The sequence below is a fragment of the Carcharodon carcharias genome, chromosome 9 (assembly GCF_017639515.1).
Source record: "Carcharodon carcharias isolate sCarCar2 chromosome 9, sCarCar2.pri, whole genome shotgun sequence".
NCBI classification, from domain to species: Eukaryota; Metazoa; Chordata; class Chondrichthyes; order Lamniformes; family Lamnidae; genus Carcharodon; species Carcharodon carcharias.
The window spans coordinates 170750670-170821800 of NC_054475.1; the positions used below are offsets into that span (position 1 = coordinate 170750670).

At 45.2% G+C, this 71131-nt stretch overlaps 1 protein-coding gene and 2 non-coding genes across 7 annotated transcripts; all 3 read left to right on the forward strand.

The window, feature by feature from the left end:
• Positions 1-17438: 17438 nt before the first annotated feature.
• On the forward strand, positions 17439-44427 carry rbmx (RNA binding motif protein X-linked). 5 transcript variants are annotated; one of them, XR_005943928.1, is made up of 12 exons: positions 17475-17517; positions 19221-19266; positions 21761-21881; positions 22258-22364; positions 23648-23810; positions 24529-24633; positions 25503-25631; positions 25720-25834; positions 27167-27292; positions 27386-27477; positions 29941-30042; positions 40270-44427. XR_005943928.1 is itself a non-coding variant. In XM_041194738.1 (11 exons), the coding sequence occupies exons 3-11, from the start codon at positions 21773-21775 to the stop codon at positions 28413-28415; spliced, it is 1251 nt and encodes a 416-aa protein (XP_041050672.1). In that variant the 5' UTR covers positions 17475-17517; positions 19221-19266; positions 21761-21772; the 3' UTR covers positions 28416-28775. The 5 variants fall into 5 exon arrangements, 4 of the variants coding, with proteins under 4 accessions (XP_041050673.1, XP_041050674.1, XP_041050672.1 ...); XM_041194738.1 differs by lacking the exons at positions 29941-30042; positions 40270-44427 and adding an exon at positions 28111-28775; XM_041194739.1 differs by lacking the exons at positions 19221-19266; positions 29941-30042; positions 40270-44427 and adding an exon at positions 28111-28775 and having other exon boundaries at positions 17439-17517.
• LOC121282660 lies at positions 23010-23078 on the forward strand. Its single transcript, XR_005944099.1, has one exon. It is a non-coding gene; the product is annotated as a small nucleolar RNA SNORD61 (small nucleolar RNA).
• Positions 26244-26315, forward strand: LOC121282659. The gene has a single exon (XR_005944098.1). It is a non-coding gene; the product is annotated as a small nucleolar RNA SNORD61 (small nucleolar RNA).
• Positions 44428-71131: the final 26704 nt, after the last annotated feature.

Below are 71131 nucleotides of genomic sequence, written 5' to 3' on the forward strand. Positions count from 1 at the left end.
GGAGGCGAGGGCATCGCAAGTGAATATCTAAATACTTCTTAACTGTTACGAGAGTTTCTGACTCTCAGTGTGCCAGGTTTCCTTATGTATATCTGAAACTGCTGGAATGGAAATGTGGAACCCACAAATGGGTTCAGAGGGAAACTCTGCAACACCTGATGTGTGCTCTTTACTATCAGCGAAGTTAATAAGTAATGCCTAACTGCAGCGTCGACATTTCCTGGGCCACAAATGCCAAGAGACAATGCTGGATGGGAACTTGGGAAGTTCCATACAAAGGCCGGGTCCTGAGTGCTTGTTGATGATCAGACAATGAATCTGCTGAAGCTCCATCTGTGCACACAAAGGTGATCTGACACGCAGGCACACATCCATGACTGGGAGTGACAGATCATTGTGTCCTAAAGAAAGATCTCATGCTAGGGACTCAGTTGAGGATGAGGCCAGAACATTATTCTTGCATGAGGTTTGGCCTTTGGAGAGATGCCACAATCCAGGTTCAGATCAGTCCTCAGACATTCAGGCGAGAACCAGTGACTGATGATTGTCCTTCCTGCAGCATCTTGCAACACTCCAGGCATAGTGCCATCAGTGCACTGAGGTTTGCAGTGCTGCTCCTGACTCTTGAAGGCTGCCATAGGCAGTGAAACATTGGTGCGATGCTTGAAAAGACTGCACTATGTCTAATTGCTTCACAGTGCATGTTGGTGGAGATCTTGCCCCATAACATAATGGTCACATGCTCCAGAAGCTACCTAGCATTCCAAGGATGAGGCCATTGTCCCACAAGGTTGTGACTACTTATATCAACATTGATGTCCTTCATTGAGACGCTGATGATAGCAAAGATGGTTAATGTCGAGCCTGCATGGAGGGCACAGATGAAAGAGGTTCATATGAGCTAGTCGTCATCATTGTCCTGGAACTTTGTGGATATAAGGATCTCATGGGTACTTCTGCTGCGTCTGGCCTATGCTATGGCCTCTTCCTTGAGGACTTCAACTGCCTCAACTTCATCGAGCTCATCCATCTTGATGTCCTCCTCATTGGAGGAGACATGCAGCTGCTCCATCTGACAACTTATGTACCCCTTTGGATAGCCAGGTTGTGTTGAATGCAGCAAACCACAATGATGCGAGTCAGCCTCTGGGCAGAGTACTGGAGACCACCAGCTGTTCCAGACATCTGAAATGCTGCTTCAGCATGCCAATGGTCTGCTCAATCAAGGAGAATGTTGCAGAATGGGCTGCGTTGTACCTCTGCCCTGAAGCACTTTGCGGCCACCGAATGGGTGTCATTATCCACATCTTTTTGGAGATAGCCTTTGTCATCGATGAGCCAAACCAGGGGGCATTGAGGACCCTCAAAGATCTGTGGCACCAGCAATTCACTCAAGATGCATGAGTCATGCAAACTCCCAGGGTATCTCGCACAGACCTGCATAATCTTTTTTTTAATTCATTCACGGGATGTGGGTTTCACTGGCTGGACCAGCATTTATTGCCCATCCCTAGTTGCCCTTGAGAAGGTGGTGGTGAGCTGCCTTCTTGAACCGCTGCAGTCCATGTGGTGTAGGTACACCCACAGTGCTGTTAGGGAGGGAGTTCCAGGATTTTGACCCAGCGACAGTGAAGGAATGGCGATATATTTCCAAGTCAGGATGGTGAGTGACTTGGAGGGGAACCTCCAGGTGGTGGTGTTCCCATCTATCTGCTGCCCTTGTCCTTCTAGATAGTAGTGATTGTGGGTTTTGAAGGTGCTGTTGAAGGAGCTTTGGTGAGTTCCTGCAGTGCATCTTGTAGATGGTACACACTGCTGCTACTGTGCATCGGTGGTGGAGGGAGTGAATGTTTGTGGCTACTTTGTCCTGGATGGTGTCAATGTTCCTGAGTGTTGTTGGAGCTGCACTCATCCAGACAAGTGGGGAGTATTCCACCACACTCCTGACTTGTGCCTGCTTTTGATGGTTACACACCAGCTATACATTAAGATATTGGAAGTCTTTTCTATTGATGAATTGGAGTAGCTGCTGTCAGGGTGCACTGAAAGCCACATGTGCAGCCGATGGCACCCTGCATCTGTGGGAAGCCAGAGATCACTGTAAATCCCACTGCTTTGACAGCCTGGCTGACTTCATCTAGGGAGAACAGCATGTAATTGTGTGCCTCACTGAATAGGGCATTGGTAACCTCTTGGATGCATTTATGAGCAGATGCTTGGGATATTCCGCAGAGGTCCCCGGAGGAGTCCTGGAACGAAGCACTCACAAAAATGTTGAGTGTGGCGGTCACCTTTGGAGCCTGGGAAAAGTGTCCTGCAGTCAGCATCATGGTGAAGCAGCCTGGGAAGGGTGTCCTACAGTCAGCATTGCGGTGAAGCAGTCTGGGAAGAGTGTCCTGCAGTCAGAATCACGGTGAAGCAGTCTGGGAAGAGTGTCCTGCAGTCAGCATCATGGTGAAGCAGTCTGGGAAGAGTGTCCTGCAGTCAGCATCATGGTGAAGCAGTCTGGGAAGAGTGTCCTGCAGTCAGCATCACGGTGAAGCAGTCTGGGAAGAGTGTCCTGCAGTCAGCATTGTGTTGAAGCAGTCTGAGAAGAGTGTCCTGCTGTCAGCATCGTGGTGAAGCAGTCTGGGAAGAGTGTCCTGAAGTCAGCATTGTGTTGAAGCAGTCTGGAAAGAGTGTCCTGCAGTCAGCATCATGGTGAAGCAGTCTGGGAAGAGTGTCCTGCAGTCAGCATCATGGTGAAGCAGTCTGGGAAGAGTGTCCTGCAGTCAGCATTGTGGTGAAGCAGTCTGGGAAGAGTGTCCTGCAGTCAGCATCATGGTGAAGCAGTCTGGGAAGAGTGTCCTGCAATCAGCATCGAGTGAAGCAGTCTGGGAAAAGTGTCCTGCTGTCAGCATCGTGGTGAAGCAGTCTGGGAAGAGTGTCCTGCCATCAGCATTGTGGTGAAACAGTCTGGGAAGAGTGTCCTGCAGTCAGCATCACGGTGAAGCCGTCTGGGAAGAGTGTCCTGCAGTCAGCATCATGTGAAGCAGTCTGGGAAGAGTGTCCTGCAGTCAGCATCATGGTGAAGCAGTCTGGGAAGAGTGTCCTGCAGTCAGCATCGAGTGAAGCAATCCAGGAGGAAAAAGAGGGGAAGAGCAATAGTGGTAGGAGACTTAATAGTAAGGGGAACAGACTGGCATTTCTGTGGCCGTAGATGTGACTCCAGGATGGTATGTTGCCTCCCTGGTGCCAGGATCAAGGATGTCACTGAATGGCTGCAGGGCATTCTAAAGGGGGAGGGCAAACAGACAGATTGTGATACATATTGGTACCAATGACATAGGTAGAAAGAGGGATGAGGTCCTGCAAGAAGAATTTAGGGAGCTAGGAAGCAGATTAAAAAACAGGGCCACAAAGGTAGTAATCACTGGATTACTTCAGGTGCCACGCATAGTATAGAAGGTTACTCCAGATGAATATGTGGCTGGTGAGATGGTGCAGGAGGGAGGGCTTTAGATTTCTGCGACATTGGGACCATTTCTGGGGGCGGTGGGACCTGTACAAGGTGGACGGGTTGCACCTGAACCAGAATGGGACCAACATCCTTGCGGGGAGGTTTGCTAATGCTGTTGGGGAGGGTTTAAACTAACTTGGCAGGGGGATGGGATCCTGAGAGGAGGTTCAGCAGGGGGAGATGCATAGCCAAAATTAGAAGAGAGAACAAGTGAGTCTGGAAGGCATAGAAATTGATTTTAATGCAAGGAGTCTGACGAACAAGGCAGATGAGTTGAAGGCACAAATTAACACATGGAAGTATGATGTCATTGCTGTCACAGAGACATGGTTGAAAGAATGGCAGGATTGGCAGCTCAATATTCCAGGATATAGGGTCTTCAGGCGAGACAGGGAAGGAGGTAAAAGATGAAGGGGTATCGTAATATTGATCAAGGAATCAATTACAGCAGTAAGGAGGGATGACAGTTTAGAGGGCTCCTCAAATGAAGCCATATAGGTAGAACTGAAAAACAAAAAAGGGGCAATCACATTACTGGGAGTGTACTATAGGCCCCCAAACAGTCAGAGAGAAATAGAAGAGCAGATATGTAGGCAAATTTCAGAGAGTGTAAAAATAATAGGGTAGTAATAGTGGGGGATTTCAAATTCCCCAACATTAACTGGGTTAGTCATCGTGTGATAGGTTTAGAGGGAGCGGAATTCTTAAAATGCATCCAGGGCAGCTTTTTAAGCCAGTACATAGAAGGCCCTACAAGAGAGGAGGCGGTCCTGGACTTAATTTTAGGGAATGAAGCCGGGCAAGTGGTAGAGGTGTCAATGGGGGAACATTTTGCATATAGTGATTATAACCCCATTAGATTCAAGGTTGTTATGTAAAAGGACAAGGATGGGCTAGAAATCAGAGTTCTAAGTTGGGGGAAGGCCGATTTTAATAAGATCAGATATGATTTGGCCAGAATGGACTGGGAGCAGCTACTTTGAGGTAAATCTGTGTCAGAGCAGTGGGACTCATTCAAGAAGGAAATAGGGAGATTACAGGGCCAACATATTCCAGTAAAGACAAAGGGTGGGACCAACAAATCCAGGGAACCCTGGACGTTGAGGGATATACAGGATTGAATAAAGAGAAAAAGGGAGTCTTATGGCAGATACCGAGGGCTCAAAACAGCGGGAGCCCTAGAGGAGTATAGAATGTGTAGGGGGGAACTTAAAAAGGAAATTAAGAGAGCAAAAAGGGGGCATGAAGAAACATTGGCAGGTAAAATAAAGGAAAATCCAAAGTTATTTTACAAGTACATTAAGAGTAAGAGGATAACTAGGGAAAGAGTAGGGCCCATTAAGGACCATAGTGGTAATTTGTGTGTGGAGCTGGAAGATGTAGGTAGGGTTCTAAATGAATACTTTGTGTTGGTGTTCACAAGTGAGATGGACAATGTGGGTATGGAAATCAGGCAGAAGGACTATGATATAATTAAAGAAATTAGCATAGAAAGGAAGGAGGTTCTAAGTGGTCTGGCAAGCTTAAAAGTAGATAAATCTCCAGGCCCGGATGAAATGTATCCCAGGCTGTTGAGTGAAGCAAGGGAGGAGATAGCAGGGGTACTGGCAATCATTTTCAATACCTCTCTGGCCACAAGAGAGGTGCCAAAGGACTGGAGGACAGCCAATGTGGTAGTGTTATTCAAGAAGGGAGGAAGGGATAAACCAGGGAACTACAGGCCTGGCAGCATCGGCGGAGAAGAAAAGAGTTGACATTTCGAGTCCTCATGACCCTTCGACAGAACTTGAGTCACTCAAGTTCTGTCGAAGGGTCATGAGGACTCGAAACGTCAACTCTTTTCTTCTCCGCCGATGCTGCCAGACCTGCTGAGTTTTTCCAGGTAATTCTGTTTTTGCTTTGGATTTCCAGCATCCGCAGTTTTTTTGTTTTTATATTTTTGTTTTTATTTTTATTTTTTGTTTTTATGAACTACAGGCCTGTCAGTCTAACTTCAGTGGTGGGGAAACTGTTGGAAGCAATTCTGAGGGACAGAATTAATCTACACTTGGAGAGGCAGGGATTAATCAAGGACAATCAGCATGGTTTTTTAAGGGGAGGTCATGTATGACCAATTTGATTGAATTTTTCAAAGAGGTGACCAGGTGTTTAGATGAGAGCAATGCATTCGATGTACTCTACTTGGACTTCAGCAAGGCTTTTGATAAGGTCCCACATGGGAGACTGATAACGAAGGTATGAGCCCATGGGATCCAAGACAATTTGGCAAATTGGATCCAGAATTGGCTGGGTGGCAGGAAGCAGAGGGTGATGGTCGAGGGGTGTTTTTGTGACTGGATGCCTGTGTCCAGTGGGGTTCCACAGGGATTGGTGTTGAGTCCCTTGCTGTTTGTGGTGTATATAAACGATTTAGAATTGAATGTAGGAGGGTTGATCAGTAAGTTCACAGATTACAAGAAGTTCAAGAAAATTGGTGGGATGGTAAATAGTGAGGAGGATAGCCTTAGATTACAGGAGGATATAGGCGGGCTGGTCAGATGGGCTGATCAGTGGCAAATGGAATTTAATCTGCATAAGTGTGAGGTGATGCATTTGGGCAGGACAAACAAGGCACGGGAATACACGATGAATGGTAGCACTCTAGGAAGTATGGAGGGACCTTGGTGTGAATGTCCACCGGTCCCTTAAGGTAGCGGGACAGGTAGATAAGGTGGTTAAGAAGGCATATGGGATACTTGCCTTTTTTGGCCAAGGCATAGAATATAAGAGCAGGGAGGTTATCCTGGAACTGTATAAAACGCTGTTTAGGCCACAGCTAGAGTATTGTGTGCAGTTCTGGAATCCGCATAATAGGAAGGATGTGATTGTACAAGAGAGAGTGCAGAGGAGATTTACCAGGATGTTGCCTGGGCTGGAGAGTTTTAGTTATGGGGAGAGATTGAATAGACTGGGGTTATTTTCCCTGGAGCAGTGGAGATTGAGGGGGTACATGATTGGGGTGTATGAAATTATGAAGGGCATAGATAGGGTAGACAGGAAGGAGCTTTTCCCTTTGGTGGAGGGATCAATAACCAGGGGGCATAAATTTAAGGTAAGGGGCAGGAGATTTAGAGGGGGCAGGAGGAATAATTTTTTCACCCAGAAGGTGGTGGGAATCTTGAACTCACTGCCTGAAAGGGCATACAAGGCTGTGGGCTTAGTGTTGGAAAATGAGATTAGAATAGTTAGGTACTTGTTTGACTGGCGCAGACTTGATGGGCCGAAGGGCCTTTTTCTGTGCTGTGGATCTATGACTCTCTGAGAGGCACTAGCAATGGATAGCCTCCCACGCCACGTGATGTCTTGGCCTCCCGAACAATGTGGCAGATGTGAGCCACTTTGACAAACCGAAGCATCTGTGACACTGTCTCTCGCCCATTTATCAGTATGAGATGTATCTTCGGTACACACTGGGTGACGCCAAATGCCTCCGTTGAACTGGTCTTTACTCGTCAACTTCCGGGTCTTCATGTGGCCCTGTTGGCCCATGTTCCTCAAGGCCAGGCTCTTCACTTTGCCCCGCCTGACAGCCATGAGCCCCATAGACGTCTGCAGTACAAAAGGAGCCCATTTGTCCCATTGTGTCTGCGCCAATCAGCAAAGATCTGAGTACACTAATCCCATTTTCCAGCACTTGGCCCATAGCCCTGGAGGCTATGGCAATGCAAGTGAATATCTAAATAGTTATTAAATGTTACGACAGTTTCTGACTCAACCACGCTTTAGGGAGTGAGTTCCAGACTCCCACCACCCTCTGGGTGAAAATATTTCTCCTCAACTCCCCTCTTAGCCTTCTACCTCTTACCTTAAATCCATTCCCCCTGGTTATTGACCCCTCTACTAATGGTAAAAGTGTCTTCCTATCCACCCTATCTATGCTCATAATGTTAAACTCCTCTATCAGGTCCCCTCTCAGCCTTCGCTGCTCCAAGGAAAACAACCCCAGCCTATCCAATCTTTCCTCATAGCTCAGACCCTCCAGCCCAGGCAGCATCCTGGTAAATCTCCTCTGCACCCTCTCCAGTGTAATCACATCCTTCCTATAATGTGGTGACCAGAACTGCATGCAGTACTCCAGCTGTGGCCTAACCAGCGTTTTATACCGTTCCAGCATAACCTTCCTGCTCTTCTTCTCCTCAGTTGCATGAGTGCCATGAAAAAGGCAGCATTGCCTGCTGTCTCCATTGTGCACTCCTCCTTGTCTCTTTGGGAAAACTGAACAGAGACATGATTGAACATAACCCTGCAATAATCACCTTCCATTGCTTGGTTAAGGAGTCATTGTGCTGCTCTCATTCCAGGCATTTCACCCCCAGGTCCTCCCTTGCAGCTGTTGCACAGCCTTAATGATGACTGGAAGTTGAACCCACCCATTCCACTTCCCCCCACCCCCCTCCTCTTCCACGTTCATCCCCATCAAATGCCTCAGTTATGACAGTGTTTTCACAAAACAGGTTGGATCTGGATGAGTACAGTCAGGTACTATCAGCCTCAGTCAGCCCACTGTCAGGCTGCCTCCTTTGGAGTACGCTGGAACCCAGCCTTGCACTACTGTGATAACTGTAATCGTTTAGGCATGTAAAGTCTGAACCACTCAGCTGCGATTTGTAGATGTCTTTGGAGCATTTTGCATAAGTGCTTTAGCTCTTGCTCCTTTATAGTTGGATCCTTGTGACCTTTGCGCATTCCTAGGAGAGGGACAAATGGTCATACAAACCCGATCAATATTTGGCCCCAAGCTGCTAGGGATGCTCACAAGAATGCACCCCAAGAGTTAAGGTGCCCAAATCCTTCAATTGGCATTTGAGTCTTCCCAACATGTCTCAGCTGATCCTTGCTCTCCATGCCCTGAATTGGAAAGTATTAGAATGCCCCTTTAATTGGCCCATAAGTGCAATAGCCTTTTCCTCCCACAAACCCTCCCCTGCTGATCTTTTCCTAGGTTATTTTTCACTGTGTCATTCCATTGGCTGGCGAAATGGTGCTGCTCCAGTTCCACAATGAGGCCAGCTTCCAACCCTACACCCTGTGACCATCCAGGTCCCCCTTATTGTCCAGGGACAGCATCATTTGCAAGTTTCCCTTCCTCTGAACAGTCCCCTGCCTCCCCATCTAATCCTGGAGCCCATTGTAATTCTGGTAGATATCCCTGTCCTTGCCCGAACCATTTTTTTGTTGATGTCTCGATGTCCCATGTCAACCTGACTCCTTCCCATCTTGAGGCCTTATGCATGGTGAACTATGAAGACCACCCCCCAAGAGACCATCAAGTTCACTCCTCTTAGTTACCAGTTTCCAATTTACAGGGTGCAGGTGCCTCCTCTGACTGTGCCATCAGCAGCCCAGTACCAAGCCACCAACCTCCAGAGACTGAAATGTGTATGGGACTGACCATGCCCTGCACACAATGCTGTGCACGCCTGACACAGGACGGACAGGCCCTCCGTCTCCCTGGACTGGGACCAGGACATGTGTGCCAGACACAACCTTGTAGCTTGGTGCACACAGCCCCAGGACTGTCCCTGCCTTCTAGCTCTGACTATATGATGCGTTCTGCCCCAAGACTGTCTCTGCCTTATGCCCCCTCTTCCTTTCCCCCACCCTCCCTAGTCATTTGTCTCTGTCCCTCTGTCCAGCCCTCCCCCCACCACCTGGGGATGGAGAGGGGTGGATGGCAGGGGTCGTGTGATCAACTTCTGCTCCTATTTCTTATGTTCTTGTAACTCTTTATCTGCTCTTGACAACTTACTTTCCTACCTATCTTGCTCTGGTAGACAAATTTAGCTGCTGTACATTCAGTCTGTTAATCTTAATCACTGATATAGATCGTAAATAATTGAGGCCCTAGCACTGATCCCTGTGGCACTTCACTAGTTACAGCTTGCCAACCTGAGAAAGACTCATTTATCTGCTTCCTTTTAGCTAACCAATCCTTTACCCATGCTAATATATTACACCCTACACATTCTCTCATCTTGTGTAGTAAGCTTTGAAGTGGTACTGTCATGAAGAGATATTAATGTCTATAATGTTACTGTAAATTATTTTAAAAATAGAATTGTAGTGGGGTCTGTGTCTATGTGTTTGACTGTGTGTGGCTTAATTGGATTAAAGCCAGCTCGGCTGGGCGCTTTGATATATGGTAGCTTGAGATGTTAATTGGGTAAACAGTAAGGAGGTAGAAGGTAAGGTGTAAATTTGCATTTTTGAATAAAGCATTCAAGAGTGGGGTAAAATCTTGTACCTAGCTGGGAGACGCCAAGCAATGCATTTATATTACTAATAAAATTAGTGGGATGAAAATGTTATTGTTAGAAGATATGGAGAAAAGCCTCGTGATACCATGGAAAATTTATTTTCAAAGGGGAAGCTAGGTATAAAAAGGGAAAGGAGATTGTGTGTAAGGCAGAGGCATTTAAGATCTAACCAGCCTGCAAGCCAACAACTGTGTCTGCAAAGGAACCAAATTGCAAGGCACCTCATTTTGGATTTGTAAGGTCAAATGTGCTTTGCCTGGTATCTGGGTTATTGTTGCTTTGGTGGAGTTTTAGCTGAGAGTGATTAATTTGGGGAGTTGTTTATAAGTTATTATTGTAGTAATTTGTAGACATTGTATATGTTGAATTTGTTGCTAAATTAATAAATGTTTATTTAGTTTTATATATAAAACTTCTTGAGGCTCGGTGGTCTTATTCCTGAATTCAGAGCTGCATCTCAAACATACCAATTGAAAATATAGGTTATAACAGTTGTCCAAGTTTCCCTCTGGGATTTAAACATCTCAGCCTTTACCAACTGCTGTGTCATAACAGTACTTTATCAAAAGCCTTTTGGAAATCCAAGTACACCTTGCTTGTTACTTTCTCAAATAACTCTAATAAATTAGTTAAACACGATTTCCTCTTCACAAAACCGGGTTAACCCTGTTGATCACATTCTGATTATGTAAGTATTCTGCTTTAACCTCCTTAATAATGGATTCTAGCAATTCCGCTTTGACAGATGTTAGGCTTACTGATCAATAGTTTCCTGCTTTCCATCACCTCCTTTCTTGAATAAATGTATAAGTTTGATATTTTTTAATCTGACAACTTTGCAAAATCTAAGGAATTTTGGAAGATTATAACAGTGCCTCTACTCTCTCGGCAGGAGTTTAGAAAAATGAGGGGTGAGCTGATTGAAGATCCCAAGGGGACACGATAGGGTACCTGGAGAATATCTCCCCTTGTGTGGGAGACCAGAGCTAGGGGACTCAGCTCAAGAATATGACGTCTCCCTTCTAAGATGGAAATGAGGAGAACATTTTTCTCTCGGAGAGTCGTTAGTCTTCCCCAGAAAGTAGTGGAAGCTGGGTCATTGAATTTATTCAAGGCTGAGTTAGATAGATTGTTGATAGACAAGGGAGTCAGGGGTTATGGGTGCGCAAACAGGAAAGTTGATTTGAGACCACAACCAGATCAGCCATGATCCTATCCACAGACAGAGCAAGCTTGAAGGGCTGAATAGCCTACTCCTGCTCCTATGTTAGTCATACTACTCCATAGTTTATCCTATGTTCCAAACACTAAGAGGGTAATGGAAAGCAATGAGGGAGAACAAAGCAGAAGAGACAATGGAAATCCTCTCGGAGAGAAGAGAACTTCTTCAAAGAGGGCTATGCTAGAAGAGAAATGACGGGGAATAAAACACTAAAAAAAAAGCAAGAATACTGCAGTTGCTGGAAATCTAAAATAAAAACAGCAAGTGCCAGAAAAACTCAGCAAGCCTGGCAGCATCAGTGGAAAGAGAAGCAGAGTTAACATTTCGATAACGTGCCAATATGACTCTTCCTCAGAACTGCATGTGCCATGGATTGTCCCAGTGCCAGTTTGCGTTTTCCCAGTGTCAGTCTGGGTTAGTTCAACTCAGTCTAGGTGGTGCCAGTGCCAGTCTGCCTGGTCCCAGAGTCAGCCTGGGTGGTCCCTGTGTCAGGCTGCATGGTCCCAGTATCATAAAAACAAAAATGCTGGAAAAACATGTATGGCTGTGAGGAAGAGTCATATGAATTTGAATCTCCCCACAGAGGCTCCCAGACCTGCTGAGTTTTTCCAGTATTTTTGTTTTTATTTTAGATTTCCAACATCTGCAGTACTTTGCTTTCAGCTTTGGTCCCAGTGTCAGTCTGGCTCAATCTCGGTGGTCCCAGTGTCAGTCTGATTCATTCTGGGTGATTCCAGTGCCAGCCTGGCTCAGTTCAGCTCAGTCTGGGTGATCTCAGTGTCAGACTGGCTCAATCTCAGTGATCCAAGTGTCAGTCTGGTTCAATCTTGTCGGTCCCAGTGCTAGTCTGGCTCAGTTTGGGTTGTCCCTGTGCTAGTTTAAGTCAGTCTGGGTGGTTCCACTCCTGGTTTGGGTTGACCCAGTAGCAGTCTTGGTCAGTCAGGGCTTTCCCAGTGCAAATCTGAGTTTTCCCAGTCCCATTCTGCATCAGCTCTGCCCTGAAGAAGGGTCATATGGACTCGAAACATTAACTCTGTTTCTCTCTCCAGAGATGCTGCTAGACCAGCATTCTCAGTTTTTGTTTCAGTCTGCATCAGTCTGGGTTCTCCCAATGTCAGTCCGGTTCAGTCTCGGTTTTCCCAGTGCCAGTCTGGGTTGTTCCAGTGCCAGTCTGGTTTGGTTTGGGTAGTCCAAGTGCTGGTCTGCATTGTGCCAGTGTCAGTCTAGCTCAGTCTGGGTGGTCCCAATGTCGGTCTGAGTCAGTCTGGGTGGGCCCAGTACCAGTCTAGTTCAGTCTGGTTGTTTCCAGTACTAGTCTACATGATCCCAGCGCCAGTATGACTCAGTCTGTCTCTGTCTTGGTGGTGCCAGTGGCTGTCTGGATCAGCCTACTTGCTCCCACTGTCAGTCTGGCTGAGTCTGGGTATCCCATATTGGCATGGATAGAAGATTGGCTAGCTAACAGGAAGGCATAAATGAGTCATTTTCTGATTGGTAAGATGTGAGGAGTGGTGTGCCACAGGGATCGGTGCTGGGGCCTCAGCTTTTTACAATTTATATAAATGACTCGGACGAAGGGACCTAAGATATGGTTGCTAAATTTGCTGATGACACAAAGATAGGTATGAAAGTAAGCTGTGAAGAGGACATAAGGAGGTTATTTAGATAGGTTGAGTGAGGGGGCATAGATCTGGCAAATGGAGTATAATGTGGGAAAATGTGAAATTGTCCATTTTGGCAGGAAGAATAAAAAATAATTATCTAAATAGTGAGAAATTGCAGAGCTCTGAGCTGCAGAGGGATCTGGGTGTCCTAGTGCATGAATCACAAAAGGTTAGTATGCAGGTAATTAGGAAAGCTAATAGAATGTTATCATTTATTGCGAGGGGAATTGAATACAAAAGTAGGGAGGTTATGTTTCAGGTGATTTGGTGAGACCACATCTGGAGCACTACGTACAGCATTGGTCTCCTTATTTAAGGAAGGATGTAAATGCATTGGAAGCAGTTCAGAGAAGGTTTACCAGGCTAATACCAGGAATGAGTGGGTTGCCTTATGAGGAAAGATTGGACAGACTAGGCTTGTATCCACTGGAGTTTAGAAGAGTGAGAGGCAACTTGATTGAAACCTTTAAGATCCTGAGGGGTATTGACAGGGTAGATGTTGAAAGGATGTCTCCTCTTGTGGGAGAATCTAGAACTAAAGGTCATGGTTTAAAAATAAGGAGCCGCCCATTTAAGACAGAGATGAGATTGTTTTCTCTCAGTGGCCATGAGTCTCTGGAACTCTCTTCCTCAAAAGTGGTAGAAGTAGAGTCTTTGAATATTTTTAAGGCAGAGTTAGATAGATTCCTAATATGCAAGGAAGTGAAAGGTTAATGGGAGTAGGTGAGAATGTGAGGTAGATGTTACAATCAGATCAGTCATGATCTTATTGAATGGCGGAGCAGGCTCAAAGGGCCGAATTTGTATGTTCATTTGACCCAGTGCCAGTCTGGCTCAATCTGGGTGGTACCCATTGGGTGTTCCTAGCGCCAGTCTGGGTAGTCTCAGTGCCAGTCTGGGTGGTCCCAGTGTCAGTCTGGGTTGCCCCAGAGCCTGTCTATGTGGATCCAGTGTCAGTTAGGCTCACTCTGGGTGGCCCGTGTGCCAGTTTTCATGGTTCCAGTGCCAGTCTACATGCTGCCAATGCCAATCTGGATGGTACCAGTCTGGATGTTCTCAGTGCCAGTCTGGGTGGTCAGTGCCAGTCTGCCACAGCCTGGGTTATCCCAGTGTCACTTTGCTTGATCCAGTGGCAGACGCATGGTCCCAGTGTTGACCTATGTTATTCCAGAATTGGTCTTGGTTGTCCCAGTACCTATCTGGCTCAGGCTCGGTGGTCCTAGTGCCAGTCTGGGTGTTCCCAGCCTCGGTCCCGGTAGTCCCAGTGTTTGTCTGTCAGTGTGGCTCAGTCTGGTTGGTTCCAATATCAGTCTGGTTGGTCCCGGTGTCAGTCAGGCTTGTCCCAGTGTCAGTCTGGCAGGTCCTGGTGTCAGTCTCGATCAGTCTGGTTGATCCCGGTGTCAGTCTGGTTGGTCCCGGTGTCAGTCTGGCTTGTCCCAGTGTCAGTCTGGCTGGTGCCGTTGTCAGTCTGGTTGGTCCTGGTGTCAGTCTCGATCAGTCTGGTTGGTCCCGGTGTCAGTCTTGATCAGTCTGGCTGGTGCCATTGTCAGTCTGGTTGGTCCTGGTGTCAGTCTCGATCAGTCTGGTTGGCCCCGGTGTCAGTCTGATTGGTCCCGGTGTCAGTCTCGATCAGTCTGGTTGGTCCTGGTGTCAGTCTCGATCAGTCTGGCTGGTGCCGTTGTCAGTCTGGTTGGTCCTGGTGTCAGTCTCGATCAGTCTGGTTGGTCCCGGTGTCAGTCTGGTTGGTCCCGGTGTCAGTCTCGATCAGTCTGGTTGGTCCCGGTGTCAGTCTGGCTTGTCCCAGTGTCAGTCTGGCTGGTGCCATTGTCAGTCTGGTTGATCCTGGTGTCAGTCTGGCTGGTGCCATTGTCAGTCTGGTTAGTCCCAGTGTCAGTCTCAATCAGTTAGGTTGGTCCCGGTGTCAGTCTGGATCTGTCTGGTTGTTCCTGGTGTCAATCTGGACGTGTCTAATTGTTCCTGGTGTCAGTCTGGGTGTTTCTGGTATCAGTCTGGATGGTCCTGGTGTCAGTCTGGATATGTCTGGTTGGCCCTGGTGTCAGTCTGTATCTGTCTTGTTGCTGCTGATGTCAGTCTGGATCTGTCTGGTTGTTCCTGGTGTCATTCTGGATCTGTCTGGTTGTTCATGGTGTCTATCTGGATCTGTCTGGTCAGTCCTGGTGTCAGTCTGGATCTGTCTGATCGGTCCTGGTGTCAGTCTGGTTGGTCCTGGTGTCAGTCTGGATCAGTCTGGTTGGTCCTGCAGTCAGTCTGGATCTGTTTGGTTGGTCCTGGTTTCAGTCTGGTTGGTCCTGGTGTCAGACTGGATCTGTCTGATCGGTCCTGGTGTCAGTCTGGTTGGTCCTGGTATCAGTCTGGGTGGTCCTGGTGTCAGTCTGGATCTGTTTGGTAGGTCCTGGTTTCAGTCTGGTTGGTTCTGGTGTCAGCCTGGATCTGTCTGGTTGGTCCTGCTGTCAGTCTGAATCCGTCTGGTTGATCCTGGTGTCATTCTGGATCTGTCTGCGTGGTCCTGGTGTCAGTGTGGATCAGTCTGGGTGGTCCTGGTGTCAGTTGGGATCTGTTTGGTTGATCCTGGTGTCAGTCTGGTTGGTCCTGGTGTCAGTCTGAATCAGTCTGGTTGTTCCTGGCATCTGTCTGGAACTGTCTGGTCATTCCTGGTGTCAGTCTGGATCTGTCTGCTCGGTCCTGGTATCAGTCTGTTCAGTCCTGGTGTCAGTCTGGATGGTCCTGGTGGCAGTTGGGATCTGTTTGGTTGATCCTGGTGTCAGTCTGTTTGGTCCTGGTGTCAGTCTGAATCAGTCTGGTTGTTCCTGGTGTCTGTCTGGATCTGTCTGGTTGGTCCTGGTGTCAGTCTGGATCTGTCTGGTTGGTCCTGGTGTCAGTCTGGATCTGTCTGCTTGTTCCCGGTGTCAGTCTGGATCTGTCTGGTTGTTCCTGGTGTCAATCTGGACGTATCTAATTGTTCCTGGTGTCAGTCTGGTTGTTTCTGGTATCAGTCTGGATGGTTCTGGTGTCAGTCTGGATCTGTCTGGTTGGTCCTGGTGTCAGTCTGGATCTGTCTGGTTGGTCCTGGTGTCAGTCTGGATCTGTCTGGTTGGTCCTGGTGTCAGTCTGGTGGGTCCTGGTGTCAGTCTGGATCTGTCTGGTTGGTCCTGGTGTCAGTCTGGATCTGTTTGGTTGGTCCTGGTTGCAGTCTGGATCTGCCTTGTTGTTGTTGATGTCAGTCTGGATCAGTCTGGGTGGTCCTGGTGTCAGTCGGGATCTGTTTGGTTGATCCTGGTGTCAGTCTGTTTGGTCCTGGTATCAGTCTGAATCAGTCTGGTTGTTCCTGGTGTCAGTCTGGATCTGTCTGGTTGTTCCTGGCGTCAGTCTGGATCTGTCTGCTTGTTCCTGGTGTCTGTCTGGAACTGTCTGGTCATTCCTGGCGTCTGTCTGGATCAGTCTGGCTGTTCCTGGCGTTTGTCTGGATCTGTCTGGCTGTTCCTGGTGTTTGTCTGGCTGTTCCTGGCGTCTGTCTGGATCTGTCTGGCTGTTCCTGGCATCAGCCTGGCTGTTCCTGGCGTCTATCTGGATCTGTCTGTCTGGTCCTGGCATCTCTCTGGACCTGTCTGGCTGGTCCTGGCATCTGTCTGGACCTGTCTGGCTGTTCCTGGCATCAGTCTGGATCTGTCTGGCTGTTCCTGGTGTCTGTCTGGTCCTGGCATCTGTCTGGATCAGTCTGGCTGTTCCTGGCGTCAGTATGTATCAGTCTGGCTGGCCCTGGCGTCAGTCTAGATCTGTCTGGTTGTTCCTGGCGTCTGTCTGGATCTGTCTGGCATGTCCCAGCTGCTGATGACCCTGACATCTGGGCCCTGCAGCCTCGCTCTGGCCGGTGGGCGGCTCTATAAAAGGCGTTCCTGGCGTCAGTCTGTATCTGTCTGCTTGTTCCTGGCGTCTGTCTGGAACTGTCTGGTTGTTCCTGGCGTCTGTCTGGATCCGTCTGGCTGTTCCTGCCGTCTGTCTGGACCTGTCTGCCTGGCCCTGGAGTCAGTCTGGATCTGCCTGGCTGTTCCTGGCATCAGTCTGGCTGTTCCTGGCGTCAATCTGGATCTGTCTGGCTGTATCTGGCGTCTGTCTGGATCTGTCTGGTTGTTCCTGGCGTCAGTCTGGATCTGCCTGGCTGTTCCTGGCGTCAGTCTGGCTGTTCCTGGCGTCAGTCTGGATCTGCCTGGCTGTATCTGGCGTCTGTCTGGATCTGTCTGGCTGTTCCTGGCGTCAGTCTGGATCTGTCTGGCTGTTCCTGGCGTCTGTCTGGATCTGCCTGGCTGTTCCTGGCGTCAGTCTGGATCTGCCTGGCTGTTCCTGGCGTCAGTCTGGATCTGCCTGGCTGTTCCTGGCGTCAGTCTGGATCTGCCTGGCTGTTCCTGGCGTCAGTCTGGATCTGCCTGGCTGTTCCTGGCGTCTGTCTGGATCTGCCTGGCTGTTCCTGGCGTCTGTCTGGCTGTTCCTGGCGTCAGTCTGGATCTGCCTGGCTGTTCCTGGCGTCTGTCTGGCTGTTCCTGGCGTCAGTCTGGATCTGCCTGGCTGTTCCTGGCGTCTGTCTGGCTGTTCCTGGCGTCTGTCTGGCTGTTCCTGGCGTCTGTCTGGCTGTTCCTGGCGTCAGTCTGGATCTGCCTGGCTGTTCCTGGCGTCTGTCTGGATCTGCCTGGCATGTCCCAGCTGCTGATACCCTGACATCCGGGCCCTGCAGCCTCGCTCTGGCCGGTGGGCGGCTCTATAAAAGGCGCGCTGGCAGCCGGCGCCCATTTGCTTTTGTGGCGCAGACGGAGGCAGCGGTCGGTGGGTAACTGTCTCTGAGCCCGGGGTTCGGCTTTGTCTTTGTGCGGGCGGCTGCTTTCAGTAGACCGGCGGGCTGGCGGGCGGGCGAAAGGGGGAGTGAAGCTGGAGGGCGCGGGGTTTTTGTTGGGCCGGTTGGCGGGTTTTCATGGGGCGGGTATAAAGGGGAATGGCGGGCTGGGGAGGGGGGGGGGGTGTGAGGAAGGGAGAGCGGGCGCCATGTTGTGAGGGGGTTGAGGTGGGGGCGGTGGGGAAAGGCCTGCGCTGTGAGGGGAATCCGCCGCCGGGTGTGAATTTACGGGGAACTCGGCCTCTTCTGCTGGGCGGGAGCGAGAGGAAAGGCGATGGGGGTGGGGGGGGGGGGGGGATGGTTTGTACCGTCGGTTCCCGGCCGTTGGTAACGAGGCGGCAGCGCCGCCGCCTGGCTCCGGGCCGCCATTTTGTGCTGGTAGATAAGAGGTGGGGGAGGGGGCGGTGGCAGGTGGTGGCGCGTGTTCGTTCAATTAACGGCCGCCCCGCGCACTCCCGCCCGCAGCGGGGCCGCGCACCGTGCGTTGGTGGTGCGCGTTCTCATCAAGTAAGCGGGGCCGACTGTGGGGCCCCTTTGGGATGATGGGGGGGTTTGGGGGGGGGAGGGGTTGGTGTTCATTCTCTTCTCCATTATCCTGCAAACCAATAGGGCGAAGGACATGAGGCAGCTTAGCCTCTGCCTCACCCGCTGACCAGCTCCCCCTCACTGTCCTCATCCATGTTCTTTGTCTTTTATTCTCTCACGGTGGGTGGGTGGGGGGGGGTTTCACTGCCAAGGTTGGCATGTGTTGCCCATCCCTAATTGCCCTTGATCTGAGTGGCTTGTGGGGCCATTTTCAGAGGATTTCCCATAGGTTACCCCAATAACCTGATCAACCCTCTCCCCTCCCCCTCTTCCCCCCCCCACCGTCTCATTCAGTAATTGAGCTTCTGAATTCCTGGAGTAGCGAATTCCAAAGATTTACAGCCCTTTCCCGTGTTAAAGGGCCTCAAATGGTGTGTGTGGTGTCCAGTGCCGGGGCTCCGCATTAGGGAGAATGAAGGTATTGCTGGGAGTGCAGGAAAGGTTCACAAGGATGGTTCTAGGGAGCAGGCCCTTATGTCGATAGATTGAATGCTGTTGGAGAGGGGAAGGCTGAGAGAAGATTTGACAAAGGGGTATTCAAAATCTTGAGTGGTGTGGACAGAGTAGATAGAGGAAAGCTTCAAGGTAATTGGCAAAAGAAGCAAGGGTAACATGAGAGCAAGCCTTTTATGTAGTGAGTGCTTAGAATCTGGAATGCAGTGCCTGAGTGAAGGCAGATTCAGTTGCAGGATTAGAAGAGAATTAAATTAGATCCATATCTGAAAGAGAAAGAAAATGTGGGGCTCGGGGGAAAAGGTGTGAGAGTGGCACTGGGTGAATTATTGGAGAGGGTCAGGGCAGAAGCAATGGGCCTGGTGGCGCCTCTCTGCTGTAGCCATTCTGATTCTGTGAAGGAATTTTTCCTCATCCCTGGCCTCAATGATTCCCCCCCCTGTCCTTAAACTGACTTCTACATCCTTGATCCCTCACAAAAGGTGAGGCAGGGGGAAGAACATTTTCTCAGCATCTGCCCATAAGAATTTTGTTTCCATCAGATCAACCATTCCCTCAACCCAGAAATTTATCCAGTGCGTTTTGCATTTCCTCCTAGGCTGGTATATTCTCTGCTTAAGAAGGTCAGAATTGCAACACTCCAGGTATGGTGTTACCTCGGTCCTAGACCATTGCAATAAGCTCTATGGGAGGGTAGAGAATAGGGAATTCAAGAGAAACCTCTTTACTCAAGTGGTGAGAATGTAGAATTTGCAACCACTGTGTTTGAGCCAAAAGCATATTTGGTCTCCTTTATTTAAAGAAAGATGTAAATGCGTTAGAAACAGTTCAGAGAAGGTTTAATAGGCTAATGCCAGGAGTGGGTGGTTGTCTTATGAGGAAAGGCTGGACAGGTTAGGCTTGTACCCACTGGAATTTAGAGTAAGATGACCTAAACATACAAGATCATGACGGTTCTTGATGGGGGGATGTGGAGAGAATGTTTCTGGAAGAATCTAGAATCAGGGGCCACTTTTAAAAATAAGGGGTTGCTCATTTAAGAAGTGAGAAATTTTTGAGGGTTGAGGTTTTGGAACTCTTCTTCAAAAGGTGGTGGAAGCAGAGTTTTTGAATAGTTTTCTATAAGAGCTAGATAGATTCTTGATGAGCAAGGGGTGTGGAAGGTTATTGGTGGTAGGCAGGAATGTGGGGTTGAGGTTACATTCAGATTAGCCATATCTTATTGAATGGTGGAGCAGGCTCAAGGGGCTGAGTGACCTACTCCTGGCTTCCTACTCCTAATTCATATCTTCATATGCATTCAAGATGAAAATGGATAAGCACATGAGGGAGAAAGGAATGTAAGGATATGTTGATACTGGTGGGCAGAGGCATGTGTGACACATGACAGCTTTGGTTTGGTGAGCAGTTGTGATTGGTGAAATCCAGTGAGAGTCTGGTCTGCACTGGAATGTAAGGTACTGATAGTGCCAGAGAGCTAGGCTTTGACCTCCTCTCTCATCCTTGCACACCTGTCTTATTCCTTGTGCATATTGCATCAGTCTGTGTACAATCGACATGAACCTGGCAGCATTTGCATTGCTGGAGACAGTAAGGAGAGAGGATGCTGATATCCACTTGGTTTTAATTTTAAGATGTATGTACTTCGTGGTGAACAGTTTGCACCTCAGTCATGTTCATGACCACACAACATCTCAAATCACTTAACATCACATCTAAATTTGAAGTGTGCTCACCCTTGTAACAGGGTAGTTGATTTTGCTTTCTGATCCTTGCCATGGAACGAAGCTACTGGGGGAGCTGAGAATTCTCTTTAAGGAATGAATGCACTGCCTGAAAAGTTGGTTATGAACTCATTCAACCATTCCTTTCAGAAAGAAATTTGAAAAGGGAAAGCTTTGTAAGACTGCAGTGAAAGAGCAGAGGGGTCGGACTAATTGGATAGCCCTTTCAGCAAATAGGGCTGAATGGCTATCCCTATGTTGTGAGAATCTGAAGTTGCTTTGGTTAGTGAAAGTGACCACAGATTTAATTTGTATTCTATGCCCCTGGGGAGTTCTGAAGTGCGAATATCAGCAAAGGTGTATTTGAGATTCTGCAAATGGCTAGTGATGAGCTCATCTGCTTGTATTATTGATGAGATGTTTAAATATTGGGAAGAAGTGGTTGGGTCTAGGGGTGTTAGCCTTCTGAGAGTACAGGGTGTAGCATCAAAGTTATCAAAGAATAATCAAATCTATCAAAGTTAACCCATGGTTCAAATGTTTCTCAGAAAAATGAGTAACAAGGGGAGAAAATAGCAAAACCTATTTGGAGAGTCTTTGAAGATCCATCAGGATAAATGGAGGAACTGGCCATTACTGGGCCTCTAGGAAATTAATGGATAAGATTTGGTGCAAATTAGAGCAATATGCGTTAAAAATGATCACTCCTTTTTGACTATATTTGTAATTAATGTAAGCCACTACAAATCATAGTTCCTGAGTGCCAGTATCATTTTTAAATGATGAAAGTTTGCTGAAATACATTTTGCATTTAAAATCAGAACTTTTGCTCCTCTGGTAGTCAGGAAGTTTCCATCTTGCTTTCTATAAATTGTACATAAGCCTGTATTAATATAGCAACTTGTACAGTGCATTTAACATAGTAAAACATCCCAAGGTGCTTTGCAGAGCATTAAAAAAACAAAAATTTAACACTAAACTGCATAAGTTGATAAGATGGGAGGTTTTATAACTGTTCACTTGTTTATTTGTGATTTTAAAAACATCTGAAGGAAAGAAACATAGTGGCAAGCCAAGGACTTTTCAATGTGGTATGTGCAATTTGCTCCACCCAATTCCTAGACTACTCAGCGTACCAAGGATAAGTGATTGTTCTGTAATGTACTGGTTTATCCCCTTTAATGTCAAAGTTTATTCTGTAACAGAAACATGCATTTTGCCACTCCTCACAATATCACTGGGGGTACATTAAAAATTTCAAATACAATGAACACTTACTAATGGGACTTCAAAAGATGACCATGCAGTTTTCCCAGTTTGGTTATTAGCTGCATTAACTGATGAATTAGTGCAGAAAATTGCTGTAAAACGTATTATTGCAGTATATAGTTTGATGCGTTTTTCACTTCTGTAGGTGATTGTCAAAATGGTGGAAGCAGATCGTCCTGGAAAGCTCTTCATTGGTGGTCTGAATACTGAAACAAATGAAAAGGCACTTGAAGCAGTGTTTGGCAAATATGGAAGAATAGTAGAAGGTATGTGGCAGAAGGCCTGGGCTGGCATTCCCTCTTGGCATTTAGCCAAGATGGCAAGAGAATGGTGAGGAAACTAAATGCTATATTAGAAATAGCCAAGTTTTAAAGTTAGATGGCAGAATTTATGGCCACTATGCATAGAGGGAATATTGCAAAAGCAAATAGTAATTTAACAATAACAAAAATACCTGGGAAAACTCAGCAGTTCTGACAGCATCTGCAGAGAGGGATACAGTTGATGTTTCGAGTAATTTAACAATGATGACGAGTGACTTGTTTGTGAGCTCTTTTATCTTAAGAATTTGAGCTTTCTTTATACTGAAAATGCAATTATTAGTGGAATACTCGGTAACTTTTTAAAATTTCATTTTGTTAGTTCTGCTGATGAAAGATCGTGAAACAAATAAGTCGAGGGGTTTTGCTTTTGTTACTTTTGAAAGTCCAGGAGATGCAAGGGATGCAGCCAGGGATATGAATGGAAAGGTGAGATGTTAAAAATGTGTATTTCAAATTTGTGTGACGGAAGTAGTTGCAATGTGATGAGAAATAATACTTGGCAGTTAAATGGAAGTTGTTCTCTGCCAAAATTGTTGACAAGACATTAGTAACAGTGAAACCTTGAAGGAATGATAGGTATGCAAAAATAAATTACCTGGTGGTATATATGATTTGTTGTATGTTACTTGAGCTTTATTTCCACCCCATTGCTTTTAACCAACAAATGGACATGGTTTCTTTCATGCACTTTATCAAGTTTTGATTTTTTTTCTTCCCTGCGCAAACTCTTAATAGCTGAGAGGGAAGGTAGATAATACACTCAAGCCTGTGTTGCTGAATTGGCTGCCCTGTTCAGTATGTCTGCAATGTTTGGCTGAGATTTGGCAGTGTAGTCATGAAGCTGTCAGTTGCTGCTAATGCAGTATATCACTAATGTTTTTGTGCAATCTTCAAATTGTTGTGGACTTTAAATAGTTTTGTCTTAATAAGGCAAATCATTGTTTTATTTGGAATGCTGTTAACCAGCTCAGTTATACTGGTGGGCTAGAATACTTGCAATTTAAAAATGTTGGGGTGCTGAAGTAAGTATACATATCTATACTTTTACAGCATCCATTGTGTAATGTTTAAGCAATGATGACTTCTCTGGCACTGATCATCAGAGCTGATATTGCCTTTCCTCTAAGAAGTTCTGAGCTTTATTACACAGCTGGAGCTATTTTCATGAGTTGTATCCAGTAAGGGTTTTTCTCAAGTTTTGAATGCTGTATGCAACTTGTAGGACCACAGTCATTTAAATCCCGTAAACTAAAATGTATCGTGCAGTAGCAGAAATCCATGCGTTGCATTTATTTATTGTAGGTACAGCTCTTAATAAAATCACTCCTGTCTCTTGGACAGGTCTGAAGAGGACAGAGGGTCAGGTTTGCAATATCTTGGTTAAGAGTTTGCAGTGAGGACCACTGAATTTAGTCTGCCTCATCGTCCTCCATACAGTTGTGATGACCATTGGTGTTTTATAACACTTGTGGTTCCATAAAGCAAATCACAATCGCCTGGCACATGAAGTCGAACAGGCATGTTTGATTCCGTTGAAACCTTTATGGCTTCAAAGCAAAAGGCAGGGCTCTACTTGGGGCACTGGTATAATTTGTGGTTTGTGCCTTCAATCACAACTGACCATATACCCTTGAAGAATCCTCTTAAGTTGAACCCACTCCTGAGTGCACGACAAACATTTTTATTACTCCCTCTCAATTTTTTTAAAGTCTTTGGATGGAAAACCCATTAAAGTAGAGCAAGCTACTAAACCAGCATTTGAAAATAGTGGACGACGTGGACCACCCCCACCCCCAAGAAGCCGTGGTCCTCCTAGGGGGATTCGAGGTGGAAGAGGAGGTAGTGGAGGAATGAGAGGTCCACCTCAAAAAGGTAAATGCCTGAAACAACAATCTGTCAAACTATAATTTTAAGAGGAAAGTAGCAAATCTATTGCTCTCCCGTCTGGGCAGTCACAATAACTAAATTTAAGGGTGAATCTGTCTGAAATTGCATTGAAGGAGAGAAATATAAATCGTAACCTAAATTTTTGATCCGTGAAAAATTTGAGCTAAGCGTGGGGAAGTGGAGAATAGAACAAGTAACATTGTTGTCCTCGTTCAGTCCCATATGCTTGGAGGACTTGGATACAAGATATTTGAGGACAGCCGTCTTAAGTTAATTTTTAGCTTAAACATAGTGATACTAAGTTCAAGTAATTTTTTTCAATGCTTTCAATATTATTGCACATTAGCTTCTTAAAACAAGTGTTTGGGAGCCAAATTAAATGTAGGTTTGAAGCCATATGTGTAACTGATGCAGTGTGTATCAGTATAAAAATGAAATTAGTGTGTATCGTGCATTTTAAAATGATTTCATCTAGAACTTTCTAGAGTTCTAGAAGAAATGAAACATCCTAAAATACAGGTTACTGATATCTCCATGATCCTTGCCGACGCAATTCAAATAACTCACATTGGAGAGTCTGTATCTTACCTGTTCGGTCATGTTCCATTGTAATGTCTAAGCATCTGCTGTTTCAGTATATGCTATGTTTACAAAAATTGCAATAATTGCATTGTTGATGGCACAAGTAGATTTTGCCACGCAGGTGAGCACGGTGAATGGATTCAGGAGATAGAACAGTGCTACCTTAAGAGGAATGTACATTTCTTTAGGAGTCCTGACCCGCAGGATGATATGGGAGCATACACTGGTAAGTTTGATAACATAGCTTTAGCACAGTGTTGTCCAATATGTTAGCCACGTGGAGAATTGAGAATCGTTGTGGTAAATTAAAATAATGATAGAGTAATACAGTCATTGGGCATGTGTACTTAACCATTTTTTGTACATTTGGTAAAATTGGAAGATGAAAACCAGAGGATATGTTGAGTGCTTTGGCTTTTGTTACTAAGTTCTAGGAGATGCATGAGTGCATTTACCTGTAATACGTGTAAGGAATTTTTTACTAAAATTAGCGCATGTGGCCAGAATGACGTGTGGCTAGTCAGTGATTTTCTTTCTCTATTGGACAACACTGCATTAGTACCAACTGGAAATATACCTGTAAAGCAATGGAAACAAATTTATTTTTTGGATCAAATAGTTGACAAGATATGGCCATGGTCCTGTTTGTATTTTGATTATATTACTTTTTACAATTGAAATAAATCTGAAGCAGCTCCTAACAGAATTTAGCTGAAAATGAAGTTACTTAACTACAAACACATCATAGCAATGCATTTTATTTAAAGGATGTATCCAATGTGGAAAATATGTGCTATTTTGTGTTTGTCTTTAAAGCATGATTTTTAAAATCTATCTTTATAATATATCAATATTTTCTGTATTAGGAGTTTTGAATTTAATGTCCTTTCCTGAGTAAGTTACAATTGGGTGTGTTCCCAAAAGCAGCAAATGTAAAGTATCAACTGACTTAACTGCATGGATTTAACAATATTTTCAAGACTCCTTTTTTTTTAAAAAAAAACACCTATTCTGTGTATGTGAAAGTATGTGTTCAAAATGCAAAACAAAATAATATTTATGAACAAATGGCTATAAGTATTTTTTCATTAAAAGTCTCCTCCAGAGGGCCACCAATGAAAAGGGGTCCCCCAGGACGTGCAAATGGACCACCACCTAAAAGGCCCCTTCCTTCAGGGCCAATGCGAAGTGGAGGAATGGGTGGAAGAGGAAGTGGTTCAAGAGGTAAGAGTTATTCCACTAGGTTACATATTTGAACTTTTCCAATATCGCCAGTGTAGGAATTTAAATGACCTGACATTTTTCTCCCTAGGACCTCCCTCACGTGAAAGGGATAGTTATGGTTCGCCTCCATCTCGCAGAGAGATGATGCCATCAAGAAGAGATGATTATATGCCAAGAGAGGATTACTACAACAGCAGAGACAGGTAAAGCCTTTCCTCTCACTCTGGGGAAGCAGGTAGTTTGAAAGAGGAGGCATGGGTTTGTATTAGTGCAAGTACCACATTTTGCCACCATGCAAACACCCATTCCTGAACTGTTGTTCTTGCACAGACAAATCACTTGAATTTGCAACCATCTGAACTGACATGGTGGCATAAATTGTAAGAGTTGTCCTGTGCCACCTGCAACAGCTTGATTTTTTTTTTCAATAAGAGCTTACAAGTGCATGGCCTGAAAGCAGCTGACTGCATGATGAACTAAATGCATGTAAACAGCTTGCTTATTACAGCAGTGCTGTTAATTATTAGTTCCATGTTCTATGTATTAGAATGTTGGGTGCTGAAGTGAATAGATAAAACTACTCTTGCAGCTTCTGATTTGTGTAAATTTTAAGCAGTGATGACTTCACTGGCAATGATTATCAAAACTGATATAGCCACATTTCCTCTAAGAAGTTCTGAGCTTTGATTTGCATCCAACAAGGGCTGTTGTCCCAAACAGATTTTGAATGCTGTGAAGTAATGGTTAATTGTAACGTTTAGTTGTTCAAGTTTAATAACTCAAATATTTCTTCCATTTGCCCAAATCTGTGGTGCCAGACAAATAACAATCAATCCAGGTGCACTTTCGTCAGGCTGGTTATCTTTTGAGAATGAGAATGGGGGGGGGGGGGGGGGCAGCGCAGTGGAGAGGAAAGAAAGTTTGTAATGACTGAATTGCATCAAAGCAAGCTTTGTTAGAAATTGTCCACTGACCTTTTCTACTTGGAGTTCATCTCTGTTCTGATATTTGAGATTTGGGTTTGAACTTTCAATTTATGAAACCAGTTGATTGCATTGAAATCTTGATTATTATATCAAAGGGTGATTTCTATTTTAGTGATGGAGATGGATATGGTGGACCTGAGCCACATGACTATTACAAACCCTTTCATGTCTTGGACTTGGCTCCATTGTTACACTGGCTCAAATGTGTTTTTTGCCCAGAGTCAGCCATCTGTTTTGTGCTGTCTCCTTCCTAACATCAAACTAATCCACTGCTTTCTGCTCCCTTTTGTACTTTTGAATTTTTTTCTGCCTCAAATGTTTTTTGCCTTCGTAGATGTAAAGGCCTCTGCCTCAACCGCTACCTGTGACATGGCACTAAAACATTCTCTTACTTAATCTCAAGGCAGATGTTTGAAGTTGTAATTATTTTACCAGCGAGCTTTGATTTCTTAAACTTTTGGGTCAACAGTGTTTTGCACCCTCTAGATTTCTTTTTCACCCTTTTCCATGCTAGCAATTCCCTTCTAATGGTCATCTCTTACCTTGCAGTTATTCTAGCAGAGATTATCCAAGTTCTAGAGACACAAGAGATTATGGTCCACCACCAAGAGACTCCTACAGTTCTCGTGAATATTCTCACTCTGGGCGTGATGATTATGGATCTCGAGGATACAGGTAGGGGCTGGGTTTGAACTAGCAATTTATGAAACTGTTGATTGAATTGATATCATTGTTGTAAGGCATTTCAATTGGTGATTTCTATTTCAGTGATCGAGATGGATATGGTGGACGTGAGCCACGTGACTATTACAACGATCGACCAAGTGGTGGCTCCTACAGAGATTCCTATGATGGCTATGGTAAGATGGCAAATGATTGTGTAGTGTCAGCTATTTATATAAAATTGTAGAAATTAAATTTTTGACTTGGCAAGTGTAAAAAGGGTGTAATTCTTCTAATTTGGATGGTTTTGTCTTGCATAAACTGTTCAGTGAATGTCTTTTGAACCTCAAGCAGTTTATTTCTACAGTGATAAAACTCAGTTGAAAGCAAATGACAGTTGAAATCCACAGCAAAACAAATGAACGTCAAAAAAGAGTACGAGCTTGCTGACAAGCAATATCCATCAAACAAAATGCCTAGCCACTTAAGAAAATGCATATTCAACTTTATAATCAAATAAAATCAGTAACATGTGCACACCAAAACCTAAAGGCTGGAAATATTTCTGCATAACCTCCCCATTCGTTGCTGGAAGAATGACAATGTGAGACACTACCAAAATGAGTTAAGTCTTGCATTTCAAAAACTTCATTCCTTTGTCAAATGATCCCCAGTGATGGGAGCATCTCATTGCTGCATCTGTCAATGTTGCAAGTGCAATCAGTTTTTAAAAATGCAAATTTCAACAAAGCTGCAGTAAGTGAGTAGATCTTATAAAATGTAAGGAATATTTCAAACGTTTCCATATGACCTGACCATTGACCCTGCAGGTAACTCACGTGGCGCTCCACCTGCACGAGGGCCCCCACCATCTTACAGTGGAAGTGGTCGTTACGATGACTACGGCACCAGCTCTCGGGATGGATATGGTGGAGGCCGTGATAACTACAGAAGTGATACTTACTCAAGTAGCCGCAATGATCGTGTTGGTAGGCAAGATAGAGGCCCAGCTCTTCCAATGGAAAGAGGCTACCCCCCACGCGACTCATACAACAGCTCAAGCCGTGGAGGAAATCGTGGATCAGGGCGCGGCGGAAACCGCTACGACAGGGGCAGTGGCCGAAGCAGATACTAAAACTGAACTTGATATAACCATGGACCAAACAAAGCCCTTGCTCTTAGTGCTGTTTTCCTTACTGAAACACAACAGACAAATTGAGGTGAAAGGACTGTCGAGTGCTTTCCATGCAAGCAGATTTTGAAAATTTAATTTTGGTTTGCTGTTTCATTGTTAGTTTCTTGTTTTTTTTAAAAGTCCGTTTGTACATTCTAGTGGGAATGGTGCAGAGACTGGTTAAACATGAAAAAGTTAATGTTATAACAGTGCTACTGTCTGTGGCTTTTTCCATACATAAATATGGATATATAGAACTAGATCTTGCTTTGTTGCACCAGTGCTATTGTGAAATAAAGACTGAAACTTTTTTCAGTGAAACATGTATGTTTTTTAACCAAGCTCCTTTTGGGTGGGAAATACAAAAGCAAAATATTAGCCTGGTTCTTACAAATGGGAAAGAAAAAATATCCAGACAACTCAATTCACCAAACAGCAAGCAATGGCAATGAACCATTCATTAACTGCCCAATGAAACTTTGCAATTTCAAAATATACCAGTTATATTTCAGTCTCCTCCAGTTCCAGATCAACATTCAACCTCAAAGCTCCAGTCACAGCTGACTCTGAAGCAAGCTGGTTTTTTTAAAAAAAAATCAAATCGTCAGCAGTGAGTATCTTTAAAAGTGATTTGTTTTTAAGTTCTGGCTTAAAATGGATACAAATCTTAAATTTCCCAAATGTCGTTAAAACACTTTTATGACTCAATTTTCTGCAAGTGTAGTGTCTCACCTTAAAAGGAATTTGCTATGGTTTTAAGAATTGATCATCAAGACCTGCAATGGCCTGTCACTGTTCAAAAGCTGGAGACTTAGGAAAGACAGTTGAATCTAGGACATTCTCAGCCGATTCAAAGGGCCATTTTAATGTGAAAAGAGCAACTCCGGTAAGCAACGCAAACCTTATTTTATGTTACCTACTAAATGAAACCTGTGGTTACATAAGGAAGCACATCGTTCACCAATTTATAACTCCATGTTGAATTTAAACAAAAGTGGAATTATGTAGGTAATCAACAAACCATTTTAAGTTACCTACTAAATGAAACCTGATTACATAAGGAAGCACATCGTTCACGAAACATAACTCCATGTTCAGTTAAACAAAACGGATTTGTGTAGGTGAGCAGCGAGATCCTTTTTAAGTTACCTACTAAATGAAACCTGTTTCCATAAGGAAGCCCATCGATCACCAAATATAGCCATTCTCCTGTTCGATTTTAAAAATGAAATGGAATTCTGTATGGTATCGCAAAACTCAAACCTGCAAAGCAAATTTTCCGAACCACGTTGGACAAATATTCAGCAGCATCAGTGGACTGGATGGCCTATGGAAAGTGTAAATTGTGATTTGTCAATGATTTTTTTTAAAGTATACACTTTAATATAGAAGTAACTGAATTTATTGTAGAAGTAACTGAATTGTAGCACATTAGCAATAAGAGATTTATCTTGCAATCTAAACTAATAGGAGTATTTTTTTACAGGGTGAGGATGTAGAATAATTTTTTGGCAATATTGGCATGTGGAATTCTGTGCTAGTTGGAGATTGGTACCCTTGGTATATGAAAAACATCACAGCTAACCAGGTACACTTGTCTCTTTATATTATGGCTTCTTCAAGACTTGCATTGTTAGTATCAAAGGAAAAACTTATGTGGTCTAATTTTGTGCATATTCAGTTGAGCTTACTATGTTAATCATCAGGGATGAAGAGCAGGTGTTTTATTTGATATCGTAACTATATTGAGTTTGGACCATTCTGAATAAGGGCATCTTCATTTTTCAAGTTGTAATTTTCTGCTGCTTTCCACTTGTGGGCACATGAGTACAAGAAGAATGCAGAAAAAGCAGCCATTTGGAATAAATTGAGTGATGAGTCATTTTTTGGTATAAGAACATCCCTATCTTTGGGAGGGACTTCATAAGTTTAACCTAAATCTTGTAGGTTATGTGCTTTCATTTTGTTTGACTATACAGGTTTATTTCCCTCAAGTGCTCATGTTTGCTGTTGAAATCATTGATCACTACTACTACTTCTGTCATCCTCCATAGGCAGTGTTCTAGGTCATTATCTCACATTCACTTCTACCCCCCCCATATTTCCTGTTCAAAAGGATTATGCTAGACCTTGCCCAATCAGCTAATGGGAACAGCATTTCCTTGTAAACTTGTGTATATCCCCATCAAATCTAATTTTAATTTCCTTTGCTCCAAGGAGAACACCCCCAGTTTATCTAACCTAAGTGGTAGTTAAAATCCCTCGACACCAGAGCTATCCTAGTAAATCTCCTCTGCACTCTGAATCCTGAAGTGTGGTGACCAGAACTGGATGCAATACTAATTGTATGATCTAATCAGAGCTACATAAAGGTTCAGCATAATTTCCCTGCTTTTTTCACTTAGTGCCTCTGTTAACGAAGCCCAAGATCCTTCTATGCTTTGCTAATTGTGCTCTCAATATTTCTTAATATCTTAACACCATCAAAGATCTGTGCACAAGTGCCCCCAAGTCTTTGTATTCCTGTACACGCTTTTTGAACTGTGCCATTGAGTATATTGCCTCTCCCTAAGCCTTCTGCTAAAATGCTTCATCTTGTACTTCGCTGGATGAAATGCCATCTGCCATTTGTCTACCTATTCTGCTAGTCTATTCCCTGTTAGTTAATTGGTATCACCTTCTGTTTGTCATGTCTGCAATATTGGTGTTATTGGCAAATCTTGAAATTTTACTTTGTATTCCAATATCCAAGTCACTTATCTGTCATTCTCCAGTATATGAAACACATTTACCATGATATGCTGTTTTCTGGCCTTTAAACAAATTTTTTATCCATGCTGATACCTAATCAAAGTACTCATTCCTCAATTTTTAAGCCATGTTTGTTCTTGCCACTACATCATATTTTCACATGGCTGTGTGCTTATAGCTTAGTCTTTTCCACAACACTTCATTTTCCGTACATGCATTCTAAACTTTTCTTTTTATTCCTTGTAATCCCCCTTTATCTGCTATCCAACACTCAACTCTATGCATCTCACTGTTTTCTGCTTCTGTATGCTGGTGTCCATCTCCCTTACAATTTAATTTCAACCTATCCCAATCACCCTATTGGACTCCTCCATGAAGACATTGCACCTCAACAGGAATGGAACCAGCCTGTACCTTTTTGAATTGGTGCTTCCTGCACCAGAACTGGTTCCAATGCCACAAGAATCTGAAGACCTGCACCATACCTTAACCATGTATTGATCCTCATTTTCCTCAGTTTCTACTTGCTGACACATGGCACTAAGTAATCCAGTGGTCCAACTGTTAAATTTCCTCCCTAGCTTCTAAACATCTGACTACAGGACCTTGTTTTGTCCTCTGTCAATTTTACCAAAGCAACACAACTTCTGGCTCTCACTGCAGAATAGTCTGCACCCTCGGTTCCTTTATCCTATTATTAGGACCAGGGAGGCAGTGCAGGACTTAATGGTTACAGAATTGCCTGTTTGGTCCCTAACCATGGAATCTGCTGTAACAACTACATTTCAAATGTCACTTTTAATTCCCCAGTTCCTTGTTTAAACCAATACTGTAAAGTATGTAGGAAAATAAATATTTTACATTAACATTGCATTCTTTTTGCTTTAACCTGCTCTGTCCTTTCCTAATGTAGTGCTATTTATCCCTGCTGGTCTCCCTCAGCTTGCTGTCCTGGTCTGAATGGATAAAGTTTAATGTCAAAGTACGAAGTTCTACAATTTAAGAATGGAAAAGCAGAATGTTTTATTAAAAGTGGAGACTAAATATTGTTCAGAGAGATTTGGGTGTCCTTGTACATGAATCTCAAAGTTAACATGCAGGTTTCACAGCAATTGGGAAGGTAAATGGTATTTTAGCCTTTATTGCAAAGAGATTGGCATAAGCAAGTCTTAATGCAGTAGCATGGGGCTTTAACAAAGACACACTATATTGTGTAGTTTTGAGCTCTTCATTCAAGGAAGGATATACTAACCTTGGGGGTTGGATGAAGCTCCACTAGATTGATCTTTTTAAGATGAAGGTTTCCTGTGTGGAGAGTAGAATTAGCCTATATTGCCTAATACTGAGGGGGAAAAAAAACAAGCAATCTTACTGAAACATAAGATTCTGAAGGGCTTGACAGTATTGGTGAGTTGTTTCCTCTGACTGGAAAGTCTAAACTTGGGCTCATAGCCCCAATACATTCCAACCAAGACATTTCTTCCCTCTGAATCTTTGGAATTATTTATCCCAGACAATGCTGGATGCTCAGTATAATCAACACATCAATAGATTTGAGTACCAAGGGGATTATGGGGATAGGGTGGGAAAGTGGAGTTGATAACAAAACAGACCAGGACTAAAGGCACACATTTAAATTGAAATTTGGAATAGGAGAATTGCTAACGTTACACCCCTTGAAAAAGGGTGTAAGGGTAAGCTCAGCAACTGCAGACTAGTCAGTTTAACCTCTGCTGGGAAAGCTCTTTAGGACAAAATTAATGTCACTTAAGTAAATGTGGCTTAAAGACAAATGGTGCTTAATTGCAATGAGTTTTCTTTTGAGGTAAGGGGAGGGCTGAGTGGTTGATATGGGCATTTGATAAAGTGGCATGTAATGCTAGTTCAACTCCCATGGAGTAAAAGGACATTGGTAATATGAAGTTAGCTGTGTGGCAGGAAATAAGTGGTGAATGGTTGTTTATCAGAGGAAGATGGGGTTCCCTGGGATTGGTATTAAGACCGCTGCTTTTTAAGATCTATACTAGTGACCTGGACTAGGTTTGTGGGGACCAATTTCAAAATCATCTGATGACGAAACATAAGTATGTTAGTATATCCTTGCAAACTAATGTTCTATCTCCAACCTCCTTTCCTCTCCAGCCCTTCAACATTTCAACACCTCCCAAATCCATTCCCATGTGAGGGAATCAAAGAAGGACAAAGTAGAAAGCAAACGTGAAAGGCAAAGGAAGTGAGGGCTAGCAGCAAATAGGGCCATAGGACAAAATGTTTAGATTTGTACTGAGCACTTTTTTAAAGGCAGTATTTGCACAGAAAATTTGCAGCAAGGTGGACTAACATTGCTATTGGATGTAAACAAGTTCAATATGATTGAAATTATAGAGGTGGGCTGCAGGGTGACCAAGACTGGGGACTGAATATCCAAGACTATTTGATATTTAGGGAGGACAGGCACAAAGTTAAAGGAAGTGGGATGGAATTGTTAAGGATGAAATCAGTGCAATAGTGAGAGGATATTGGCTCAAACTCTAAATGTAGAATCTGTCTGGGTGGTGTTAAACAGCAAGGGATAGAAAACAAGAGGGAGTTGTCTATAGGCCTACAAAACAGTAGTGGTAAGGTATGGCAATATGAGATCAAAGGGCAGCTGTAAGCCTCCAACTGTGTCCACAGGAACCAAAGTAAAAACCTCATTTTGAATTTGTAAGGTAAAATGCTTTGTTTTGCCTTTAGTTTACTAAAGGTTTGCTGTTACCTTAATGGAGATTTGTTTGGGAATTTGTTAAAAGTTATGATAGTCATTTTTAGCCTTGTATATATTTTAACCTGTTTAAATTAATGTTTCATTTACTTTAATGTAAAGCCTCAAACTGGTGGTCTGATTCCTGAATTTAGTTGCATCACAAACATAACACCTAAAATTATAGGTTATGACAGTTGTTTAAAGTTTCCCACTGGGATTTTTCAATAACTTGACTGTACCAACTGCATCAGCCTTAATTTAAGGGATGGCATTAAATGGGGAATTGGAAATGCATGTAACAAGGGTGCTACAGTAATCATGAGACCTTAATCTACATTTAGATTTGCAAACCAAATTAGCAAATACTGCAGCAGATGAGTACACGAGATGGTTTCTCAACACTTTTTTTAGACCAACTAGGAAACAGGCTATCCTAGATCTGTATTATGCAATGAGAAGGGGCTAATCAATCTTGTGGGTTATTCAGGGAAGAGTGACCATAACATAATTCTTCATTAGGATGGAAAGTGAAGTAGTACAATCTGAAACTAGGGTCCTAAATCTAGACAAAAACTACGAAGCCTGAGGGGTGAGTTGACTACTATAGATTGGGGAACTTCAAAAGGTGGGGTAGGCAATGCCTAATATTTAAGGAACGAATACATGCATTGCAACAGTTATACGTTTTTTGTGCAACAATATAACAGGTAACATGGCTTGACCATGGCTGACAAAATAAATTAAGGATGGTATTAGATCCAAAGAGGAGCCATATAGTTGAAAAAGTGGCAATCCAGAGGATTGGGAGCAGTTTGGATTTTGGTAAAGACTGTTTGAGAAGAAAAATAATAGGGAAAACTTGCAAAGAACATATAGAAGCATTTACAGTCCTCTTTAAGTATGTAAAGCTGATTAAGTGAAGGTAAATGTAGGTCCCTTAGTCCAAAAACAGGAGAGTTTATAACAGAACAAAGAACAGGCAGAGCAATTAAACAACTATTTTAGTTCTGTCTTCACAGAGGAAGACACAAATAACTTCCCAGAAATGCTAGGGAACCAAAGGTCTTGAAGGTGGGATTGAAGGAAATTAGTGTTACTAAGACAACAGTGCTGGAGAAATTATTGGAACGGAAAGCCGATGAATCCCCAGGGCCCGATAACCTGCATCTCTACTAGAGGAGGTGGCCATAGAAATATTGGATGTGTTGGTTGTCATCTTCCAAAACTCTGTAGATTCTAGAACAGTCCTAGCAGATGGAGGGTAGCAAATGTAAACCCACTATCTAAAGGAGGGAGGGGGAAAAAGAGGGAATGTTATGATTCCAGCTGAGGTTACAACTAGACAAGCCTGATCAGAGTGGAACCCAGCTTGATCGATCCTGACAGACACTGGAGTCAGCTATTGAGTTTTTAACAAAAGCATGAAACATTTACACGAAAAGATGAACTATATTACAATTCTCCTTCACAGTTCTTTACCGGTGTATACAGATTTGTAAGGGTTATGCAAGTTACAAAAACTATCTTATAATGTTCACAGTAAGTACACAGTCCATGTAAACCAATATGCACCCTGTAGTTGGACACACCACACTCTGAAACCAAATGATAAATGCCACCTCAACCAAATGCTATGGATCTCTAACTCCCTCAGACGCTTGTCACACCATGAGCCAACCAGTCTCACTGCATGTAGCCTTTCACACAAGGGTTTCCAATCCTGTACTAAGAACTTGCTTTGGAATCTTCTCCCAAACTGACACTTTCTTTCAGATACCTTCAGCAAGGGTTCACCTCCAGGGTTTCGAACTCTGCATCAGATGTTCCTCTCCCCTCGGCCACATGTATTCAAGCTATCTTCCATGCACTGTTCACTAACTCAGCTATCATTCAGTACCATGATTCAAATGCCCATAGCAAAACTTTGCACACTTTCAGTTGTATCGTTGAACCTTCTTGCCTCTTGCCTGCTATTCTTGCTTTAAATCTGCTTTCTGCAGCATTTAACTCTTTAAACCTGAAGCTTGGAGCCTTTCTCTCTGCCCCCCTTCTGTATCTGGGAGGGACCTGCCTCTCTGGAACCCTGTTCCCAAGACAACCGCCCAGTGTTTGCTTAACTTGGTAATAAACTCTCATTAGAAACGTAGGTACTTTTTAAAGTGAAACTAAAACTCAGCTTGACCTCTTAAAATACAGATACAGAAATACAAATCAAACTTAAACTTTAAAGCTAAAACTCATTCCTGCCTCCCACAAATACAAATATAACTTAAGCTATCTCTATTTCTTAAACAGGAATTATAGACTAATTAATCTAACATCAGTGGTAGGGAAAATGCTAGAGTCTATTATGAAGGATGTGATAACAGGACACTTAGAAAATATCAATGGGATTAGATGAAGTTGATATGGATCTATGAAAAGGAAATCATGTTTGACAAACCTGCTGGAGTTTTTGAGGATGTAACTAGTAGTGGATAAGGGAGAACCAGTGGATGTGGTGTATTTAGATTTTCAGAAAGCTTTTGATGTACAAAAAGACCTGGGTGTCCTTGTACACCAATCACTGAAAGCAAGCATGCAGGTGCAGCAAGTAGTTAAGGTAAATGGTATGTTGGCCTTTATTATGAAAGGTCTTGAATACAGGAGCAAGGATGTCTTACTGCAGCTATACAGGGCCTTGGTGAGACCACACCTGGAGTACTGTGTGCAGTTTTGGTCTACTTTCCTAAGAGGATATACTTGCCATAGAGGGAGTGCAGTGAAGATTCACCAGACTGATACTTGGATGGCAGGATTGTCATATGAGGAGAAATTGGATTGAATAAGCATGCATTTACTGGAGTTTAGAAGGATGAGAGGCGATCTCATTGAGTATAAAATTCTGATATGGATGGACAGACTGGATGCAGAGATGTTTCCTCTGGCTTGGGGATCTAGAAAAAGGGGTCACAGTCTCAGAATAATGGGGTAGGCCATTCAGGACTGAGATGAGTAGAAACTTCTTCACTCAGTGGTGAACCTGTGGAATTCTCTACCACAGGGCTGTGGAGGCCAAGTCACTGAAGATTAAGGAGGAAATAGACTAGACAGTGAAGATGTCTAGGGGAGCAGGAGTAATGTGTTGAGGATCAGCAATAATATTAAATGGTGGAGCAGGCTTTAAGGGCTGAATTGCCTACTCTGCTCCTATTCTGTTTCTATCTTCCCTGGAACTTCGTTTAAATTCTTCCAATCAAGTTCTTATCCTGTCCACAATACTGAAAGGGCTGCTACAGAGTCATGAATGACATCCTTTGTGACAAGCCTAAACCTTTTTTCTTCCTTGTCCTCTTTATAGCACCAGCTGCCTCCAATACTTTCCCACTGTTGTCTAGCTGGATGGGACAGCTCTCACCTGGCTCCATTCCTATCTATCCCTGCTCCTATACTGTTACCTCTTGCCCCCTGAACTATCTTTGGTCCTCTCCTATTTCTCATCCACATGTTGACAACTCCCAGTTTGACCTCACCACCCCTGTCTACTTTCCCACTTGCTAAATTATCAGACTGCTTATCTGACATTGCCAGATGAACAAATTTCCTCCATTTGAAATATTGGGAAGACAAATGATTATTTTCAATGCTCACTTCAAAGCCATTCCCTAGCTACTGACTCAGTTGCTCTCCCTGGTAATTAGTCTTGAGATTAAGCCAGCCTGTTGCAGCCTTGGTGTCACATTTGGTACTGACATGAGCTTCTGACCTCATTGTGTTATTGTTAAGATTGCCTCTTTCCACCTCCAATATCGCCCCTATCTCGCTTTTAAGACCCTCCTCCATGCCTTCATTTCCTCTAGACTTGACTATTCCAATGCACTCCTTGCTGCTCACTCTCAATCTACTTTCTGGTGAGGTCTCAAACTCTGCCCATGTCTTGACTCACAGCGAGTCCTGTTCCCATCACCCCTATGCTTGCTGACCTATGTTGGCTCCCACTTGAGCAAAGCTTTTTTGATTTTAAGTTTTTTATTCTTGATTTGAAAGCCCTCCATTACCTCTTCCCTCTATCTTTACAATCTTCCCCAGCCCTACAACCCTCAGATATCTGCAGTGTAATTCTGATCTCTTATGCATCCCTGATTTTTTTTAATTGCTTCACCATTAGTAATGCCTTCAGTTGCCTAGGCCCCATGCTCTGGAATTCCCTTCCTACACCTCCTGTCTCTACTTTTGCTTTCCCTGTAACCTACTTCTGACTAATCTTTTGGCCATCTGACCTATGATTGACTGTGTGACGTAGTGTTATACTTAGTTTAATAATACACCTGTGATGTGCCTTGGGATGTTTTAAGTTGCTGTCTAAATACAAGTTGTATATTAGTATCAAAATATACTATTTGGAGGATATTGATGGACCTCAAAGGACATTGAAAAGCTTGAATGGGCAGACATAGATGAAATTGAATGAAATGTATTTGGGAGGAAGAATGAGAAGTATTACAAAACAAGGTTCTTATTCTAAAAGGGGATGCAGGAGCAGACTGGAGTTAATGTGCACAAATTGAAGGTGGTAGGCCAGGTTGAGGAAGTGGTTAATTAGATGTGCTCGATTTTGGGCTTCACAAATCGAGGCATGCAGTCCAAAAGCAGATAAGTGATTATGACCCTGGAGCTCACTAGAGTATTGTCCGATCCTGGGCAGCTTACTTTAGGAAGGATGTGACGGCATTAGAGAGGCTGCAGAAGAGATTTATGAAAGTGGCTTGAGGGATGAAGGACTTCAGTTATGTGGATTGATTGGAGAAGCTAATGTTCTTTCAGAAGAGATGATGAGGGGGTGATATGATGCGTCTAGACAGTAGATGGGGAGAAACTCTTATTGGAAGGATCAAAAACCAGAGGGGACAGATTTAAGGTGACTAGCAAAAGAATCAGAGGCAATAAGAGGAAACGCTTTGTGTTCAGGATTTAGAACGCACTGAATATGGAGGAGGCAGATTTGGTCATGGAATAGGATAATTATCTTGAACAATTTGTAGGGCTGCAGGGAAAAGTGTGAGGGAGTTGAATTGGGTGAGTTGCTGTTTTAGAGCCAGCTTGCACAAAAGTGCAAATGTCACCTGTGCTTAACCGTTGAGTGAGTGAGGAAAAGGCCATTCAGCACCTTGAGCCTCTGCTGCCAATCAGATCATGTCTGTGTACCATACTCCCATTTACCTGCTTTTGGCCCATATCCCTTGATGCCCATTACCTAACACAAGTTGTAGTTTGACATGGCATCTGCAGTGATTTGGGGCAAGTGGCTCAAATCAGTATTCTAAACTTGAGTTCCAATGAAAAATCATTGTACTAAATGTGAACTTTCTCTCCCCATGGATGCTGTCTGATCTAAGTGCTTGCAGAATATTTTGTTTTGAAAATTATGGAGGGGTTTGCTGGGGTAAATATATAGGTTATGTTAGAGGGATATGAGAGTCAGATGGGAGCAGGCTTTTTGGGGTTTTAACACTGGACTTGAACTGTTTTGTGTTGTAATCTATGTATAATTTTCACTAACCTTTTTGTGTAGAGCCAAGAGTGCTGAAAATTTTAAACTGGGTAAAATAAGACAAATGCATTGAGGGCTCTCAGAATGCAGTGTCATGTCAGGTTGAAAGTTTAGAGGGTTGCTCTTCTGCGATGAATGAATGGTCATTTCTTTGCCTCAGCTATTTTGGGATCAGTGTTTGGCAAATTAAAATTTTCAGGTGTCTTTTAGGTCGGGTATAACTTGCCCGTGCTGAAGTGTTTGAGACCAAAAGTAAAGTTCTTAACTTGGAAGCTCTGGCTATTTTATTGTTACCATGCAGCAGAGAAAGTGAACACCAAATCCCCTCAATGCCTGTACTTGGGCTGTGCAGAAGTTCAAGAGGTTCAAACCAGAGCCTATGCTGTTAGCTGATCTCAGCTGGGACAACAGTAGGCATGCTGCAATTGGCTTTAGTACCACTAGATGTGGTAGAAAACCTGGCTGCATTCTGCTGCTACTTCTAGTAGGAATTTCTGGCTAGCTGTGTGAGCAAATATTTGGCAGTCGATTGGCTTTGAATGGCAGATCTCCTGGGATTGGTGTGCCCTTTGAGTGACGTTGTGATAAGGACATGTACCCTGTCCATGAAACATATATATCCCAATGAAAAATGGTGAGCACGGTAGAAAAGATGGATACCATTACATCAGGAGAATTCAGTACTGATTGTGGAATAAACTGAAGATCCCTGCAGGTCACTGCAGGATAATGGGTTGTTGTGATTTAAGAGATGTTTCAACTGAGTACTTAAACTATTTATTTTACAGATCAAAGTGGCATCTGGATTGGAATGATGTAGCTGTCAAAGAATATTGAAAGGAAACACTGGACCAGCATACGTGGAGTATTAGTGTGCAGCTTTGACTTAAATAAAAGTGGAAGCATAAGTGCTCATCTTTTAAAGTATAGTGTTCTGTGTACTCTGGTCATTAACATACTATGCTCAGTGCTATTAGAACTATAAAGAATGGGCAATTGAACAAAAGGCTGCAGTGATTGATAGAATGGTACCTCAGCATGAATGTGATTTTTGTGGAGACGGGGACCAGGAATTTCAGACTTCTGCTAAACCCATTTTGTACATTGGATAGAAAGATTGGAAATGCATAAGCCAGTCCATTATCTGAAATGATTTTTCAGCATTGACCCATTGTTCCTCAGGGGTCAGGGTTGAGACCCTAGCTATTTCTGATATATTAACAATTGGTGTACAGGACACACAGATGATATGGAACTTAGAAGCATAGTGAACTGAGGATAGTGTAGAACTTCAAAAGGACAGACTGGTGGAATGGGTGGATAGATTGCTGATGAAGTCCAATGTGGAGAAATGTGAAGTGATTCATTTCGGTCAGAAGAACAGAATATAAAATGGTACAATTCTAAAGGGGATGCAGAGCAGAGGGATCTGCGTGCATGTCATTAAAGGTGACAGGACAGGTTGAGAGTTGTTAATGAAGCATACGTATACTGTATCCTAGGCTTTATGAATGGGGGTATAGAGTACAAGAGCAAGGAGATTATGTTGAACTTAAGACATTAGTTTGGCCTCAGCTGGAGCATTGCATTCAGTTCTGGGTGCCACTTTAGGAAAGATGTGAATGCATTGGGGAGAGTGCAGAAAAGATTCATGAATGGTTTAAGCGATGTATATCTTCAGTCATGAAGATGGTTTGGAGAAAACTGGGACTGTTTTCCTTGGAGATTGAAGAAAGTGGAGAAGATTTGATAGAGGTGTTCAAAATCATGAGGGACTGGAGAGAGTAGATGGGGAGAAATTGTTCCCACTTGTGAAAGGATCACAGATGTCAGAGGGCACAGATTTGAAGTAATTAGCAAAAGTGGTTATGTTCTGGAATGCACTGCCTGTGTGGTGGAGGCAGGTTCAATTGAATCATCTGAAAAGGAAGAACCTGCTGAGTTACAGGGAGAAGGCAGGAGAATGGCAATGTGAATTGCTCAGTTGTGGTAGATTTGAGGAAAGTGGGAGAAGGTGCAAATGGAGCATTAATACCAGTATGGACTGGTTGGACCAAATAGCCTGGCTCTGTGCTGTATATCCATGTAAAATGAAGATTGTGGGTTTGACAGGGTAGATGCTGAGGTTCCTTCAAGTGTCATAATCTCAAGGGCTGACATTAGGACAGATCAAATTTTTCTTCCTCCCCACTCAAGGCCCATGAATGCCTAGTAATTGAATATTGAAGTATGAAATCTATTTATGGGCACTAAGCAAAGATATAGCAGGGAAGTGGAGTTGATGTAGATTTCAACATTGATTTTATTGAAGGGCAGAACAGGCTCACTATATCAAACTCTTCTTGCATCCTACTGATGGAACACTTATTGGCTGTCCATCAGGATATTGTAGGGCTGTGCCTGTGGTAATTCCCGTGGCTGATTCTCGGAACTTTAACTTCATTTTAGGAGCTCAGGATATGTGCTGCTTCACTTAGAAGGGGTCAACATAAACTACTGGATTAGGAGAAGCTTCAGAAAGGAGCATAACTGACAAGTAGTAATAGAAGCCTTTTTAAAAAAGGACAATGAAACTGATGCAAGTAAATGTTAAGACTTTGGTAAGGGTAGTCAATCAAGTTGTTTTTGTTTGCATACACAATTACTAGGTAATGGCTGCTTTTGTACACAAGTATTAGTCAATACTGCTGCACCAGTCAACACTTCTGTCCAGTCAAGGAATCGAAGTATTGGCAACAGTGCAATCAGATAGCACTTGCTTAGCAATAACCTGCTCATTGATGCTCAGTTTGGGCTTTGCCAGGACCACATGGCTCCAGACCTTGTTAAAGCCTTGTTCCAAAATGGACAAAAGAGCTGAATTCTAGAGCAGTGACTGCCCTTGACATCAAGGCTGCGTTTGACAGAATACAGCATCAAGGAGCTCTAGTAAAATTGACGTTGTGGGGAATGAGGGTACAAATCCCAGTCGGAGTTATACCTAGCACAAAGGAAGATGGTTGGCCTCCAGCAACCACAATCATCTCAGCCTCCGGATATCGCTGCAGGATTTCCTCAGTGTCTTAAGTCCAATCATCTTCAACTGCTTCAGTCAGATGTTCCCTCCATTATAAGATCAGAAGTGGGGATGTTTGCTGATCCCCCAACTGCACAGATGCAGGCAGCAAGACCTGGACTATATTCAGGCTTGGGTTAAGTGGGCATGTAATGTGTGCTACATAAGTTTCAGGCAATGACCATCTCCAACAAGGGAAAGTTAAAACAACACCTTGATATTTATAGCGGTGCCATTGTTAAATTCCTCCACTATGAACAAGCCAATAAAATAGCTTGGGCTCTTGGTTGTCTTATGAGGCATTGATTACAAAGCAGGAAAGTTATGCTGAACCTTGATGGATCTCTGGTTAGACCACAACTGGATTATTGTCCAGTCCTGGTCGCCACAATTCAGAATGTGAAAGTCCTTTAAATGATGCATGGGAAATTTACCGGACTGTTTTCAGGAATATGGAATTTCAGCTATGAGGTTGTTGAAAATGCTGGAGTTTTCTTTTGAGTAAAGGTAATGAGGGAATATTTGATAAGTGAATAAAATTGGGGCAGGTTTAGATAAAGATTGAGAAAGTAAAGCTGTTCCTATTAACTGATGGTATAACTAAGGAGCAGAGTTAAGGGTTTGGACAAGAGGGAGAATGTGAAGAACACTATTATCCTTTAGGGAAGGAAATCTGCTATCCTTACCTGGTGTGGCCTATACATGACTCCAGATCCTCTGAGTGAAGCTTAATTGTTTGCTGAATGGCCTAGCAAGCCACACGGTCAAGGGCAATTAAGTATAGGCAACAAATGCTGGCCTTGCCAGTGATGTCCACGTACCATGAAAGTATAAATTTTAAGACATTGGGCTAATTGGATTGCTCTACAAGAGAGCCAGCATGGGATCAGTGGGCTAAACAGAATCATGCTGTGCTGTTTTAAGAGGTCAGAGGCTGGGAATTATGCAAGTAACTTGGAGTCAGGAGGCAAAACCTTTCTAGTTTACCATTGTGAGATTTGAACTCTTGATCTTGGGGTTGCAAGCCCAGTACCATAACCACTTTGCTATTTAGGCCAAACCCTTTCTAGTTTACAAGGCACAGGTTGAGGAGTGTTAGCAATACTCTCCAATTTCCTGGATGATTGCAGCTCCAACAACATTCAAACTTCCAGAACTACTTGCTTCCAGGACAAAGCAGCCAAGTGATTGGCACTACTTTCACCATCCACAGAATGCATCTGCAGTATGTAACATTTACATGCACTGCAGCAGCCCCCAAATCCACAGCTAAGTTTTTAGAAAGAAATTGCACGAAGGGTGAAGACACAGGTGTAGTGTTTGGCTGAGGGTTTGAAATAGTTGTAGTGAGGCCCCATTTTACAACTTATAGCAAAATGTTAGTTGTTTGGTATGTGAAGAAGTGGTTGGTGCAGTTCAAAGCTGAAGAATTGGAAAGATTCAAATTAGCTGCAACCACTTCACTCTGACTATAGTTGCAGCATGTCAAATTTATTATTTTCTAATAACCTGGATATAGGAATTTATAATAAAGTTTGACAGCAGTAGAATGGAGTATTTGTGGAAAGACTGCAGTTAAAATTTATAGATGCCTAACCTAGGGAAACTGGAATTTAAATTGGCATGCAAGAAGTCTCTTAAAATGAGTTAACATCTTAAGTTATCTGATTTATGGGTGACAGCTTCCAGATTACAGCTGTTAACTTCAAAGAATCTGGCCTTGTGTTGGAAAACCCAAATGGCAATCCTTTGGAATGTATGCAGTTACCAAACTGCATTTTGGTTTGAGACCATAATTCAAAATATCCTGTATTTCAGAGAAATGTTTGTAAAGGTTGTGTATTTTTGACAACAAGGTCTCTTAAATTTTGCAATAAATTTGACTTGTGAACATTGTTCTGAAGCCTGTTTTTTCATATTTTTGAAAAATTATATATGGTATCCCACATGATTACAAAAGAACATTAGAAATAGGAGTACGCCATTCAGCCCTTTGAATTTGCTCTGCCGTTTTCATGTACTATCACCAATTTCCCTTGATGTTTTTAACATGTAGAAATCTATCAATCTCTTGAACACTAACTGATTGAGCCTCCACATGCCTCAGGGGCAGAGAATTCCAAAGATGATCACCCTCCATAAAGAAATTCCTCCCCATTTTGATCTTAAATGGCTTGCCGCTTATTCTGAGACTGCCCACTGGTTCTACACTACCTCCATCACACCACCCCTGCCCTTGCTGGTCCCAGGCCAGTGAAAACATCTACCCTGTCAAGTCCATGAAAAATTTTGAATGTCTGAATGAGACCACCTCCATTCTTCAACTCCAGAGAAAGGCCCAGTCTAGTTAATATTTCCTCATAACACAATCCCTCCATCCCAAGAATTAGTTTGAACATTTGTTGCTCTCTATGGCAAGTATATCTTGGGGAAGGAAACCAAAACTGCATGTAATACTCCCAGAGTGGCAATGTGGCTCTATATAATTGCAGTATGACATCTTTATTCCTATACTCAAATTCTCTTGTAATAAAGGCCAACATACAATTTGCTGCCTTAATTGCTTGCTGTACCTGCATGTTAGCTTTCAGTGACTCATGAACAAGGACAACCAAGTCCCTTTTTGAAGTTCAATACTTGCCAACCCCCTCCGTTTAAGAAATATCTCTTTCTGTTTTCCCTACTAAAGTGGATAATCTTGTCTGCACGTTTGCTTAAGCCTCTCCAAATCCCCGAAGCGTCTTTGCATCTTTCTCGTAACTCTTCCATCCAGCTTTGTCATGTGTAAAATTGGAAATATTATCTTTAATCTTGTCACAACTGATATGAATGGACAAGCCAGATCTCTGGAACGTGGCATGATCCTATTTAGATAGGAGAGTGGCTACTGAATAGTCACAGGAGTCAGCTGATGAACTTTTAACAGACTAAAACATTTTTAACCAGCATAGTTGAACTATATTGCAATACTCCTTTATCCACACCAATACCTTTACATATATATTCAGATTTGTAAGGATACCACAAATTACAGAAGTTATCCCACTCTTAATGTTCCCAATATGTACATAGTCCATGTAAAGCAATAGGTGACCTGTTGTCAAACACATCACACAAACCAAGTGATAGATGCCACCCCAAACAGATGCTGATAGTTATCTAAACTACCCCTCTTTCAAAAAACCAAGTTTCACAGCTGGTCTCACTGAACTCTTGTCTTTCACATGAGGATTTCCAGTCTTCACACTCAAAGAACTTGCTTTGAAATCTTCCAAACCAACGCTTTTTGTCGTGTCTTCTGTAAGGGTCAACCTCTAGGATTTTGATCTCTGCCAATATTTCTCTTCCCCTGTGCATTCAAGATTTCTTCCACACACTCTGACTTAGCTGCGCCAACAGTACACTGCTTCATACCCCATAGTAAAGAGTTACTGACCTTCAGCTCTCAGGCATGTGAGAAGTCAAAGTCCATGTCGCTTTAAATCTGCTTCCTGCATTTTTCTCCCTTTATGCTTGAAACTTGGAGCCTCCCCCTCTGCTCCTTACTGTCACTTCCACGGAACATGACTTTTTCCAGACTCCTGTTCTTTAACTAGAAGATTGTCTTGGGACCCTTCCTTTCTGTTTTGCACCTTGGCCTTGGGACCTTTCAGTTCTTCTTGAGAAATCTACTCTGTAATTCCCTCTCCCAGTATCCCATCTCTCTGAAATCCTGGTTTCAACTTCAGTTTGGGACTTACTATCTGCCCCTCTGCTGTCCAGTCTCTCTGGCATTTGCTTTCAACTGAACTCAAACTGCTTCCTTTTAGTTTTTTCTGTCTGTGTTTGTGTGGGTCTCTCTCTCTCTGGCTTATTGCTAAGCAACAGCACAGCTTTTCTCTGTTGGCTTTAACTCCTTTGAGTTGTAAAAATCTCATTAGAAATGTAGGTATACAAACAATTTTAGACCTCCTGTCTCCACTGAAAAATTAAACTAGAGCCAGGTTTCACCTTTTAACTCACATATAAGAGAAAAAAATGAACTTGGACTTAAAGATATACCTTATTCCGAACAGATACAAATATAATTTATTTAAACTACCTCTCTTTTCTAACAATCTCCACATCAAATCATTGATATAGATTGTGAATAGTTGGGGCCTAAGTACTGATCCTAGTTGCCACCTTCCAATCCACAGGAACCATTCCAGAGTTTATTGAATTTTGAAACTGAAACTTTTGTACAGGCTGTTGGCTTGCCTTTCTCCCACCAGAACTCTGGACCACTGGAACCTGTTCCACTTCACCGGGTTTTTATGCTTCCTTCTCTGCTTGACTATCTACCCTCAACTGTTCAAATTCTCTGGGTTTCTGTTTCGGCGTATGCCTATATCTCATCATACCTCCTTGTACAAATGCAGCTTTGGTGGCTTAACCATCTACCCTGCAGCAAATGTTCTTTGCAGAAGATGGTTGTCTTGGGTCTTGTTTATGGTTCAGTTTATCTTAAGGGTCACAAAACTTAAGATCTGAGATTTTCCCCAGTGTCATAGTCATATATGAAATTTAGCTCATTGTCTGTCATTATTTTGGACCAGGATGTCCCTTTACTTAAAACTTAACCCTGTAGCTATTAGAAAGCTTATTGTGGTTGACATTGTTGAAATCTGGATTTTTACCAGAAACTTGGCTCATGATAATCCTATACTTTCCACCACCTCCCTGTCCTATCAATGGTAAAGTTGATGTGGGTCATGTTCACACTTTGAGCACTTTTCCCCCTCCTCTAGTATCTCCAAGGCCTCACTGTCCTGCCTTATAGCAGTGACTACACTCCAAAAGTACCTCATTGGCCATAAAGTGCATTGGAGCATCGTAAGGTCATGAAAGGTGCTATTTAAATGTCAATTCTTTTTGCCTTGTTTCCCCAAGTTTTAAATCTTACCTACTGCTGCCCCACTTAGCTTCCTCTGTGTTGTAAGCTTTCAGCCTCATTAGTTTTAATGTCAGATCCTTTTGGTCTCCTGAATTCATCTTCCTCTACCTTCACCCTCTATGTTAAGTATTGAACTTGCTCCACCACCCAACAAAATCATGGCAGGTGTGGCCTCAGCTCCCACTTTCCTGCCTGTCCCCCATAACCCTTGACTCCCTTGTCAACCAATAATCTGTCTTCGTGCAGCCTTGAATATATTCAATTATCCCAAAGAGATGGAGGGTGAATAGAGAATTCCAAAGATTAATGAACTCAGAAGAAACTCCTCTTTATCTCTGTCTTAAATGGGAGAACCATTATTCTGAAACTGTGCCCTCTAGTTCTAGGTTCTCCCCGAGAGGAAACACCCTCAGCGTTTATCCTATCAAGGGCCTCAGAATCTTATGTTTCAATAAGGTCACCTCATTCTTCTAAACTCCATTGTGCATAATAAGCCTTTTCTTATAAGACCAACCCCTTCATCACAGGAATCAACCTAGTGAACCCCTGAACTGCCTTCAATGCAAGGATATCCAAAAAAGGAGACCAAAACTATATGTATCCCTCTAGGTGTGGTCTACCGATGCCCTGTACAGCTGTAGCAAGACTTCCCTAGTTAAGTTTATACTCCATCTATCTTGTAAGAAAGGCCAACATTCCATTTGCCTTCCTAATTACATATTTACTGTACATGCTAACTTTTTGTGATTCAGATATAAGAGCTTTGAATTGCAGCATTCTGCAGCACCTTCATTTAAAAAATATGCTGTTTTCCTATCTTTAGTTTTAGTGTCATTGAGCTTTTGGATATCAAACTTCTTTAATGTCTTTGATTCTTCTGCCTCTTCAGCCTGACCTTGACCTTTGCTATTATTAAAGGGTGATCAATAAATATATCTGCCCCTCTGTACAGTCTAACGTGCTGGAAACACATAATTCTCCAACTTGACCCTATAACTAGATGGTCAGTTTGTGTTTTGAGTCCAATGATCATTTGAAATCCATGTGATTTTGTGGGTACTCTTCTGTGTGAACAGTGAAGAGCCAATCTTGAGATTGTTTATAGCACAAAATTATAAAGCAATCTCCGTTATCTCTATGTCATCCAAATCCACAGGGGCAATGAAGATGGTCAAACCCAGATTTTCAATTTTTGTATTCATGTCACCCATAACTGCAGTGATGTCATATTGTGGAATCTTTATTATCTATCAAATGCTGCTTTCGCCATGTTATCATGATCATTAGGGAGAGCATACATTGGGCAATAGTATCCTTTGCATGTGATGTTACAAATCTCACTGCCATAAGTTGTTCACTTACTGGACTCCACACTATAAGTGCGGTACTTTCAAGGATGATCGTTACTCCACCACAGTGTACTGTCTACATACGAACATACATATGAATTAGGAGAAGGGGTAGACTATTCGGCCCCTTGAGCCTGCTCCGCCATTCAGTAAGAGCATGGCTGATCTGATTGTGGCCTCAACTCCATGTTCTGCCTACCCCTGATAAGCTTTGACTTCCTTGTTAGTCAATAATCTATTTACCTCTGCCTTCAAATTATTCATTGACCCTGCCTCCACAGCTCTCTGGGGAAGAGAGTTCCAAAGACTCTCAACACTCAGAAAAAAATTCTCCTCAGCTCTATCTTAAATGGGAGACCCCTTATTTTTTAACTGTGTCCCCTAGTTCTAGTCCCTCCCACAAGAGGAAACATCCTTTCAGCATCCACCCTGTGAAATCCCCTCAGGATCTTATACGTTTCAATAAATTCACCTCTCATTCTTCTAAACTCCAAAGGATACAGGCCTAGCCTGTCGAACCTTTCCTCAAGATAATCACCCCCATCCCAGGCATCAGTCGAAAGAAGCTTCTCTGAACTGCTTCTAATGCAATTACATCTCTTCTTAAATAATGAAACCAAAACTGTACACTGTATTCCAGATGTAATCTCACCAAAGCCCTGCACAACTGTAGCAAAACATCCCTACTTTTATATTCCATTCCCCTCGCAATAAACGACAACATTCCATTTACCTTCCTAATCACTTGCTGTACATGTACACTAACGTTTTGTGATTCGTGTACCAGGATAACCGGACCCCTCTGTTCCACTGAGTTCTCCAATCTCTCTCCATTTAGATAATAGGCTGCTTTTCTATTCTTCCTGCCAAAATGAAAAAGTTCACATTTTCCTACATTGTACTCCATCTGCCAAAATCTTTCCACTCGCTTAACCTACCTCTGTCCCTTTGCAGACTCCTGCAGCTGAATAATGGGTGTGTGTGTGGGTGGGGGGGGATGGGGTGGTTGATTGGGGGTGGGAGGGGGGTGGCGGGGTTCTGACAGCTCTCCCCCCTCCTTCCCCAGAAGCAAAGTTGATGTGGAGCCGTAAAGTGCTGCGGGGCAGTTAAGCAAGGGCCAAGCGGGAATTGTGCCCCACACTGGGGATGAAGTCCCGCCCTCTGGAGCTGCTGGTGAATCGGGTTGGCCGGCAGCTCCATCAGTCCTGGCAGTGCCAAGAGTGTGTCAGTGGCCGCTGCCAGGGTGGTGGCGAAGAAGGAAGATGGCCCGTGGATCCCCGGAGCAGGTAGACGTGGGTCTTGAACAAGGAGTGTTTGGGTAGGTCAGGGAGGTGTCAGGGTGTGAGGAAGGGGGTGGGTTTAAAGCTGCGGCTGGGTAGGATAAAGGAGGGTTCACTCTTAGGGGGGGCTGCCGCACAATCAGCAAAGGGCAGCCCCCAAAGAGTGAACCTCCCCTTTCATCCTGCCTGTTAGAGCTGCCCAATCTCACCCAGCTGCCCTTGCCGAATGTCAATTGTCTTGATAACAAGCCCAATTGCCCCTTGATTACTTATTTGAATATGGTAAGCGTGCTGCTGATTATGGTGCCTGGCCGCCCTGTAATATGGAGATGAGATTCAGCCCCACCCTGTAATATGGAGATGAGATTCAGCCCCACCCTGTAATATGGAGATGAGATTCAGCCCCACCCTGTAATATGGAGATGAGATTCAGCCCCGCCCCACAATATGGAGATGAGATTCAGCCCCGCCCCACAATATGGAGATGAGATTCAGCCCCACCCTGTAATATGGACGTGAGATTCAGCCCCGCCCCACAATATGGAGATGAGATTCAGCGAGAGCAGGAATATGGTGCGCTGGGCACACCTGACAGGGGCATCTAAAATACAGCCCCTTATCTCCGCTTCGCAACTTAGTTTCCTATCTATCTTTGTATCACCAGCAAACCTGGCAACTGTATATTCAGTCCCTTCATCCCAGTCATTGGTCTAAATTATAAAGAAGTTGAGGCCCCTGCACTGAACCCTGTGGCACACCACTTGTCACACCTTGCCAACCCATAAATGACCCATTTATGCTGACTCTGTTTCCTGTTAGCTACCAATCCTCTACCCATGCTAATATGTTACACCCACACCATGAGCTCTTACTTTGTGCAGTAACCTTTGATGTGATTACTTGTCAAGTGCCTTCTGGAAATCTACTGTAGCATGTCCACGGGTTCCCCTTTAGCCACGTTGCTTGTAACTTCCTCAAGGAACTCCAATAAATTAGCCACACATGATTTCCCTTTCACAAAACCATGTTGACTCTGCCTGAATGCACTGAGATTTTCTAAGTACTCTGCTCTAACTTTAATAATAGATTCCACTAATTTCCCTACAACAGATGTTAAGCTAACTGGTCTATAGTTTCCTGTTTTCTGTTTTCTCCTTTCTTGAATAGAGGGGTCAAATTTGCAATTTTCCAATCTGTTGGGACCTTTACAGAATCTAAGAAGTTTTGCAAAATTAAAGCCAGAGCCAAGTTTGTGGCACCACAGGTGACTCTGCAGGTACGGGATGACAATTCTAGGATGTTATTTTAATTCTCTGCGTCGAAGTGTTACGATCCCCAGCTGAGGTTACCCCTGGGCTATCCTGATCTCAGGGTGGAACCCAGCTTGATAGATCCTAACGTTTATTTAATTAATAAAAACAAAAAAACTGCGGATGCTGGAAATCCAAAACAAAAACAGAATTACCTGGAAAAACTCAGCAGGTCTGGCAGCATCGGCGGAGAAGAAAAGAGTTGACGTTTCGAGTCCTCATGACCCTTCGACAGAACTTGTGTTCGAGTCCAAGAAAGAGTTGAAATATAAGCTGGTTTAAGGTGTGTGTGTGGGGGGCGGAGAGATAGAGAGACAAAGAGGTGGAGGGGGGGGGGGTTGGGGGGGTGTGGTTGTAGGGACAAACAAGCAGTGATAGAAGCAGATCATCAAAAGATGTCAACAACAATAGTACAATAGAACACATAGGTGTTAAAATTAAAGTTGGTGATATTATCTAAACGAATGTGCTAATTAAGAATGGATGGTAGGGCACTCAAGGTATAGCTCTAGTGGGTTTTTTTTATATAATGGAAATAGGTGGACTCGAAACGTCAACTCTTTTCTTCTCCTAACGTTTATTTGTTTGTTTAAATAGGTGGAGAGTAGCTACTGAACAGTCACAGGAGTTAGCTGATGAACTTTTAACAAATCAATAAAATACTTATTAAACAAGAAAAGATGATTTATATTACAATACTCCTTCACCCACAACCATACCTTTACAGATATATACAGATTTGTAAGGATAGCACAAGTTACAAAAGTTATCTTATTCTCAGATGTTCTCTAGAGGGATCAGTGCTCACTTTGCTTAGTCTTTTCCTTTTTAAATACCCGTAGAAACTCTTATTATCTGTTTTTATATTTCCAGCTAGCTTTCTCATGTACTCTAAATTCGCCCTCCTTATTAATCTTTTAGTCATTCTTTGCTGCTCTTTATACTCTGACCACTCTTCTGAGCTGCCATTCAGCTTTGCGGAATTACACATTTTTTCTTTCAATTTAATACTATCTTTAACTTCCGTGGTTAGCCATGGATGATGTGTCCTTTCCTTGGAGTCTTTCTTTCTCACTGGAATGTATCTTTTCTGAGTATTCTGGAATATCTCCTTAAATATCTGCCACTGCACCTCTACTAACATATCCCTTAACCTAATTTCCCAGTTTACTTTAGCCAGCTCTGTCTTCATACTCATAATAGCCCTTATTTAAGTTTAAAACATTAGTCTTGGATCCACTCCTCTCTCCCTCAATCTTTACATGAAATTCAATCATATTATGATCTCTGCTACCTAAGGGTGTCTTCACTATGAAGTCATGAATTAATCCTGCCTTATTGCACATTACCAGATCAAGTATTACCTGCTGTCTGGTTGATGCTAGAATGTGCTGCTCCAAGAAACTGTCTCAAAACCACTCTATGAAATCACATCCAGTCTACCTTTGCCAACCTGATTCTTCCAATATATTTGTAGATTGAAATCACCCATGATTATCACTGTAACCTTGTCACAAGCCCCCATTTTTTCTTCCTGTATACCCTGTCCTACAGGGTGGTTACTGTTAGGGGGCCTATATACCACTCCCACAAGTGACTTCTTACCTTTACAATTTCTCATCTTTATCCAAACTGAATCCACTTCATCTCAAGAACTAAGGTCATCTTCCTCTATTGTACCAATATCATCCTTAATTAACAGAGCTACCCTCCACCTTTCCCTAGTTTCCTGTCATTCTTAAACATCGTGCACCCTTGAATATTCAGGTCCCAGTCTTGCTCATCCTGCAGCCATGTCTCTGAAATGGCTAACAGATCTTAAATATTTATCTCCATTTGTATTGTCAATTCTTCTGTTTTGTTACAAATAAATTACATATGCATTCAGATATAGAACCTTTAGTTCTGTCTTTTTACTATTTCTCTAATCTCTAGCCTTACCTTCTGGTGCACTCTTAGATGTGTACACTCTGTCCCTCCCCGCCACGCTCATGATCATCATTTCCCTGAATCATACCTTGTTCTCTTCTCTGCTCTTCTCTATTTAATTTATCACACCTTCCCAAACTTGATCCCTTGAGTCCACTATTTAGTTTAAAGCCCTTTCTAGTTATATGTGACTCCCCAAAACACTTGTCCCAGCGCAGTTCAGGTGAAGACAGTCTCAACAATACAGCTCACACTTTCCTCATTACTGGTGCCTATGCTCCATGCATCGAAACTTCAAGAGGATATAGACAAGTTGGTGGAGTGGGCAGATAGGTGGCAAATGGCATTCAATGCGGGGAAGTGTGAGGTGATGCATTTTGGTAGGAAGAACATGGACAGACAATATAAAATAAAGGGTGAAATTCTGAAGGGGTTGCAGGAGCAGAAAGACTTGGGTGTGTATGTGCATAGATCATTGAAGGTGGCAGGACAGGTGGAGAGAGAAGTTAATAAAGCATATAGTATCCTGGGCTTTATTAATAGGGGCAAAGAGTACAAGAGCAGGGAGGTGATGCTGAATTTACATAAGACACTCGTTAGACCTCAGCTGGAATATTGTGTGCAGCTCTAGGCACTATATTATAGGAAAGATCTGAACACATTGGAGAGAGTGCAGAAGAGGTTTACAATGATGGTTCCAGGGATGAGAAGCTTCAGCTATGAGGATAGATTGGAGAGGTTGTGTTCTCTTTGGAGAGAAGAAGGCTGAGAGGAGAATTGATAGAGATGTTCAAAATCATGAGGGGGCTGGACAGAGTAGATAGAGAGAAGCTGTTCTCACTCGTAAAAGGATCAAGAACAAGAGGGCACAGATATAAAGTGATTTGCAAAAGAAGCAAATGTGACATGAGAAAAAACTTTTTCACACAGCGAGTGGTTTGGGTCTGGAATGCGCTGCCTGGAAGTGTGGTGGAGGCAGGTTCAATCGAGGCATTCAAGAGGGCATTAGATGATTATTTGAATAGAAACAATGTGCAGGGGTATGAGGAAAAGGCAGGGCAATGGCACTAGGTCATAATGCTCATTTGGAGAGCCAGTGCAGACACAATGGGCCAAATGGCCTCTCTCTGTGCTGTTAAAATTTTGTAATTCTCCCAAACCAATCTTTGAGCCATGAATTTAACTCTCTAATCTTTTTTTACCCTATGCCCATTTGCTCATGGCTCAGGTAGTAATCCAAGGATTATTACCTTTGAGGTTCTGCTTTTTAATTTAGCCCCGAGCTGCCCACATTCCCTCAGCAGAACTTCTTTCCTTGTTCTACCTAGGTAGTTGGTACCTGCATGGACCACGTCTACTGGATTCCCCTCCTCCCACTTCAAGTTCCTCTCCTGCCCAGAGCAGATGTCCTGAACCCTGGCAGCGGGCAGGCAACACAGTCGTCTGGGCTCCCACTGTCAGCTGCAGACAACTGTACCTATCCCCTGAGTTTACATTCCCCAACTACCACTACATTCCTATTAACTCCCCCCACTTGATTGGCTTCCTTTACCATGGTGCCATGGTCAGTTTGCTCATCCACCCAGTAAATGCTGCTTTCATCCATACAGGCTGCAAGAACCTCGAGCCTGTTGGATAATTGCAAAGGCTGAGGCTCCTCCACTTCTACCTTCTCCATCCCTTTACCCTGCCTCATTCACAGTCACATGCACCTGTCCCTGCCAAATCAGAAGACCCTATCCTTAGGGATGTGACTGTCTCCTGGTAAAAAGTATCCAGGAAACTTTCCCTCTCCATGATGCATCACAGTGTCTGCAGCTCAGCCTCCAGCTCAATTACTGAGCTGAAGCTCCTCAAGCCTCAAACACTTACTGCAGACGTGTTTGCTCTGGATCGCACCAGCGTCCAGGTAACCTACATGCTGCAGTCGCAACACATCACCTGCCCTGCCAAGTTTATTTTCTGTTTATAAATTAATAAAGAAAAATAAGTAAATTATTGCTAAACACTGCTACTTCCTATAACATTTCCTACTGCTAGTATTCTGACTGATCAGAGATAGTGCAGTTTTTTCCATCAGAGTTAAACTTTCCTGAATCAGTCTAGCAAGCTTCACTGAGACCTAGGAAATTAATAATTGTTCATCTCTTTTTACAATTGTGCGAGATTGGGAGACTTGAGGATAATCTGTACGTTTCAATATCCTTTTTGGGTCGTATTCTTTGCAGACAGAACTTTAGTCTTCAAGACAGCAGCTTCTTTACGCAGGCTTTCACTGATGCTCATCATAAGATTTCCATTGGTACATGACCACAGAGGATCCATCGTGTTTTTGTAGATTATTGGTTTCTCCTGGAACCGGTCACTAGCCTAAACCCAAAACGCCTTACAATTAAAGTAGAGGCTGCAGGAGGACAAACCTCTTTGAGACCGACAGCCAAGGTCCATGAAACATAGTACCGTTCCCCTTTGGTTTTGAATATGGTGGCTGTTGAGGTCTTCATGGAAGATGACCACCCTGGCTGGGAAATCTCATCCAGAGGAGATCCTCAACCCAAGCAATGTCATACTCGTCAGCACTCCCCTCACTGAGTTTGTCCCATCAGCTGAGATGGTTTACCAGGGTTTGGCTTTCAACCAACTGAAAAAGATTTGGAACAGTAAAAATATTTCTCTGAAACTGAAGCTTAGGTTCCACAGTGAAAATATGCTTTTCGTTCTCCTATTTGTCCAGACCACTTTGGCCAAATCTGTCCTTGTTGTTTTGTAATTGCCTTTATTTAATTTTAAGACACTAATTCCTCCTTAAAGCAGGAAAGTCCATTCAGTCAGATCGTGACTGATCTTTATCCTAAATTCGTCCCCCTGCTTTGGTGCCACATCCTTAAAAGCCTTGTCTAGCAAACATCTTACTGATCTCAGACTTGAAATTATATTGTTGTAGGGTGGCTGGTTGTACTATTGGTGATAGAGTCGATCTACATCTTCTTGGGTGGAAACATTGGGCTGAATTGTCTGTCTGGCTGGGGAGGTGGAGGAGCGGGAGGGGGAGGGGGAGTGGGAGGGGGAGTGGGAGTGGGAGTGGGAGTGGGAGGGGGAGGGGGAGTGGGAGTGGGAGTGGGAGTGGGAGGGGGAGTGGGAGTGGGAGTGGGAGTGGGAGTGGGAGTGGGAGTGGGAGTGGGAGGGGGAGTGGGAGTGGGAGGGGGAGTGGGAGTGGGAGTGGGAGGGGGAGTGGGAGTGGGAGGGGGAGGGGGAGGGGGAGTGGGAGTGGGAGTGGGAGTGGGAGTGGGAGTGGGAGTGGGAGGGGGAGTGGGAGTGGGAGTGGGAGGGGGAGTGGGAGTGGGAGTGGGAGTGGGAGTGGGAGTGGGAGGGGGAGGTGGAGGAGCGGGAGCGGGAGGGGGAGCGGGAGGGGCAGTGGGAGTGGGAGTGGGAGTGGGAGTGGGAGGGGGAGTGGGAGTGGGAGGGGGAGTGGGAGTGGGAGGGGGAGTGGGAGTGGGAGGGGGAGTGGGAGTGGGAGGGGGAGTGGGAGTGGGAGTGGGAGTGGGAGGGGGAGGGGGAGTGGGAGGGGAGCAGGAGGGGGAGGGGGAGTGGGAGTGGGAGTGGGAGGGGGAGTGGGAGTGGGAGTGGGAGTGGGAGTGGGAGTGGGAGTGGGAGGGGGAGTGGGAGTGGGAGGGGGAGGGGGAGTGGGAGGGGGAGGGGGAGGGGGAGTGGGAGTGGGAGGGGGAGGGGGAGTGGGAGTGGGAGGGGGAGGGGGAGTGGGAGGGGGAGGGGGAGGGGGAGGGGGAGGGGGAGGGGGAAGGGGAGTGGGAGTGGGAGTGGGAGGGGGAGGGGGAGTGGGAGGGGGAGGGGGAGGGGGAGTGGGAGGGGAGCAGGAGGGGGAGGGGGAGGGGGAGTGGGAGTGGGAGGGGGAGGGGGAGTGGGAGGGGGAGGGGGAGTGGGAGGGGGAGGGGGAGGGGGAGTGGGAGGGGAGCAGGAGGGGGAGGGGGAGGGGGAGTGGGAGTGGGAGGGGGAGGGGGAGGGGGAGTGGGAGGGGGAGGGGGAGTGGGAGGGGGAGGGGGAGTGGGAGGGGGAGGGGGAGTGGGAGGGGGAGGGGGAGGGGGAGTGGGAGTGGGAGGGGGAGGGGGAGTGGGAGTGGGAGGGGAGCAGGAGGGGGAGGGGGAGTGGGAGGGGGAGGGGGAGGGGGAGTAGGAGGGGGAGGGGGAGGGGGAGTGGGAGGGGGAGGCGGAGCGGACACAGACCCGATCGTTGCTCGCGGTTGGGTAGGGGGAGGGGGAGGGGGAAGGGGTAGGGGGAAGGGGAGTGGGAGTGGGAGGGGGAGGGGGAGGGGGAGGGGGAGTGGGAGGGGAGCAGGAGGGGGAGGGGGAGTGGGAGTGGGAGGGGGAGGGGGAGTGGGAGTGGGAGGGGGAGGGGGAGTGGGAGGGGGAGGGGGAGGGGGAGTGGGAGTGGGAGGGGGAGGGGGAGTGGGAGTGGGAGGGGGAGGGGGAGTGGGAGAGGTAGCGGGAGGGGGAGTGGGAGTGGGAGGGGGAGGGGGAGTGGGAGGGGTAGGGGGAGGGGGAGTGGGAGGGGGAGGGGGAGGGGAAGGGGTAGGGGGAGGGGGAGGGGGAAGGGGAGTGGGAGGGGAGCAGGAGGGGGAGGGGGAGGGGGAGGGGGAGTGGGAGGGGGAGGGGGAGGGGGAGGGGGAGGGGGAGGGGGAGAGGAGCAGGAGGGGGAGCAGACACAGACCCGATCGTTGCTCGCGGTTGGGTCTGCGCCGCCATTTTACGCGATTGGGCCAATTAAAACCGGCCCAGCGTATTTCACAATCCCTGTGCATAGCGGGAGTGGGCGGGGGGCAGTGGACACACTCAGTCCACCAGGTCCAATGGTGACCCAGCGGCCTGTGTAAAGGGGGCCAGGCAGCCTTGGAAAGGCCTCTCGCAATGGCTGGGCAAAGGGCTCTGCAGAGGGGCAATGGAGGTGACACAAGTCCGGAGGGTGGGCCAGCGGGGTAGGTCAGTCCGGAGGGGAGGTGGGGGGGTGGGGTAGGTCAGGCCGGAGGGGAGGGTGGGGGGGTAGGTCAGTCCGGAGGGGAGGTGGGGGGGGTAGGTCAGGTCAGGCCGGAGGGGAGGGTGGGGGGGGTAGGTCAGTCCGGAGGGGAGGTGGGGGGGGCTGCGGTCAGGTCAGGCCAGAGGGGAGGGTGGGGGGGGGTGCGGTCAGGTCAGGCCGGAGGGGAGGGCGGGGGGCCAGTATGCCCCTCGTTTTTCCGATGATTGCCTTGCTGCCCTCCTCGAGGAGGTTACAGCACGGTGGGAGGTGCTGGTTCCCCAGGACGGGAGGAGGCTCCCCCCTCCCCCCCCCCATGATGAAACGTGCCTGGGAGGAGGTGGCGGGGGTGCTGCCCTCCCGTGACGTGGTCCAGTGCACCTGGATCCAGTGCTGTAAGTGGTTCAATGACTTGTTGCGCTCTGGTAGGGTGAGGAACATGTCAGCATTGGTCATGTAACCCAGCAGGTCGGCTTTTCCCCCTGCTCCCCTCACCCCCCCAAGTCTGAGTGTAGGGACTACATTGAATCACTGACGGTATGTGTCCTTCACTGGGTGGGCCAGCAGGTATTGGCCATGCCAAGGTCAGCCTGAGAGGGTGGTGATGAGATGGGTTTTGCCCCCGCAGCATCTGTTACACTGAGACCCACATGACTGGTTTGGGGGGAACCTGGAGGAGCTGCCCCTAGGCGCAGAGCTGGAACTCCAGGACATGTCCAAGTCAGGGTGATGAGATGCTGGGAGGGGAGCTTCAAGGTGGCGTTGGCAATGAACCATCTGCTGCCCTCTGCTCTCCACCTGCTTGTGCCTCCTGGCTATGGAAGGATAGACCGTATGGTGCCTAATGTGATGTTGGCAGCATGTGGCCAAGCTGGGGGTTGGGGTTGGGGTTGGGGGCGGGGACAGGCCCAGCATCTTTGCGTGAGTGTTCGGCAGCAGCGGGGTGAGGAGGCTCTGGAGCCCTGCAATGTCCCACTCTGGGTGGGGTGGGCCGTCCGTGAAGAGAGTCCAGGTACAAGTTGTTCCTCTCTCATTCTCAGGAGGAGAAAGCTCATAATGCTGCAGAGTGTGTGAGGACTGGCAGTGGGCAGGCACAGTTAGCCATTCTCAGCCGGTTTGAGCAGGAGACCCTGGATCTGGAGAGGGGCCATGCACCCAGGTCCACTGGTGTCGGTGAGGCTGGGGTGCCATGGGGCAGGTATGTTTGCCCAGCAATGAGGTCACCATTGTTCTCCCAGCAGCCGTGGCAGTGCTGAATGTTCAGTGATTGAAGTTTGCAACATGGCTTGACCATTGCTTATGGAAGGATGAGCGCATAATGATCCGGGGGACAGGGATACACATTGATATTGTCTCCACGTTACTGACCCAATGTCCTTGTTCTTCCTTTCAGCATCAGTGGAGCAGGGCCCGGAGGAGGAGGCACAGGGGGTCCACTCTCACACCTGAGGGTCCTGAAGTCTCAGACTCACCAGCGTCACACCATCTCTGCCAGGCAGGCACCAGCGCAGATACTGGCACCTCGATGGGAGTTAGAACATCAGCTAGTGTCCCGGGGCACATCGGTGAGGGTACTTCACAGTCGCTGGAGGAGCTGGCAGAGATAGAGAGTGCCCATGGTGCCAGCAGTCGGAGGACAGCAGGGGACCAGGCACATGCTCAGTCGGTGCCTGATGATGTGCCTCTGGAGTCAGCAGCTGCTTGTCATCTCTGTGGACTCCTCTCAGGGCACTCAGGATGAGGCCACCTGCTCTTCCGCCCCTCTTCCAGTGACCCTACCATCTGGTGAGGCTGCGACGACTGGGAAGATGCCAGCTGTGGAACTGGCAGCTCCCTCCCAGGCGGGGCCAGCACAGGCTCCACAGGCCAGAGGACGACCGCCAATGTCACCGAGACCAACAGGACAGCAGAGTCAGCAGCTGTCTCAGATACCACTCCCAGCGAGGGAGCAGCATCAAGACACAGCACCCGGAAACATAAACATAAGGCACCTTAGGCACACCATGGGTTTCTCACTGGGGCTTTTGTGTTGGCCCGAGATGAGGTCTTTGTGATTTGCTTTGAATTGGAACACCATTGTTATTTTTTTGGCTTAAGTTTCTTTGCTTGTGATATTAAATTCAGACATGTGACCATGGCTGAGGGTGCTTCCTTTCTTCTGTAGCTGGATGGTTACCCATGATGTTATGAGTGCTTTGTGGGACATTCAGCTTTATTAACATGGCTCTTAGTTACTGTTCCTAACCCAGCAGATTTGGCACTTAGGTGTCGAGTATGGAGCCTATAGCCCAGGCTTGTCCTGGAGGTCTGTCTGTGGTGTGTTTGCTGAAGGTTCATTGGATTAAAGCCTCCCGGGTGTCCCTGCCTCCCTGGAGTATGCCCGGGTCAGTGTCTACCCCCTCAGCATTTCCCTGTGCGTGCTCATCCTCAGACTCACTGCTGGACTCATCGTGTGCAGCCGCAGACACTGCATCGACATCCTCATCGTAGCCAATGTGTCCCCCCCTTTCCAGGGCAAGATTGTGGAGAGTGCAGCATGCTACCACTATCACCGAGACACGATCTGGGGGGTACTGGAGTGCACCCCCTGAGCGGTCCAGGCATTGGAAGCACATCTTGAGAAGATCGATGACTCTCTCCATCACAGCCCTTTTGGTGCCCTGGCTCCTATTGTACCGCTGCTCAGCTCCTGTTCTTGGATGGTGGAGAGGCGTCATGAGCCACATTCTGAGGGGATAGCCCTTGTCACCCAGCAGCCATCCATCCAGCCGGGCTGGAGCACTGAAGAGCCCCGGCACCTGGGAGTGTGTGAGGATGTAGGTGTCGTGGGAGCTGCCTGGGTACCTTGCACAGACTTGTAGAATCAGCATCCTGTGGTCACACACTATCTGCACGTTCATGGAGTGGAAGCCCTTCCTGTTGACGAAGGCACCGGGCTCACCTGCTGGCGCCTTGATGGCCACATGTGTACAGTCTATAGCACCCTGGACACGGGGGAAGCCAGCAATCACAGCAAAGCCTCTGGCTCGCTGTGTCTGACTGACCTGGTCCCAGCGGAAATGGATGAAAGTCAATGCCCCTCTGAACAGAGCGACTATAACCTGCTTGACACAAGTGTGGACAGCTGCTTGGGAGACACCGCAAAGATCACACACTGAGCCCTGGAAGGAGCCAGAGGCAGAGAAGTTGAGGGCAGCTGTGACCTTCAGACTCACTGGCATGGGGTGTCCACCCACACAGTTAGGGGAGATCTCAGGGCCAATCATCTGACAGATATAGTTGACTGTCTCCATTGAGAGACGGACCCTCCTTCAGCACTGCACCTCAGTCATATTGAGGTAGCTGTTTCACCACATGTAAACCCTGGCAGCACGATAGTGGCATCTTCTGTGGCCTCTTCCACCTTGGACTACCTCTTTGCCCTGTGCCCCTTGTGCCTGCGCCTATCCTCCCAAAGGTGGCTCCCCTGGAGGCTGAATGAGCACTCCCTCCTCCCCCTTCTAGCCCTCCCTTCCTCCTCAGAGGAGCTGCCTCCAGTGGACAGTTCAGCTCCCATTCCCAGGCTAAGGGAAGGCTTCCTGAAACCTGCAGGCCCAAGAAAGATTCCTCACTGCTGAGTGATGACCTGAAGGCTCAGAGTCCGGACAAAGCAGCTGGGATGTGTTTTGAATTATTGCAGATCACACGGGCAAGTTTCAATAACTTTGAAAAATCAATATTTGATAGAGTTCTCTCGCGACTCGTTGTGCCCGTGCACCAACCCAAAGATTGCACGGGCCCCGAAAAATCACCATCAATTGGTGCCTCAAGGGCCTTAAGTGGCCCATTAATTAATGGCAGGTGCTCATCAGAGAGCATCACGTGCCTGCCCAGTGAAATATCGCAATGGATAACGGAGAGAAAGTGGGAGAATGGGGTTGAGAAACTTATCAGTCATGATTGAATGGAGAAGCAGACTCGATGGGCCGAATGGCCTAATACCTGCTCCTACGTCTTATGGTCTTATGAGTCAGTCACGAGGTGGCATAAGTTCAAGGTGAGGGGCAGGAGGTTTAGGGAGAATGAGAGGAAAAACCTTTTTACCCAGAGTGTGTTGATGGTCTGGAATGTGCTGCCTGGGAGGGTGGTGGAGGCGGGTTGCCTCACATCCTTTAAAAAGTACCAGGATGAGCACTTGGCACCTCATAACATTCAAGGCTATGGGCCAAGAGCTGGTAAATGGGATTAGGTAGGTAGGTCAGGTGTTTCTCACGTGTCGGTGCAGACTCGATGGGCCGAAGGGCCTCTTCTGCACTGTGATTCTGTGATGGTGTGCGGTGACATTGGGACACTTGCCCAACCTCACCGTGCGTCATTTTACATGTAGATGTACAGGGCCCTGCCCTGCACCCCAACAGGAAAATTCTGCCCATTAAGTTTATTTACAATATACTCAGCAGCAACTACATGTGTGCTTTCAACTCCAACTCCAACTCCAACTCTACACTGACTGCTGATATAGCCTGTGCTACTCTCCTATTGGTTACTACAGATCATGTGATCTTCCTTAACAAGTAGTATTCCTAAAGGTACATTACACACTAAATAAAACCGTAACCACTACTTTCCTCCCCCTTTAACTCAGTTATACATATTGGCCCATAACTTGAGCGCCCCCCCAGCGTCCGATTTGGGGGATACCCCAAAGATGTTCTGGGGAATCCCTCTGGTAAGTTCCCAGGTAAGGGTTTGCGTGACGATTGCCCAGAAGTGCTAACTTCCTGTGGACAATTGCGCTGAGCTGGGAACCATCCGGAAATGTGATTGAAATCGCAAAATCGAGCAGCAGCTAGGGGCACTACCCTGCATTCACGAGGCCGAGGATCGTGGATAGCACGTTTCAGAACTCCCCCCACACCTCTGGCCCCACCCACGGTAACCCCTCATTCTGCCCTGACCTCTGACAACTCCACCTCCCCTGCCACCATCCTCACCCTCCCCCGATCATGGAACACCCCCCATGACCTCTGACAACCCCACCTAGCCCCCCCACACTGACCTCAACCCCCCCTGACCTTGGACCCCCCCTGAACTCAGACACACCCCTTCTGACCTCCGACCCTCTGACCTCCTGAGGCCCCTACTCACCCACCCCAACTTCCGAATGTCCTCACCCCACCACCACCCTAGGCCTTGGGACCTCCACCTGCACCTGGCATGCCCCCCCTGACCTTGGACCCCTCCCGATCTCTGACCTGCTGTCCTCCGGATGCACTCCCCCCTCCCACCCCAAGCTCCAGGCACCCCCAATCTCCAAATCCTATCCACTTGCCTTAGACATTTACCTTTCCCTGGCCCATTAAACTTCGCTGGGGCCTGTGAGGATTCTTTCACTGCCGGCCCCCAGCAGCTCTGGCGATCGGAAGCGGCAACGCAATTTTCAACACCAGGTAAGTGTGCATTTATTTCTTCTCATTTCGGCCGGCCAGCACTCTTCGACGCTAGTCGCTGGTTACGGTCCATTATATTTACAACTACATATTTTTCAAGACAACATAATGTTTACACTGGGTGAGGAATTTACAAGTTCAGCCTTTCAGGTGGTTTCCTGGTCCACGTGGAATGTCGCAGCTCCACAACTTCAGATTCTTTGTCAGGAACTTCCCTTTCTGGATTGACCTGAACACCAGGTGCTTTGGTGGGCACCTGTAGTTCTGTATCCTCAACTCTGACAGAAACATCAGATGTGTCTGTCCTGCGTTGAGTACCTTCAAAGGGAAATGCAGTCATGGTGGAACTGTTATATTTAGTGAAGATATGTCTGGGGAGCTCAGTCCGTGATTTGCACATCCTGCGCTATGTGGGAAACCTTAGACGCTCCTAGCGGTCTGGATGACCACGTGTGCAGGAGGTGCCTCTGATTGGAGCAACTTGAGCTCCTGGTTTTGGAGTTCGAGCAGCAGCTGGGGGCAATATAGTGCATTCACGAGGCTGAGGCTTGTGGATAGCACGTTTCAGGCTGTGGTCACCCAGCAGCTTAAGGAAGTGCATGCAGAGAGGGATCGGGTGACCGCCAGACAGAAGAAGGGGACCAGGCAGGTAATGAGGGAATCCCCCGAGTGCATCTCGCTCGCAAACCGTTTATCGGCCTTGGAAAACGGTGAGAGTGATGGTTCCTATGTGGAGGCCAACCAGAGCAAAGGCCATGGCACTGTGGGTGGTCCAACTGCTCAGGGCGGGAGGAAGAAGTGTGGAAGGGCAATAGTGGTAGGGGATTCATTAGTGAGGAGAGTAGACAGGCACTTCTGTGGCCATAGATGTGACTCCAGGATGGTAAGTTGCCTCCTGGGTGCCAGGGTCAAGGATGTCACAGGACAGCTGCAGAGTATTCTGAAAGGGGAGGGTGAAGAGTCAGATGTTGTGATCCATATTGGGAACAGTGATGTAGGAAGAAAGAGAAATGAGGACCTGCAAGCAGGCTTTAGGGAATTAGGTAGGAAATTGAAAAGCCAGACTTCAAAGGTAGGAATCTCCGGTTTACACCTGGTGCCACGCAGTAGTGAGTATAGGAACAGAAGGATAGAGCAGATGAATGTGTGGCTGGAGAGATATTGCAGGAGGGAAGGCTTTAGATTCCTGGGCCATTAGGACTGTTTCTGGGGGAGGTGGGACCTGTACAAGTTGGACAAGTTACATCTGAACAGGAATGGGACCAACATCCTCGCGGGGAGGTTTGCTAATGCTGCTGGGGTGGATTTAAACTAAATTAAGTGGGATGGGACCCTGAAAAGTAGTTCAGAGGGGAGAGAAGCTGAGATGTTGAGTCTGGAAGGCAGAGGAAACATAGGCCAGATAAGAAAGAAGTGAGTTTAGCAAGGCTAAATGGAATATATTTTAATACAAGGAGCTTGAGGAATAAGACAGACGAGCTGAGGGCACAGATAGGCACGTGGGAGAATGATATCCCTAGCTATGACCGAGACTTGGCTAAAAGAAGAGCAGGATTGGCAGCTCAACATTCCTCGTTATAGGGTATTCAGATGAGATAGAGAGGGGGATCGAAGAGGAGGGAGAGGTTATAATATTGACCAAGGAATCAATTATAGCAGTGAGGAGGGATGATATCTTGGAAGGGTCAACAAATGAAGCCATATGGGTAGAAGTAAAAAACACAAAAGGGACAAACACGCTCTTGGGTGTGTACTATAGGCCCCCAAAAAATCAGGGAGAGATACAGGATCAAATATATAATCAAATTTCAGAGAACTATAAGAATAATAAGGCAGTAATAGTCGGGGATTTTAACTATCCTAATATTACCTGGGATAGTTTTAGTTTGCAAGACAGACAGGGAGCAACATTCTTAAGTTGCATCTGGGAGAACTTTTTTAGCCAGTTTGAATATTTGGAAATGAGCCCGGGCAGATGGACGGTGTATCAGTAGGGGAGCATTTTGGAGATAGTGACCATAACTCAGTTAGATTTAGGATAGTTATGGAAAAGGATAAGGTTGGGCCGGGAATAAAAGTTTTAAACTGGGGAAAGGTTGATTTTACTAAGATGAGATACGATTTGGCCCAAATGGACTGGGAGCAGCTACTTGCAGATAAAACTGTGTCAGAGCAGTGGGAGGAAATTCAAGGAGGAAACAGCGAGAGTACAAGGCAAATATGTTCCCGTAAAGACATGGGGGGGGTCCAAGTCTGAAGAATTCTGGGTGTCAAGGGACATAATGGTTAGGATGAAGAGAAAAAGAGGAGCTTTTGGCAGATACCGAGGCCTCAATACAGCAGAGTCCTTAGAGGAGTATAAAAAGTGTAGGGGGGAGCTTGAAAAGGAAAATAGGAATTAGGAAAGTTAAGAGAGTGCATGGGAAAGCATTGGTGGGTAGAATAAAGGAAAACCCAAAGGGGCTTTATCAATATATAAAGAGCAAGAGAATAACTAGGGAAAGAGTGGGGCCAATTTGGGACCATAGAGGTAATCTGTGTGGACCTGGAAGACGTGGGTGCAGGCCTCAATGAGTACTTTGCGTCGGTCTTCACAATGGAAAAGGACGACGCAGGTATAGACATCAGGGTGGAGGACTGTGAAATATTAGAGGAAATTAACATAGAGAGGAGGTACTAGTGGGTTTAGCGGCCTTAAAAGTGGATAAATCCGCAGGCCCGGATGAGATGTATCCCAGGCTGTTGAGGGAGGGAAGGGAAGAGATATCAGGGGCTCTGGCAGTAATTTTCAAATCCTCTCCAGCCACAGGTGAGTTGCCAGAGGACTGGAGCACTGCTAACATTGTCCCATTATTAAAAAAGGGAGGAAGGGATAGACCAGGAAATTACAGGCCAGTCAGTCTAACCTCGGTGGTGGGGAAATTGCTAGAAAGAATTCTGAGGGACACGGATTAATCAGGGATAGTCAGCATGGATTAATTAAAGGAAGGTCGTGTTTTGATTGAATTTTTTGAGGAGGTAACCAGGGGTGCTGATGAGGGTAATGCATTTGATGTGGTCTACATGGACTATAGCAAGGCTTTTGATAAGGCTCCTCACAGCAGACTGGTCAAGAAAGTAAGAGCCCATGGGATCCAAGGCAAAGTGGCACGTTGGATCCAAAATTGGCTGAGAGACAGGAAGCAGAGCATGATGGTAGAGAGATGTTCCTGTGACTGGAAGGGCCTATGTTGCTGGGAGTCAGAGCGGAGCAAAGCAGACCTGCGGGAGACAGTGGGGAGCTGAGCAGCGGCTGTGAGGCTGCAATCCAGGAAAAGTATAAAAGCAGCTGTGACCTCACAGGAAACGGGTAAGTTGATTGGCTGGTAAGTGCTGAGTCTAAGGGACAGTGTGTGAGAAGCCAGCTTAGGACAGGCCAGGTCAGGTAGATCTGTAAATAAAAAGAACTAAAACTTTAAAATAATAAATTTGAAATCTTTAAAATTAAAATAAAACAATAAAGATAAAAATAAAGCAATTTAAATAAACATCTACAACACAAACCTTTAGTTGTCAGTGGTACTAGCATTCAATAAACACAGTGCTAGCATACATACGAAGAAAGTAATTAAAGTTAATTAACTAAATAGCATAAGTTAGAATGGCGGGACAGGTGTTATGTCGCAGCTGTGGAATGTGGGTGCTTTTGGACATCAAGGCGATCCATGACAAACACGTCTGCAGGAAGTGTAAGCAGCTTGAGGAATTCCGGATTAGGATTATTGATCTGGAAGCCGAAATGCAGACACTGCGCAACATAAGGGTTGGGGGTGAAATACCTGGATACTTTGTTCCAGAAGACAGTCACACATCTTAGAATAGGGTTGTCTGTTTTGGTCAGCAGTGAGGTACAGGAGGGTGTGACTGTCACTGAGACAGGTAATGGGACCGAGCAGGCAGTATTGGAGGAGCCTAAGACTTTGCAATTGTCAAACAGGTTTGAGGTGCTTACAACCTGTGGATGAAAGCGAGGTCTGCAAGGTTGAAGAGCTGGCTGGCCATGGCACTGTGGTACAGGAAGCCGTTCAAGCAGGTCGGCAAAAAGGAATGCAGGTGTAGTAGGGGATAGTATTGTGAGGGGTTTGGCATTGTTCTCTACAGCAAAGAGCGAGAGTCCAGATGACTATGTTACCTGCCTGATGCCAGGGTTCAGAACATCTGCTCAGGGCTGGAGAGGAACTTGCAGTGGGATGGGGAGGATCCAGTTGTCGTGGTCCATGTAAGTACCAATGACGTAAGTAGAACTAGGAAAGAAGTTCTGCAAAGTCAGTATGAGAAGAAGCAGAATCTCAAAGGTAATTTCTGGATTATTACCTGAGCCACGTGCAAATTGGCAAAGGACAAATAAGATTAGAGAGACGAATGTGTGGCTCAAAGACTGATGTGGGTTCTGGTCTGTGGGGCACTGGCATCAGTACTGGGGAAAGTGGGGACTGTACCACTGGGACAGTTTACACCTGAACCATGCTGGGACAAGTGTCCTCGTAAATCAAGTAACCTGAGAAGCAGAGAGGGCTTTAAACTGAATAAGAGGGGTGAGGGTAAAAGCAAAATACTGCGGATGCTGGAAATCTGAAACAAAAACAAAAATACCTGGAAAAACTCAGCAGGTCTGACAGCATCTGCGGAGAGGAACACAGTTAACGTTTAGAGTCTGTATGACTCTTCATCAGAGGGGCGAGGGGTCACTTTTGGGTAGAGTTAGCAATTCAAGGTGTAGATTCAAGATAGGAGAGCAAAATGGTAATATGAGTAATGAGGGTCAGAGACTGGCAGGAAGGGACAGAGAGACAAAAGCTAAGAATACATCAACAGTCAAGACCAGATGTTCCAAAGGAACAAAAAGTCAAAACTGAAGGCTCTCTATCTGAATGCATGTAGCATTCATAACAAAGTAAATGAATTGATGGCCCACATTGAAGTAAATAAATATGACCTGATAGCAATTCTGGAGACGTGGCTGCAGGACGACAAAGATTGGGTCCTTAATATTGAGGGATACATGACATTCAAGAAGAATAGGAGGCAAGGTAAAGGTGGAGGGGTAGCACTGTTAATCAAAGAGGGCATTGGCACAATAGTTAGAGATGACCTTTGTTCAGGAGATCAAGATGTAGAATCGGTTTGGGTGGAGATGAGGAATGGTAGGGGACAAAAGTAATTAGTGAGAGTGGTCTACAGGCCCCCTAACAGTAGCCACAGTGTAGGACAAAACATTCAAGAGAAAATAGTGTTCTTGTGATAAAGGGACAGCAATAACCGTGGGTGATTTTAATCTACACACAAACTGGAAAAATTAGATTGGCAGTAGTAGACTGGATAAGGAGTTCTTAGAATGCTTTTGATTGAGTTTCTTAGAGCAGTACGTTCTGGAACTAACCAGAGAGCAGGCTATGTTAGATTTGGTATTGTGTAATGTGACAGGATTAATTAATGACCTCAGAGTTAAAGAAACCCCAGGTTGCAGTGACCACAATATGATTGAATTTTACATCCAATTTGAAAGGGAGAAGAGTGGGTCTAAGACTAGTATCTTAAACTTAAATAAGGGCAACTATGTGGGGATGAAAGCTGAGCTAGCTGAAGTGAACTATGAAACTAGGTTAGAGGATAGATCAATAGAGAAGCAGTGGCAGACATTTAAGAGGATATTTCAGAGTATTCAGAATAAGTACATTCCTACTATAAAAAAAATTCTAAGTAGAGGACCCACCATCCATGGTTAACTAAAGATGTTAAGGAAAGCATCAAACTTAAGGAAAAAGCCTACAACTGTGCAACGATGAATGGCAGGAGAGATAATTGGATAGAATATAAAGAGCGGCAGAGAATGACTAAAAGGTTAATCAAAAGAAAAAAATTAGAGTATGAGAGGAAGCTAGCTAGAAATGTAAAAACGGATAGCAAGAGTTTCTACAGGTATTTAAAAAGGAAAAGAGTGTTGATCCTCTAGAGAGTGACAGTGGGGAGTTAATAGTCGATAATAAGGAAATGGCGGAAGAAATGAACAAATACTTTGCTTCTGTGTTCACTATAGAGGATACAAAAAACATTCCAGTAATAGCAGCAAATCAGGTGGTCAACGGGAAAAAGGAACTTGGTGAAATTGAAATCACTGGGGAAATGGTACTGTGCAAATTGATAGAGCTGCTGAACCAAGTCTCTGGGTTCCGATGGACTACATCCTAGGGTCTTAAAAGAGGTGGCAAATGAGGTAGTCGATGCATTGGTGTTAATTTTCCAAAATTCACTAGATTCTGGAAAGGTTCCGTCAGATTGGAAAGTAGCAATATAACGTCTCTATTCAGGAAGGGAGGGAGGCAGAAAACAGGAAACTATAGGCCAGTTAGCTTGAGGCCTCTTGTGGGAAAATTATTAGAATCTATCATTAAGGAGTTTATAGCTGGGTGCTTAGAAGAGCTCAAGGCAATAGGGAAGAGTCAGTATAGTTTTGTGAAAGGAAAATCGTGTTTAACCAATTTATTGGAATTTTTTGAAGGAGTAACATGCGCAGTGGATAAGGGGAGCCTGTAGATGTACTGTACCTGGATTTCCAGGAGGCATTTGAAAGATGCCACATCAAAGGTTATTACAGAAGAAGAAGTGTATGGTGTAGTGTGTAACATATTAGCCTGGATAGAAGATTGGCTGGCTGGCAGAAAGCAGAGAGTATGCATAAATGGGTCTTTTTCTGATTGGCAGGATGTGACCAGTGGAGTTCCACGGGGGTCTGTGCTGGGGCCTCAACTTCTTACGATTTACATCAATAACTTAGATGAGGGGGGGTGAAGACATGGGAGCTAAATTTGCATATGATTCAAAGATAGGTAGGAAAGTATGTTGTGAAGAAGACATGAGGAGGTTGCATGGATATAGATAGGTTGAGTGAGTGGGCAAAGATCTGGCAAACGGAATGTGGGAAAATGTGAAGTTGTTCACTTTGGCAGGAAGAACAAAAATGCAGAGTATTATTTAAATGGAGAACGGCTGCATAATTCTGAGGTGCAGAGGGATCTGGGTGTTCTAGTACATGAGTCACAAAAAGTTAGTATGCAGATACAGCAAGTAATTAAGAAGGCGAATGGAATGTTATCCTTTATTACGAGAGGAACTGAACATAAAGGTAAGGATATTATGCTTTAGTTATACAGGGCATTGGTGAGACCGCACCTCGAAAACTGTCTGCAGTTTTGGTCTCTTTATTTAAGGAAGGATGTAAATGTGTTGGAGGCGGTTCAGAGGAGGTTCACTAGATTGATACCTGGAATGAGTGGGTTGTCTTATGAGGAAAGGTTGGACAGACTGGGCTTGTTTCCACTGGA

Coding starts and splice junctions, on each gene's coding strand:
- rbmx (XM_041194739.1), top strand. CDS start 21,773: ATGGTGGAAGCAGATCGTCCTGGAAAGCTCTTCATTGGTGGTCTGAAT. Junction 21,882..22,257: donor ATATGGAAGAATAGTAGAAG/GTATGTGGCAGA, acceptor TCATTTTGTTAG/TTCTGCTGATGAAAGATCGT. Junction 27,293..27,385: donor TATGGATCTCGAGGATACAG/GTAGGGGCTGGG, acceptor TTTCTATTTCAG/TGATCGAGATGGATATGGTG.